Here is a 72,089-nt window from a genome sequence, read left to right as displayed (position 1 = left end):
CTTACAGATATTCTTTGAATTTCTAGCTTCTAGGAAATCCTGCATATTATCCGACCTGAGATGGCTTACAGATATCCCTCCAATTGCTACCTCTCAGGTATTTCAGCATATCATTCGACCTTGGATACAATATGACTTATAGATATCTCAAATTTCTAGTCTTTGGGTAATCCTACACATAATCGATCTTTGGATATGACGTGGCTTATAAAGAACCCTTGGACTTATCAATCTGATAATCTCGCATATTCTTCGATAAGGATTTAGTTGCGACTTATGGATAACCTTCAGACTATCAATTTTTGGGTAACCTTGTACACAATTCGATTAGGATGTTGTTGTGTCTTACGGATAATAAATATTAAATGTTGATGATATCCTCGATGCCAATGTATGCTATCTCAGGTGTCAACAGATATTGAATGCTGATGATATCCTCGACGCCAGTGTATGCTATCTCACGTATTAACAGATATTAAATACAATGGCCCTCTCGGCAATGATATGAAATGGCCCTCTCGATAATGGAATGAAATAAAATGGTCCTCTTGGCAACGAGATTAAATGAAATGACCCTCTTTGCAATGACATGAATGACCCTCTCGGTAATAAAATGATATAAAATGGCCCTCTTGGAAATGGAATGATATAAAATGGCCCTCTTGGCAATGGCATAAAATGGCCCTCTCGGTAATGAGATGATATGCAATGGCTCTCTCGGCAATGAGATGATATAAAATAGTTCTTCCGGTGATTTGAAAATAGTTTCACCTGAGTCCATTTATCTGCATTTTGCTTTCTACCTATACCGTTTGCTTTGCTTCAAGGCAAATTTTGAGGATGATTTCTGCTCTTCCTCTTGTTGAGTGATCCTTTGATTGTGGTATTTATTATGCCGACTTCCTTGAATGCACCTGCACACAAAGTAAATATTTAATAGACATAAAGTCGCTTATGCTAGTCATGACTTTTATAGAGAATTCTAAATAGAATATTCATAAAGTAGATAAGGCACCTTTGTTTGTCTTTCATGGTCTTAAAAAATGAGATAGACAATTCAAAAGGCCCTCCATAAATGCATATTAAACCCGTCTTCGGCACTACCCAAAAATACCGTTCTTGAGTATTATAGACTTTGGTGTGGCTCGCAATCCGCTTGGGGATTTTTTTGAAAAAAAAAATTCCCATTTTTTGTGCACTAATCCCTGCATCCACAGAAAAATGATTAGTTTTTGAGTTAAACTACTCCGTCTTGACCTTCTTCGATCTTTGGTTTGCTCCTCTCCATCTTTTGGGTACTCCATCATGTTGGGACTTCCACCCTCACTCCCCGTTTCAATAGATTCCTAGGCAATCACTAAGTAAAAGATTTGTATAGATTTTTGAAAGTAGTCTTAATTTTAGAAAATAGTTTTGAAAATTTCTGTAAAAGCTTTATAAAATCTCTGCCATTCATGTCATGTACAAGCTACAAACATCTTTCTCTTGGTTTTGACTGTATACGACGTTTGATGGAGGAATTCCAAGGATTCATCATCGTCACTAAGGGCTTCTATCAACAATTCTGTCATAGCCAGAGATTTAGTATACCTAGACTTTATTGCAGCTGGTGACTTCTAAAGCTTGGCTTTGACCTCTGGTGCTGGGGAATTTGAAGTATATTCCAGAGTTAGTGGAAATTTTGAGGACCTCCTCAAAATTTTTTCCCAATTTAAAGTTGTTTGAGATGATCTCACCTCGAGAGTATCTGAAGTCTTTGTTAGTCTTCATTTTCTTTGTTGCATGATGATCTTCCCCTTGTGAATTTTTAAGATTCCTTCTCGAAAATTCTACCCCAGTTTTCATTTCCTGGGGTGGTATGACCGAGTTATTAGGGCGCCTATGTATCCCGTTGAAGCAGGAATCAAGTCAAACGTAGTTCAAGACTACTCTAAGATATATAGAAAATCTAATGGGTTAACCAAAGCCGACATAGGCCGCCTACATATTCCTTTTTGGGATTCGGTTCATCACGTAGTTCATACATAAAGAAAAAGGATAAATTCTCCTAAAGGATTGACCAAAACCGATATAAGCCGCCTACGTATCCCTTTCTTGGGAATTCAGGTCAAACGTAGTTTGTGCATAAACTCATCTTCAAGGTTAAATGGCCCTAGATACTCTTATCCACCTACTAGGATAGAAATAAGCACTGTATGGATAACATGACGTTTTCATTACGTTTGTCTTAATAGAACGAAGGATCAATTGTCCAATTTCCTTAGTCATTGTCCTCCTAGTTAACCACCTCGATTTCATCTAGATTAGGATTTCTTGATTCTCGAACTCTTTGACTATTCTGTCGACTGTTCTAGGGATATTGTCTCCCATTTATCATTATCCTTCTTGATTTGCTCATTTTTCTTTTTGACATGACATGACAATGACATGTTTTAAGTTATTGTTGTACGACGGGCGACGAGTCATGAGTGGAGTGGAGGTCCAATTCAATAATGTTTCCTCCAATTCATCTTACATTATCCCAGTTGTCTTGGAAAAATTTTCCCTCACATTTTCTCCTATTTCATCCTTGAGATAGTCGCTTATAGGTTTTAAAAAATAACTGGTAGAGTCCAATTTTACTACTAGTCATTTTTCTTTTCCTACAACAAAGCTATAGTCAAGTAGGGAATCTCTTATTCACTTTGATCTAGTAAAGTAGGTTCATTTGTCAACACATAATAGTTTTTATTACCTTTAAAGTAAAACAACTCAAAAGCTGATATGTTAGACTCTGTTAGTAATAAGCGAAGCAAGATGTTAAGGTAGGAAGTAAACACATAAAGTTGTTTCTCAACTCATGCTAATTGATCCATGGAGTAATGATGACTCGAGAATTTCAATGAACAGGATTTTGGATAAGTGAAATTTGTCAGGAAGGTTCAACTCTTCTTCTTCCTTCAAGAAAGTGGAGGACAATAGAGTTTTTGAAGACATAGGCCGGGACAAAAGGCTACCTACGTATCTCAAGAAGGAGAAATCAGGGCCTACGTAGTTCAAAACTATAAAGGATTTTTTCTGATTTTAAAGTCAACTTTCCTAAAATGGTAGCGATCATTTTGGAAGTTTTAAGAATGACTGTAGACTTTTCTGACAAACTTGGGGGACTTAGAGTATGTTTGATCGAATTCTTGTATAGTGGAGTGTATTTCTGCCTAGAAATGGTCTTTGGAAAATGGGATTGGATAAATTCACCTTTGATTCGAATCAACATAGCACGTATAAGCACATAAACAGCTATATCACACAAGAATATTGTAATAAACGTGCATCCTAATTGGGTGACCCTTTTGAGCCAAGGGTTGGCCTAACATATTTGAAGGAAGTATATGCTTTTTAAAATCAATCCATTATCCTCCAAAAACCTCCATAGGTATACATAAAGGGCATAAATTCCTACAAAAGTTGTACAAAAAGGATACAATCTTTAGGAAAAGAAAAAATAACATGCGAAAAAGAACTATGTCCCACACAGGGTCTAGGAAATAGTAACTCCTAGATCTCTTCTATCGGCCTTTGCCCTTTTAGCTTTGTCCACTTCATGTCATAGGCAACATCTGTTGTTGATCAAGCAATTCCCGTATGACTGTGCTCTAGATCATTAGTCTGGGAAATCATGCAATCGTCTAGATCGATCAACTTCTTACTTGGCTTACTTCAATTCCTCCCTTAATTGGTGTATAATTGAGGCATCTTTACACGATAGATTGGATTAAACAAACATATATTTCTTCAACACGTAAATATGATTCATCTGTAACTGACTCGGGATCAATAAACACAGGGCAAGTTTTCTAATGGGCCCAATACACCATTCGAGTATTGAGTCATCCTAGGCTTATGCCTAAAAAGGTTTTAGTTTAGCTCTATCCTGAGTGTCTAGACTGGGTTTGAATCAAGTTCCCAAGCGAACGACTTGAGTTTTGAAATACGAACAACCATCAGACACCTCACGTGCTAATAAACTGTCATATTTTCAACACTTTATTTGGAGTTCAACAATAGGGACTGAGACATATATGAAACTCCAAAACAGTTTAATAATCAACGTCCGAGATTATGCCATAAAATGCAATAGTTAAATTTTACAGAATTTAAACACATAAACACATAAACAATTTAAACACTATAACAGTTAGTCAAAAGACAAATTGAAACATTTGGTCAGGACCTAGTTAAAATCCCCAGCAGAGTCGCCATTTCTATTTTGCAAAAATTTTAACTTTTTTAAGAGTTGCCACTTAATTTATTTGGAAAATTAAGAAAACCTTTAAATGATTCAAACAGAAAAATCATTCAAGTTTAGGGATTCTAGATAAGCGATTCCTATTAACATTTTAGGAAGGTTTTTAAAGCACCTAAAATATCTGCTAACTTGCGATTATTTGGACTGTTTGAAAAAATAATTTTCTTTTGACTAACTTCGAAAAAAATGTCGATTGTTGATAAGAAGTTAATTAAGGAATATTTTTGAAAGTTTTTGCAAAATTAGTTTTAAGCGACTTAGTTAAGGTTTTAACTAGATTTGCAAGAACACAAAGAAAATCCATAAAAGGGCAAGAGGAAGAAGAAATAAATCATTTGGGCTCTTATGGCCAAATCTATCACCCTGTCATAGTCTAATTGGGCTTTCAGCCCAACTTCACCTGTCCTAATCTAGATATTGGGCTTTTGCCCATAACCTGTCCTAACTATTTTTTTTGAACCTTTGGCTCGAGTTTCGCTTCACCTGTATTAGCTTACAACTTTCGCTTCAACGCCCAAATGAATAAGTAATGAAAGGAAGAAATAAATAAATAAACAATAATAAAAAGACAACAATAAATGAATAAATGAATAAAATAAAATAAAAAAAAAAATGAGACTGAGTCTCTTTGCCACTTCAAAGACGGGACTTTAGTCCATTCTTCTCCTTTCGACTCTTTGTATCCATATGTCACAGACTCGACTTTAGATTTTCCTTTGGGGCTGACTCAATAAGATTGGCCTCATTAGCCCATTATGAAATACAAAGGGAAAGAGTCTGTTTAGACTCTAACGAATTTCCATGCAAAAACAAGAAAAATAAAGAACATTAATACATGACCAACGAAAGGAAGAAGAGAAGGAAAAATAAAATTAACACATTAGCCAACCTAAGGAAAGGAAAATTAAAGTTAGTTAACACATGATCAACCAAAAAAAGAAGAAAAAGGATAGAAGAAATTTATTGGAACGAAAGAAATGGGGATAGGTCCGTGTAGTCAAGCAACACATTAAGTGCTATCTTGGTATGAGTCTCATTATACTTGAATGAAAGTAATATATATTTGATACCAAATCATACCATTAATAAAACATAGAGAGCACATAAGCACTCGACAAACTTATTTGAAAGATTTCATAATCAAAATATTGTGCGGTTCATCAATCAATCAAAACAACACACAAACTTATCCGATATCATATCAAGATGATCGAAATGTGACCAAGGTTATAACTCTATTCCGAGAAGCCAAAAGACAACATAAGATTATGTGTTATCCAATCCTTATTATCAAATAAGTATTTTGAAATCAAACGTACCGAAAGTAATAATGAAGGCCATAATCAAACTTATAGAGACAGGAAAATCTAAACATTTTCGTGAAAAGAAAAGAATGAACTTTCGCACAAAAGAAAAGAAAAAGATAATGGCATGCCTAGCTTTTCATTATACTCACAACGATAACCTCGAATCTTGACATAGGAAAGAATGGTTATAAGGAAAGAAAAAGTTTGATTTAATGAGGAAATTTCAACTTATAAAACATAAGCTATATTTCATTCAATTTTATAAAAAAAAAAAACAAGTATTTTGAAACCAATACTTACGGAAAATGATAATGAAAGCAACAGTCCAAACTTATTGAAATAAGAAAAGTTTGAGTATTTTCATGAAAGGAAACAATAAATTCTCTCTCTCATACCCACACACAAAAAGAATTGAATCATTCCTTCAAAAAAAGACATATAGAGAAAAGGGAGTTCAAGCAAGAGCAAAACTTACTTCTTGGGCAGACTAATACACAGATGAATAAATAAATGTCATATATTTGGTGCTTTGAAAGGGATTTATCTTAACTTTAGCAAATAAGATTCAATGAGTGATCTGAATATTTGGAATAAGGAGCAGCCTAGGAAATCGAGTTAGGGTACTCAAGGTTCTCGCTAGAGCTCAACTTTTCCAATACTTTCTCATTCTCGTTGAACTAAATTCTAATCAAACAAGGGAGGCAACTTGGTTATCTAATTCAGAATCAGCGAAATTTTACAGGAATCCATCATATTTTGTGAAACATATAATTAAACATACTGGACAGATTGACAACCAAAACACACAGACAGTGACAAGCTGAAATAGGGAAAACAAGATGCCTTATACCAAAACAGTAAACCAAAAGAGGGATCGGGGCGAGAACGTTAACAAGAATAGTGATTAAAACTACAACAATACAATCCTTAAACCTGAATCAGCAAGTTAACAAATCAATGCTAAGTCACTTTATTTCGATTTAATAGACCAAAATCAAGGTAATCCACATAAGAGCAGTAACGATAACCTCAAAGCAAAATAGTCAAAATAAAAATCGAGAATATTGTATGAAAGCAGAGGAGCGAAAGAACACAGTAGAGGGAATTACAAAACTAAGCAACGAGCAACTAAGGTGAAACCAATACGAATTGCACATAAATCCTACAGCCTTCGAGGCTTCTACAGCTACTCCCAGCAAGCAATAAGAGAATTAAATTACTACTACATTGAAAGTGAAAATGAGGCAAAATGATGAGAAAATAAATAAAGCGTCGAGAAGTTTACCTCTTTTGGGGCAGTAAAACGGGACTCCAGATATCGTCGGAATCTCCTCGCCACCATTGAAAAGCTTTGTTGTGACTCCGAAGACTCTGAATAATCATTGAATTTTCACGAAAAATATTTTTTACTAAAAAAGACTATTTTGGCTCGAAAGTTTTCCACCTCCAAGACTTTTGCTCAAGGTTTTCACTTTTTTTCCCCTCTTTTCTTTTCAGCTCAAGAAAGGGATTTATATAGAAGAATTTTAGGGTTGAATTGTTGCTTTAGGCGATGTGGGATGGAAATTGTGAAAGACAATTTTGAGATTTCAAAATTAAGGATAAGGTTGCTCAAATGCAATGTACGAATTAGTAATAGTTTGAAATTCAAATGAGATGCTCTTGCCAGTTGTTACTGCATCGTTAATGGGTATAGGTCAGGTTCGCGGGTCAGTTGTCGAGTCAGACTCGAAGCTTTCGTCGACGTCGGGTTTGGGTTATCGGTGCTGGTGGATTCAGGTCGGGTATTGATTGCCGTTAGGTTATTGTACGTTGGCAAAGTCGTTGATGCCTGAAGCATTTTTGATTGTCGGCTGCTGTTGTATTGTATGTTGATACTGTTGTCATTTTGCGGTGTTGTTGAAGCTTGTGGGTTTTGCCATTTTCTGATATTATTACTGGTGCTGTTTTGAATATTGTTGAAGTAGAAAGTAGGCCAGGTTAGGTGTAGTTTGGGCTGCTTTAAATTGGAATGGGTTGCTGGAATTTAGAAGAAATTAAAGAAAAATGAGCTGGAGTGGGTTGAGAATTGGGCTGGAAATGGGGAATTATTAAAAAACAATTCTAATTTAGCCCATTCTATTTACATTTTGACCAAATTGAAAGTTAATTGGCCAATCACATTGCAATTGTAGTCAATTTAGTTCCAATTATGATCGGGTTTAATAGATTGGTTAAATTAAATTGAAGTTCGATATGAATTAACTCCTCCTTTAATCCCGGATTTCATGATTTGATAAAATCAGACAAGTATTTCTCCAATAAATTATTTTGAGAATTAATTATATTTAAATCAAGATTTCAACCATTTGAATTTATTTTCAAGATAGACTTTGATTAAAACCCGATATTCCATAAAATAAATGTCTAAGTACCAAATTATATTATCTCGTATAATTGAATACGATAATATATAATCGCTACTTAAAATGACAAAATTACCCATATGAATATTTGAAAAAGCTTTTATTCAGATAAAATAATGTTGTAATTTTATTTGATAATTGAAGAAACTCAAAATTAAACTTAGTTATAAACGGCAAAGATTAGGTGTCAATACCAGCGAACTGGTGCTTATATAATAACTAAATATTGGAGCTCGTGCCAGCACGGGCCCAATGTACTACTTTTCAGATATTATATGCTATTTTTTATCTCAATTTATATGACGTCGATGAAATATTTGAGAAAGTCAATCAAATTTGTTATATATAGTTTTAGATATTTTAAGTTGTTAATTATATTAGTATGATTTATGTGACTTTCAACGTAATTTTCAAGTAATATCCCTTTATCTTAATTAATATGACATCGATAACTATTGTAATCTGTACTGATTTTTCGACGTTGTAATTTACTATTTTAAATTGTTTGCTATTGTAATTTATAATACTCTTTTTGTTCAAACTTTTGTGGCATTGATAGTGAATTTAGACTTTAAAAGTAATTTAAGTTTTTAATTGTTGTAATTTATGATATTTCTTTTCTATTTCAATTTAAGCGACACTGATATAATTTCGAGAGTAAACCAAATGTCACGATTGAAATAGCGAAACCAACACCTCTTGAATGACTCATAATAACTAATTAAAATTGATATAAAAAATAGTTGTGAAATTTTTTTAAGTGGGTCTCACATAAGATGTTAAATTAATTTAAAACATCAAAAATTAATTTATCATTTTATGTTTATTTCACCCATTTTTTAAATAAATATTATCAATTTTTATATACTTAGATAACTCATAATAATTAATTTTAGGTGATATAGTAAAATTACAATCGAAGCAGCTGAAACGACCATGTCATAAATGTCTATTTTACTTTATAAATGTCTATTTTATTTTTTAAATATTATTAATTTTTTAATGCGTAAATATCATATAACAATTAATTAGGAATGATATAGTAAAATCATAGAATAAGCAGGCGGCTGAAAGCAAGCATATCAACCGCCAGTTGTCTGCTTACAGCCGCCCACTCGCGCTTATATATATTAGTAATTAGTAATTACTTAGGGTCGATATAAGAAAATTACGATTGAAGCAGCTGAAGTAGACATGTCATAAATATCTATTTTACTTTTTAAATTTTTTTAATTAATTTTCTAATAAGTAAATGTCATATATTAATTAATTAGGGGTGATATAGTCAAATCAAGGAGCAAGCAGACAGTTGGAAGCACGCATGTCGACCGTCAGCTGCCTATTTCCAAGAGCTGCTACTCGCTCTTCTAGATAGTAGTAACTAGTAATTATTAATACTTCTTCTACTACATATCCTTAGTGCTACTACTACTAACTATTATTATTATTTTAATAATATTTTTACCTTTTATTAATAAATAAACAAATTATGTTTAATATATTTTATGACATTTATATTTTAAAGGAGATAAGTTTGAAATAGTAAAAGTTTATAAGAACTCTTCAATTATGATTTTTTATTTAAGATAATAAAATTTCTCTCTTTTTTTTTTTTTTTAAAAAGAGATAATGTATTTCAAATTCGAATACATAATCTTTCAATTCAAAATTTTTATTATATATTTTTTAAATTTGTATTAAAATTATCATTTAGCTTATTCTTATATTGTCACTTGACTTCTTATGTGGCTTTTAGTTTTGTTTTTTACTCTTATATATAAACTGGTTGCACGAGGCCCGTGCTGAGTCCGGGCCCAAACCTAAATATAATAAATATAATTTTAATTGATTGAATAAATATAAGTTATGTTATTTTTATTGCATAATTAATTCAATGTTGATCAATGACACTACCTTCATTTTCAACATTATATGACACCATTCACTAATTTCTACTTCTAGTATTTATAATGCATGTTTCAAAGGTGTGGATAAAATTGTTCATAAATTTTTTTATTGAATTCTCAAAAAGATAGAAAAAAATAACTAATTACATAAAGATTGTATTTAGTTCAACATGAACAATTTATAACTTTATACAAATATATAATTATAAAAAATTTAGGATCGTACTATTCTCCTTTTCCTCTTCCTCTTCTCCCAATATTGTACTTAATTGAATAAATTTCTTTAAAAAGTTAGAGACCTTGTCCTTTTTATTTTTTTTTTCTCAAAAATTGCTAATTTATTGTAAATCAATGCACTAACCTTTTATTAAAAAAGATGCAATATTTAATGCAAATTATAAGAAAGAGAAAAAGAATTTGGCTTGCCTTGTAAAGGAATTAAAGGTTAAACCATGATCAAAATTGAAATATAATATTTTTCAACATATCTTATCTATGACAAAAATTTAACCAAGTGAATTTAAGTATTTTGTACCAATTATTTTTTCTTCTTGAACTAGAGTGTAGAGAGGAATATATGATATAAGACATGTTTAAATCATTAAATGTAAAAAAAAAAATCTAATAAATACTTTAATTCAGAAAGAAATTTTACCTCTAAAATTTCCTAAATTTTACCCCCTTCTTATTTTTTATTTGTTATAGTTTTTCTTTTAAGAGTGAATCGATGTAATTTGGACCATTATTTTAAGATAATATAGTTTTTAATAATATTGATATGAGCAAAATTATAATTTATATTGCTTTTGACATATTTTTTAAATATTTAAATTTTATTTTTAAAATATCACATTAATTTAATCTAATTTAATTTTAGAAATTACTCAAATTGAATTTCGGAAAATGAATCATGAGAACTAAAAATGAATCGTGAGAACTAAAAAGGAATGGTTGGAGTACCAAATGCACATGGAGAACAAGGTAACATAAGAAATTTAAGCTTTCACACTTAGTTCAAATGAATACGTACCTTTATTTAAATCAATAAGGTGTTAATTTAATTTTGAAATTTACCTTATTAGATAAATACTTTTAAATATATTTTAGAATACATATCAAATTAATATTACTATTTAATTAGGAAAAGTTGATAAATATATTTCCTCAATTTGAAAAGTGGGTAACTTTTTTTATATAACCAAGAAATCATATTAAATTAATACTACTACTCCTTTGTTCTTAAAATAGTTGGTATATTTATAAGAAAATTATTGTAAAACAATTGACATGTTTAAAGGATCAAAAGATAATTTTTTTCAATGTACCCTTAGTAATTGATTCACAAATTAATTGAACAAGATTCATGTATTTAATATTAAAAAGATAACGACGTCATATTAGTTAATTTACATTCCTTATTAATTTTTTTTAATAGTTATTCAAAATATATAGTTGTTAACTATTTTGAAATAAAAGGAGCACATGCCAATTATTTTGAGATGAAGAGAATGTTAATAAAAATAATTTAATTAAAATATATTTTAATTTCAAAAGGTGATTGACTTTGTACAAATTAAAAACACCATATTATGAATGAAAATAAAGTGAAAAGAAAATTTGTTAAAAAAATTGCTCTATATTTGACGTTTTAAAAATATAATATTAATTATTACTAATCATTTTATATTTTAATTACAAGAAAAATGAAAAATTAAAAGTAGGGGAGGGGGTTGGGAAAGGCCACTTGTAGTGTATAAATCAAACAAAAGTAGTATTATATGTAAAGTATAAGTTGGCTTTCAAATAATGACAATACATGGTAAACGACCAATTACAATAACTATGTGTAAGCATAAGAGTGGCTTAAGAGGTTGTGAGGACTACCAAAGTTATGGATTGTCCCTTATATTATATAGTAATGATGAAGAATGGGTGTACTATTATTTTGTCTTTTTGTGTAGTACACCAATCCTTCATTTATAATTAATTATCTATTATTATTATTATTATTATTATTATTATATTTTTTTTTTGCTATTACACTATTACTATTATTACTTTACTACTATGTATTTTTACTATTACCATTACTATAATAATAATAATAATAATAATAATAATAATTATTATTATTATTATTATTATTATTATTATTATTATTACTATTATTACTTTACTTTACTACTATATATAAGTGAAAGTTGGGGTGACTATCAAAGGTAGTTCGGTAAATTTAGTCACCCCAACCTTTACTTATATATAGAAGTAAATAAAATGGTTACACATGCATACGATTTTTTTCTTATATTTATTAGTTTTGTCCTCATTTTTATTATGAAATAAAATGGTTACACATGCATATGATTTTTTCCTTATATTTATTAGTTTTGTCCTCATTTTTATTATGCAATAAAATGGTTACACATGAATATTACTTTTTCCTTATATTTATTTATTTCCCTTTTGTGTAGTACACCAATCCTTCATATAAGTAATTATATATTATTATTATTATTATTATATTTTTTTTTGCTATTACTATTACTACTACTATTATATTATTATTATTACTTTTTTTTACTATTATCATTACTATTATTGTTATTATTATTATTATTACTTTTATTACTTTACTTTACTACTATATATTTTTTATTACTATCATTACTATTATTACTTTACTTTACTACTATAAATAAGTGAAGGTTGGGGTGACTATTTACGAAGAATAGATCCAAAAGAGATTTAGCAAAAATCAAGTGCTATAGGTGCAACCAATATGGTCATATAACTCCTAATTGTAATATTCAAAAACTCAAGTCTTTAGGACTCTCTGATGAGGTGCATGATCAAGTTTATGGTTTATTATATACCTCAGGTTCCGAATCTGATTATAATTCTGATTCTGAATCTGAATATAATTTTGAATTGCCTAGTTCTGATAGTGAAAAGGATGATATTAATAAATGCACTGATTTTAATAATGATAAATGCAATTATGATGAAATGATGTATAAACTGCAATCACAGTTTGAAGATTTAGACTTAAATGTTCGAACTCTTACTGCTGATAATGTTCTTGAATTATTAAAAGAAAGTTCTGATGAAAAGCTTCGTGAAAAAATGATCAATTTTGCTGCTAAAAAATCTACTGATAGTATTGCCAGTACTTCTAAAATTAATATTTAAAATACTAATGATGATTATTATATGCCTTATTTTTTATCTGAGGTAAATAGAAGACTTGCTTTGAGTCAAACCCCATGAAGGAATACAACTTTTGATGATTTAAAAATAGAAGTTGAAAAACTGAAAAAAGAAATTACCTCTTTAAAGCAAAATCAAATGATCTCTAATCATATGATTTTGAAAATTGAAGAAGATATTTCTGATTTTTCTCAAAAACTATTTCCTCTAAAGGAAAAGAAAAGGAAGTTATTGAAAATCCTAAAAATTCTGATATAAATAAAATTATTCAAAAAGTTAATTCAAAAAATAATTATTTTCTAGGTATGATGCAACTAGTTACCGCCCATAAATGGTATATAAATTGCACTATTCTGATTAATAAAGATTTTTTTATCACAATGTTGCTATGATCGATAGTGGTGCTGACGTTAGTTATATTCAGTAATAGACTTATGTTAAACCCATGTGTCTAGAAGTTCTAATTGTGCAAAAAGTCGCCCTTTCTTCATCAATATAACGGGCTAAAGAGGCACAACTTACTCACTGAGACAAAGTCAACATAAGTTTATTAAACTGGACTGTACCACCATTTTGGAACCAAGTCGAGAAACTATAGAAAAATTTCTTCACATTTTGATAGAGTCTGGATCTTTCATAGTTACCACGTAAATAAAGTTAGATCTTCAACATAGATATAAGAAGCTTTTTAGCCGGACATAGTCACGGCTGGAAGAGGGAAGAAATTGTATTAAAGGCACAATAGAAGAAGAAAGAATAAATACCTTAAAATGGATGAAGTGCAAGGCCCGAATAGTATTCAAACTGTGGCTAGTGCCTTTTTATTTATTTGCTAAATATATTACAAAGAGTAGAGAGAAGGGAGAGCTAGAGAGAGAAAATGAAAGAAAGAATTAAAAACTTTTATTTTTAAATCATCAAAAGTTGTATTCCTTCCTGGAGTTTGACTCAAAGCAAGTCTTCTATTTACTTCAGATAAAGAATAAGACATATAATAAAAATCATCAGTATTTTTAATATTAATTTTAGAAGTACTGGCAATACTATCAGCAGATTTTTTAGCAGCAAGATTGATAATTTTTTCACGAAGCTTTTCATCATAAATTTCTTTTAATAATTCAAGAACATTATCAGCAGTAAGAGTTCAAACATTTAATTCTAAATCTTCAAACTGTGATTGCAGTTTATACATCATTTCATCACAATTGCATTTATCATTATTACAATCAATGCATTTATTAATGTCATCCTGTTCACTAGCAGAACTAGGCAATTCAAAATTATTTTCAGATTCAGAATCACAATTATAATCAGATTCAGAACTTGAGGTATATAATAAACCATGAACTTGATCAGTCAAAGACAATTGTAAATTTGGTTGATCAAGTTTATGGTTTATTATATACGTCAAGTTCCAAATCTGAGTATAATTGTGAATTTGAATTTGAAAATGATTTTGAATTGCCTAGTTCTGATAGTGAACTGGATGATATTAATAAATACACTGATTGTAATAATGATAAATACAATTGTGATGAAATGATGTATAAACTGCAATCACAGTTTGAAGATTTAGACTTAAATGTTCGAACTCTTATTGCAGTTTATACATCATTTCATCACAATTGCATTTATCAATATTATAATTAGTGCATTTATTAATATCATCCTGTTCACTATCAGAACTAGGCAATTCAAAATCATTTCCAGATTCAGAACCATAATTATAATCAGATTAGGAACCTGAGGTATATAATAAACCATAAACTTGATCAACCAAATTTACAATTGTCTTTGACTTATCAAGTTTATGGTTTATTATATACCTTAGGTTCCGAATTTGAAAATGATTTTGAATTGCCTAGTTCTGATAGTGAACAGGTTGATATTAATAAATGCACTGATTGTAATACTGATAAATATAATTGTGATGGAATGATGTATAAACCGCAATCACAGTTTGAAGATTTAGACTTAAATGTTTGAACTCTTACTGCTGATAATATTCTTGAATTATTAAAAGAAATATGTTCTTCTAGAACTTTAACATACAAACTCAAATAGTTATTCTGAGAACTAATATTATTTATTTCTAAAATAGTGATTTTTTCAATATCACTATCAACGAATTTCTAAAAAGCAGAGAAAGTCATTCCAGTATTATTAGGTAATATAAAGGAAGATTGAAGAGGGTAAATAGCCTGAGTAATTGTACCATCAGTATTTTGATAAAATTTTTCAATGATTTTGAATTGCCTAGTTCTGATAGTGAACAGGATGATATTAATAAATGCACTGATTGTAATAATGATAAATACAATTGTGATGGAATGATGTATAAACTGCAATCACAGTTTGAAGATTTAGACTTAAATGTTTGAACTAGACTTAAATGTTTGAACTCTTACTGCTTATAATGTTTTTGAATTATTAAAAGAAATATGTTCTCCTAGAACTCTAACATACAAACTCAAATAGTTATTATGAGAAATAATAGGATTTTGAAAATTAAAGAAGATATTTCTGAATTTTCTCAAAAAACTATTTCCTCTAAAGGAAAAGAAAAGAAAGTTGTTGAAAATCCTGATAAAAAGGTTCCATGCAGTCGTTAAACTATTTGAAATTCTTTTATATTTCGATTAGTGCTTTGGTTCGGGTTTTCGACTATGGCTTGATCCGGTAATTGTTATATAAGTCTAGTAGGATGAGCGGATTACCCCAGCCATGTGAGATCCTGAAAAATGGTATCAGAGCCTGGGAACTTTCATAGTAATTATGTAAGAGATGCGAAATATTCAGCATAGGTAAAAGGTTTTTATAAAAATGGATATGGGAGAAGTTAGTACTAAAAGTACTAAACTAGAAGAGGTAGACTTACCTTAAAATACAGATCTCTTAAATAAATGGAAAATTCCAAAAATCAACATAAAAACTATTTATGATTATGGCTTTATCGATAAATTCAAATATAAATGAATAATAAAAACCACCGAACAATCTATTGCTTTAAATGCTAATGAACAAACTATTAAACTACTTATTCAAAATGATATTGATATATTTAAAAATCATTATAATTTTTTGTATATTGGTTTAGTGCAAATTGCTTTTAAACCCTTAACTTTAAAGGGACTTCCAGAGACCTTTCTAGCTGCACTGCGTGATGCTAGAAATTTAAATTTTAGACAGTCTCTGATGGGATTTATTGAGTCCACTCTTGCATATAGCCCTATATATTTTACTACTCAACCAAAGTACCGATCGAAATATAAAAGAATTTCAAATAGCTTAACGACTGCATGGAACCTTTTACCCATACAAGAGGCCTGTCAGAGATATTTTTCAATTCATCAGGACTATATGTTTCAAAAAACCATGTCCTACTAGGTATAAGGTTTTACTGCTAGGAATAACACTCCTGGCCAAGATAACTTGGGGAGACCTTTACTTGCGGTTAGATAAGATGCTGTATATACCCTTATGGTTACCATTATAGAACATTTTGGAGATAGGTTTACTAACCAATATGAAAATATTAGGACACTCCTTAATGGTCTTAGATGTAGAACCTTAGGAGAATTTAGGTGGTATAAGGATACCTTCTAAGTAGGGCTATGGATTTAACCGAAAGTAAGTATGAATATTGGAAAGCAAAATTCATTAATAGTCTTCCCCCTCTTTTTTTTGAAAGAGTAAGAAAAACACTTAAGGGATCTTATGGTAAAAAAAAATTTGAAGAACAGACTTACGGTCAGCTTATAGCAGCCTGTACTTAGGAAGGCTTAGCATTATGCAACCAGTTGAAATTAGCTAGACAAATTAAGCTTGACAAGCTTAGCGAAAAATCCCAACTAGGAGATTTTTGTGAACAATTTGGTATGGATAAACCAGTTTATACTAAGACAGGGAAAAGCCAAAGATATTCTAAGTCTGATAAATCTTATAGAAAGAAACGTTCTAGACATAGAATCAAAGAAGAGCGTAAGACTAGAAAAAACTATCATAAGTCTACTAGATTTACGAAGAATAGATCCAAAAGAGATTTAGCAAAAATCAAGTGCTATAGGTACAATCAATATGGTCATATAGCTCCAAATTATAATCTTCAAAAACTCAAGTCTTTAGGACTCTCTGATGAGGTGCATGATCAAGTTTATGGTTTATTATATACCTCAAGTTCCGAATCTGATTATAATTGTGATTCTAAATTTGAAAATGATTTTGAATTGCCTAGTTCTGATAGTGAACAGGATGGTATTAATAAATGCACTGATTGTAATAATGATAAATGCAATTGTGATAAAATGATATATAAACTGGAATCATAGTTTGAAGATTTAGACTTAAATGTTCGAACTCTTACTGCTGATAATGTTCTTGAATTATTAAAAGAACTCTTACTCTTGACTCTTACTTTGATTCAGTCATCACGAATAATTTATTGTTTAGTAAATTGCATTTTATTTACAGAATTATCTTAATCTTAATACAATTAAACACTTAATACTAAATTGTCTTGAACTAAAGATTGAATAAATTTCTAGTTTATTGATCCTCAAGGGAACGATATCTGATTGTCTACGTCATTATATTACTTGCACAATCACGTACACTTACGTGTGCGTAGAGATGCAACAATCTCATAATTCTACGCGGGCTATGCAGTTTTGGAACTTAGGGACTGTTACTAAGGACCCTGTCCTAACTGGTGAGTGAGACTCGATCCCTAGGTTTGCTCGATGCTAAATCCTACTCCCAACTAAAAGATACTAGTACTGAACTGAACTAAATTTAATTAAACATTATTTCTGATGGTGCTTATCATGGTTATACCAATAGAGTAGAATAATAATATCCATAGTTTAACTGAATCATTATTTGAAAATATGAAATCATATAAAACACATAGGTATCGGGTGTTCATAATCCGCTAGCAATGAATGACCATAAAATACGATAACAAAGATTTTAAAACTATAATATGAAATCATGGTTCAAAGACCCAAAACATAAGAATTTTATCAAACATGTGAGGATCATGAACTTGGACATGGGGATATGTTAGAATGTGTGAAAAAATATGTTAACATAGTTTAATTCATAATTCGAGACTGTGACATGAGATCGATTGAACATGACATGGGAATTTGAATATAAAACATGAAATAGATTAATTTACTTGGAAACTCTTGTAAACATGGCCTGTACTTGAATTACTAGGATAGATTAATTCATGAGGTTCATAGAGGATTTCATAAAATAGTAATAGAACCATGCTTTGAATTTAAAATGGGGGTTTTGGGCTCAATGGGTGAAAGAAATCCATTGATGAATACTCACATACCTAAGTTTCTTAATTTTCTTGGTTTCTTGAAGAAAGCTTGAAATTGGAACCTGAATTCTTGAATTCTTGAATTCTTGAAGAAGAAATCTTAAATTTCTTATTCTTGGAAAAAAACCCTAATCTTGATGTTCTTGAGAATGAAGAGGAGAAATAACGAGTTAAGTAATTGATTATGGAGGAAAAATAATGCCTATTTGATGTTTTACATCATGGGGGAAGTAGTGTTTGAGGTGAGGAAAAGACCAAAATACCCCTAAAAAACTGAATAAAATTATTGGAATTTCTTTAGTTGATGGTTTGGTTGATGGCTTGTCAACTAGTTGACAGCTTATCAACCTAGTCGTCAACTCCTCTTCATGTTCTGGTTATGGTTGATGACTTGGTTGATGGCTTATCAACCTAGTCGTCAACTCCTATTAAGGTTCTGGTAATGGTTGACGACTTGGTTGATGGCTTGTCAACTAGTTGACAGCTTGTCAACCTAGTCGTCACCTTGATGACATATGGACATGCTGAGGTAAAATGGACATAACTTTCCATTTCGATATCAAATTAAGGTGAAACCAGATAAATTAGAAAGAAGACTCAAAGACATTTAATTTGATGTATAGTAGGAGACCTTAATCTATATATTCTTGGAGATACACTCATCTAAAGGGGACCCTGGTCGGTGCATCCGTCAAAACTCTATCGATATAAAAGTTTTCAACTCGTTCTTGAGTTTGGAGGTTCTTATGACCTCGATTCATATACAAAGATATTCCTACATCATTTGATAATCACACATATATACCTGCAATAATTGGATTTAAGTCTGTATTCATAGGAATAATGGTTTGAATTCTAACCCAAAAATATAGGGTGTTACACTATCTCCTTCTTGGAATCATTTATCCTCGAATTAGACTGGTTAGACTGAGAATACTAAAGAACTAAGATCATATACTAAACATACATGACTTGATAATGGTTACATAGCTGAAACTGAGAACAAAATTTGGGTCAATCTAAGGAAAGTCATTACCTTAAGCTGAATCTGAGTTTGTGGAGAAAATGTGAGGGTACTTGACTCGCATATCTGCTTCTGCTTCCCAAGTTGCTCCCTTAATAGACCGATTATGCTAAAAAACTTCAACCAAGGAAACTTCTTTATTCTTTAGCCTACGATTCTGACGATCAAGGATCTCAACTGAGACTTATTCGTAGGAAATTCTATTCTTAATATCTATACTTTTTGAAGGAACAATTACAGATGAATCACTAGTACATTTCTTTAACTAAGAAACATGAAACACCGGATGCACTGATGCCAAATCTGCAGGCAACTTAAGCTCATATGCTATCTTCCTAAAGTGGTTCAAGATTTTATATGGGCCAACATAGCGGGAAAAGAGTTTCCCCTTCTTGCCAAATCCATTTACTCCCTTAATAGGTGAAATCTTGAAATAGACCAAAGCACCAATCTCAAACTCAAAATCTCTTCTCTTTACATCTGCATAAGATTTCTGATGGCTTTGGGCTGACATCAGCCTCTCTTAAATTAACTGAACTTTCTCCATCACCTTAAATACTGAATCTGGCCCTATCAAAGCTGCCTCACCTGCTTTAAACCCATCTATAGGAAATTTGCATCTTCTCCCATAGAGAGCTTCAAACGGAGCCATCTGAATACAGGAGTGATAACTATTATTGTAAACAAACTCAATCAAAGGTAAGTAGTCATACCAACTACCTTTAAAGTCAATAACACATGACCTCAACATGTCCTTTAAGGTCTAAATGGTCCTCACTACCTGACCATCTGTCTAAGGATGAAAAGATATACTGAGATAAACTTGGGTACCAAGACCCTTTTAGTTTTTCGGGAAATACTGGAAAGAGTGGACAAGGAATGAAAATATCCCTACCGATGTATTTTGACATCCCACAGCTTCGGCAGATCGCTTAGCCCCGTTCATCTTTGGTGCAAGAGTGCTCGATCAGTGAGCTATTACATACTCTTTCAAGGGTGGCTGCTTCTAGGCAAACCTCCTGGCTATCTCTACACCCCTACCTCCTTTATCACTGAGCGGTCATTTAGGGGCCTTAGCTGGTGATCCGGGCTCTTTCCCTCTTAATGATGAAGCTTATCCCCATCGTCTCACTAGCCTACCTTGCCCCCTATTATTTTGAGGTCATATATAATATTCAGAGTTTGCCTCAATTTGGTACCGCTCTTGCGGCCCGCACCGAAACCGTGCTTTACCCCTAGATGTCCAGTCAACTGCTGCGCCTCAACGCATTTTGGGGAGAACCAGCTAGCTCTGGGTCCTCACATAAAACCATACTTTGAATTTGAAAAAGGGTTTTTGGGCTCAATGGGTGAAAGGGTCCCATTGATGAATGCCCACATACATGAGTTTCTTGATTTTTTTGATTTCTTGAAGAAATCTTGAAATTAGAACATGAATTCTTGAAGAAGAAATCTTGAATTTCTTATTCTTGCGAAGAAACCCTAATCTTAATATTCTTTAGAATGAATAGGAGAAATAACATATTAAGTGATTGATTATGGAGGAAAAATAATGCCTATTTGATGTTTTAAGTTGTGGGGGTGGTAGGGTTTGAGGTGAGGAAAAGACCAAAATACCCCTAAGAAACTGAATAAAATTTTTTGAATTTCTTTAGTTGACAATTTGGTTGATGGCTTGTCAACTAGTTGAAAGCTTGTTAACCTAGTCATTAACTCCTCTTTATGCTCTTGTAATGGTTGACGACTTGGTTGATGGCTTGACAACCTAGTCATCAACTCCTCTTCAGGTTTTGGTTATAGTTGATGACTTGGTTGATGGCTTGTCAACTAGTTGACAACTTGTCAATCTAGTGATCAAGTCCTTTAGTGATACTATTTAAGGTTGATGACTTGGTTGATGGCTTGTCAACCAAGTCATTACCTTGATGACAGATGGACATGTTAACGTAAAATGGATATAACTTTCCACTTTGATATTGGATTAAGGTGAAACCCAATGCATTAGAAAGATGACTCAAATACCTTTTATTTGATATATAGTAGGTGACCTTAGTCGATATATTCTTGGATATACACTTATATAAAAGGGACCCTGATTGGTGCATCTATCAAAACTCTATTGATAGAAAAGTTTTCAACTCATCCTTGAGTTTGGAGGTTCTTATGACCTCGATTCATAGACAAAGATATTCTCACATCATAGATTTGATAGTCACACATATATATGCCTATAATAATTAGATTCAAGTCTGTATACATAGGAATAAAGGTTTGAATTCTAACCCAAAAATATGGGGTGTTACATGCTTTTTCTTCAATTGTAGTTTTCCCATATATCATAGTTAAATGGCAATGGAAATCAAATGTTCTATCTTGTACTATTATATGAATGTATTGTACATGTACCTTTATAAGTACGCTTATTTCAATAGCTTTCCATAGGACCTAAATCCTGTAGTTCTCTGCCTCAATATAGTTATGTGCATGATTTCAATCTTATGAAACCTTAGTAACACAATTGAATTTATATACTTTACTTTTGTTTCTAGCTTCCAACAAGATTAATCTTGTTTTTATTTTAGATAGTTCCTAAGTTCCTTCTGTTCGAAGGTTCTGTTCATACCCCTCACGTTCTAATGAGCTATTTTACTAGCAAGTTTGCATTGTCCTTTAGTTTTAAGGCCTGAATTCCTTCATAACTACCATAACACCTTCAAATAGTGGAAAGAAATTATTGTTTACATTAATTGAAGGTCTAATAAAACACCCTTTCAAGGTACCATCCTTGCCAATACATAAAGCCTCTTGCTTACTTTCTAGTTACACAAATCTATTCTCAACTTCAGGAATGTTGAGAGATCATCTTAAGTTCTGAATCTTCTCTTTATATTTTATGGTGGACCTTATTGTTTTGTCTTGGATGTGGTTGGATCAATTTTTACTTTTTTAAACTATAACATTTTGCTTAGCCAACTCTAGGACTTTGGTTACAACTGTGGTCTGAACTAATTAGTAAGCTATTTCTTCTCTGCAACCCTATAATTTCCTCTCTACCCCTGTCCTCTTCTAGGATATTACACCTTGTATTTAATGTTCTATGTATTGGATTCATGCCCATATCTAAGACTGTTCTTACAAAATAAAGGTTTCCAATAATATTCCATACCCTGTTGAAATCCTCTTCCTTTTGGATCCACAATATTAATCTTAGTGGGTAAGGCTTATGTTACATTCATATTAATTAATACTCTAGCATAAGACACCCTAGTTTGTTTTGTTGTGAATTCATCCACAAAGAGAGGCTTCCCTAATCTGCTTTAATCTTGCTCAATGTTTTTGCATCCTAACAATTGACAGGTAGATTAGGAAATCTTACCTAGATAGGCATGAAATGAGGAAGTTCTTATTTAAAATTAAACTCTGGAATCTATATCTTCAAGATTATAGGTATGCTATTAATAACATATGGTCGGAAAATGTTATTTCATCCCTTTCCTCAATCCATCTACTCTGGTCTCCCAAACACAATCCTCCTTGCTTTAAAATTTCACTATATAAAATTCATCATCATGTAAAATAGTTTTGGTTTTATGGTAGTATTCCAGAATTTAACTATATAATTAGTACTGGGGCTTCCATTACTACATGTTTGACTATTTCATTTGTCTATCCCTCGGTTTGTTTAGCATGCTTTTGCATCTCCAAAACCACCATTAGTTTTTCCTCAACCATCGTAGGTGGAACGAACTTCAATAGAAGCCCAGTGGTGGTTCTTCTCAAACAATCCTGACCATTTTTTGTTAGGCACTGCTTCATCCACGTTTTTAGTCATTGAATTATCAATTATCCATACCTTGGATCTCTTATATTTCCTCCTGGTCATCATTCACCTCCCGCAAGTACTCAAATACCCTATTTCTTCAATATAGGTTCCTCACTCCACATTTAAACTTATATGTTATGTTCCATACGATAGATGATTTTATTTTGATAGCTTTAACATGTTTTAATGCAATTTTAGGTTGAATGATGATTAAAAATGTTAACCGGTCAATTAGAAAGTGTTTTAAAATTTTGGGATGGTTTTGGGGCCTAACAGAATCCTGAAATAGTAAGGGTCCGCATTTAGTACATGTCATAGAGGCAAGGAACACCCTGACACAAAAACCAATGGCCTAGCATGATAAGGGCTTGCTATGCCTGCTGGTTTCCACAATAAGGGCGTGCCACGCTAGTGGTCGTAACAACACCAAAAAATCCTTGTTCATTCAGTTTTCAATGGTAATTGGGTCTTTTATGTCCTAATCAATCTTATAGCTGATACTAAACGTGTTTTTCCATCCTATAAATCAAAAAACATTATTTACTCTTCTCTCAAGCTCTCAAGAACACTAAGGAAGGGTTCCTCTTAAGAATTTCATCTCAAGGATTCTACACCCAGGTTTTCTTTAAGAAATTTGTTAAGTTCACGCACATGGGGTTTGAACAAGGATTTTCTTTCATCCTTGTGCTCAAAAACTCAGTTTTCATATGAATTTATAGAATTTATGATTAGGGTTCATACCCTCTTTATATGATTTTGAAATTATATTGTTCCTTTATGAATTAAAGTACATTTAACATGAAATTTTATGATTTTCTCATGTTTTTACTCGCATAGTTGTTTTCATGAAGTGAATTTCAGTGTTCTTTACAAAAGTACCATAATTTGGTAAAAGTATGTGATTTTAGCAAGATTCACTCAGTTTACAAGAATTTTAGCCTTACTATTTTAGATTACAGACTATTACAACATGATTATGATTTTAGTTTTGATTTATGATCTCATACGAGATATGAAATTCACATGTGTAATTATGATTATGAGATAGAAATAGAGGCATATTGTATTTTCAGACCTATCAGCTCATATGCTCATTTTAAGGGAAATTTTATATATTTTACAAGCAATAATATGGTGGGAGTAGTACCTAGCATCAAGGAGTGAGGGTTCAATGTACCCTAGTTCCACAAACTCTGTGTCACCATAGATTTATAATTTAGCTTGTCCAAATGGACATAAAAAGTTATTATTCAGCTTGTCCAAACAAACATGTATAGCTGATCACCTTAGTAAGTCTTTATACCCTGGGAAGGTATATCAAGCCCTTTTGTTGAGGGAATTTTGTATATTGGACTCCATGTTTCTCGCATGGTTTATGTCGGTTAAGAGAATCTCCCATAGAAAAGATGATTTTAGAAATTAAGTGTAATGACTCTCTAACTTTATCATATATTGTTTAATGATTTATGCCATATGATATTTCAGCTTTCAATTTTCTTCCTAAACATGATGAGTCTATTTCTACTTAGCATGCATGTTTTTAAATTATGATATATATATCAGTTCTTACTTATTTAATTCATTCCATATACTCAATACATCCTAGAAGTACTGACCACATATATGTCTGTGTCCCTATATTATTTCATAACGTAGGTTCTGGTGTTCGTCCTTAGTAGTAAGATTAGCCACGACCACTACCTCTTACATCCCGTTAGTTGGTGAGTTCTCATGTTTGAGGGCTTATGGTTACTTTTACATATTCAGCTATTAATAAGTTCATACTTTATGTTTCCTTTTTAGGTCAGCTGAGGTCTGTCCCGGTGACTCTTCAGTATGTTTAGAGCATTGTAAAGACTTTTTATTTGTTTTCTTTGAACAATTAAACTTTTCAGTTGATGCTTAGTTTATTCTATTTTGTTGAGATTATTTATCCAAGTAAAATTTGGCTTAGAAGTTAAAGTTTTCGCTTATGTTTATGTGAATTAATTTTGACTCAGTGCTAAGTGCATACCATAGGTTAGCTTTGGGGCTACTTGTAATCCTAAACGTTGTGTGACATCCAGGAGTAGTCTCGAGGTGTTACATTGTCCTTACAATACTCGAGTAATTCTTCTCCATCAAAGGGCTAACTATTATCTGGACCAGGATTTTATAGAAAGGATTGTTCTATTGGATCTATCCACTATTGAGGAACTTAATGAGCTAGGTCCACCTCTAGTAGTCCATTTTTTCTTAGTCATCACTAGATCTAATTTGTTAAATTCCTTCTCCTTCCAAGGTCATCCTCTACCTCACTTTTCCATGGGAATGCATACATGGTGCATAATAGAAAAAGGAGCTAAACATGCGTCGAGAGAATTTTTTAATGGAGGAATACCAAAAATATTAACTATTAGGATTTTCAGAACCAATGTGAACCATATAGATAAAAAAATTGTCAATGTTTCCAAAATAAAGCCAAAACTGTTAAATGTGAATTGTAAATTTTACAACAGTTAGAAGCTTCAAAAACAAAATATTCATTTGAACACCATGGTAGAACTATGCATAAGACCATCAAGTCTTAGCTGGTGGTGTGTATGGTCATTTTCTAGGTACACATGTAACTCTAGGATACTATACTCATTTTACCCGTGAAAATGAACTTTTAAATATAATAAATGTTACATTACAACTTTTCCTATGGGCAACTTGGTACTTTAGTTTGCATCTTCATTTTCTCCTTTTTTGCAACACATGTTTCAAGTTGTGAATTAATTTTCAAGATGTTTCAGAAAAGGGACTAAATTGCCCTTTAGTTATTAGAAATGGTACAAATATGTCCTTCCACTTTAGATTCTAAAATATCATTTTGTTTATTTATATAGCCCAAGTTTGTCCTTTACACTAACAATCCCATTAGGAATAATAATTAGGCTTTATATTTATTATGTAACAGGGTTTCACTGGTTGAAATATTTATTAACCAAATTGTATTAATCTCCCAAGAGAAGACTACATTTACATGTCCTTATGGGACCTTTGCATTCAAGAGAATGCCATTCGAGCTTTCCAAACCCTAACCACATTTCAGAGATGTATGATGCCCATTTTTCTGATATGGTCGAAGACATCATTGAAGTTTTTATGGATGGTTTTTTTTGTTGGGGATTCTTTTGATGAATGTCCCAATCACTTGGAAAAAGCTCTACAAAGGTGTAAAGAATGTAACTTGGTACTTAATTGGGAGAAGTGCCATTTCATGGTCAAAGAAGGAATTGTGCTTGGGCACAAAATTTTGAAGAGAGGCATAGAAGTTGATCGAGCGAAGGTTGATGTGATTGAAAATTTACCTTATCCAATTTCTGTGAAGGGAGTTTGGAGTTTTCTAGGGCATGCAAGTTTTTATAGGCGATTTATGAAGGTCTTCTCAAAGATTGCTAGTCCGCTTTGCAAGCTTCTCAAGAAGGAGGTAAAATTTGATTTTGATGATATATGTAAAAAGGCTTTTGAAAGCCTAAAAGAGAAGTTGGTGTCTGCTCCAATCATTGTGACTCTGGATTATTCTTCACCTTTCAAAATTATATGTGATGCTAGCGGATTGGCCTTAGGGGCTGTACTAGGCCCAAGAAAAAGATCCTTCATCCCATCTACTATGCTAGTAAGGCACTAAATCCTGCTCAAAAGAACTATATTGTGATGGAGAAAGTGTTATTGGTAGTGGTTTTTTCCTATGAAAAGTTTAGATCATTTTGGATTGGGACAAAGGTGATTGTGCACATAGATCATGCCACATTGTGGTACTTAATGGCTAAGATGGATGCAAAGCCTAAGCTTATCCATTGAGTTCTGCTGTTGCAAGAATTTGATTTTGAGGTGAAAGACAAAAAAGGCACAGAAAATCAAGTTGCGGATCACTTGTCTAGTATAAAGGAGGAAGCTATGCAGAAGGTTGCTAAGGGATTGGAGATTGATGACAGTTTTTGAGATGGATAGATATTGGTAGCTTCCCAAGATTTAATTCTATGGTTTGTAGATTTTGCAAAATTACTTAGCTAGTGATCTAGTCCCAGGAGATCTTTCATATAAGCAAAGGAAGAAGTTTATGCACGAGGTAAGAATTTTTTTTGGAATGAACCTTATCTTTTTAAAATTTATGTAAATGGAATCATTTTTAAGGTATATACCTGAAACAGAGATGATGAGCATACTTGAAGCATGTCATTCATCGCCAATTGAGGGTCATCATGGAGGGGCCTGCACAACTCATAAGATCCTGTAATGCAACTACTATTGGCTAACTATATACAAAGATACTGATGACTATGCTGCCACATGTGATCAATGTCAATGACAAGGTACTATTTCTAAAAGACATGAATTACCTATGACCCCAATCTTAGAATTGGAAGTGTTTGATATATGCAACATAGATTTTATGGGACCTTTTATGAGTTCGTGTGGCATGAAGTACATACATATGGCTGTGGACTATGCGTCGAAGTGGGTGGAAGTAATTGTTCTTCCTAACAATGAAGCAAGGAGTGTCACTGCATTTGTGAAAAAGAATATCATTTCTCAATTCGGTATGCCACGTGCTATTATTAGTGACAAAGGGTCACATTTTTGCAATCATCTATTCAAGAATCTGCTTGAAAAATATGGTGTGAATCACAAGGTGGAAACACCTTATCATCCACAGACTAGTGGACAAGTTAAAGTGTCCAATAGAGAAATCAAGTCCATATTGGCAAAGATTTTGAATGCCAATAGGATTGACTGGAAAGAAAATTAGATGACGCGTTATGGGCCTACCGTATATCTTATAAAACCTCTATAGGTGCTTCACCCTATTATCTGGTGTATGAAAAGGCTTACCATTTACCTATTAAGCTTGAGCATAAGGCACTATGGGCATTGAAAAATCTAAATTTAGAATGGAAGGATGCAACCAAGTCAAGGTTGAATAGCATTAATGAGTTGGAGGAATTTCGGCTCTAGGCATTTAAAAGTTTTACACTCTACAAGGAAAAGATGAAGCTATATCATGTACAAAATATTAAAAAAAGGGTTTTAAAAAAGGTGATTAAGTGCTACTATATAATTCCAGGCTTCATTTGTTTCCAGGTAAGCTAAACTCAAGATGGCATGGTCCTTTCACAGTGATAATGGTTTACCCCTATGGTGCTTTAGAACTAAAGAAGGATGGTGCAAGCCCATTCAAGGTAAACGGACACAGAGTAAAGCACTATATGGGAAATATAGAAGAGGTGAAGGAGCTAGCTGATGTTGAACTTGATGAATTTGCATAATCAAGGAAATTATGTCATACCGCGATGTTAAATTAAACGCTGCATGGGAGGTAAATGATGAGGCTAGTTGGTGAAATATGAGTATCCAACTTAGCCACTTGATGCTGCAACATTAAATCAAGGGCTGTGTGGGAGGTAACCTATGTTTTTGTACTTATTGTAATTATAGAGTAATGTGTTTGTTCAATGTGTAGGATTAAAAATAATGCATAAAAAATCTAGAGAAGTTGAAAAGGTATCATATGGACTCTTTAGGAGTCATATCTATATGGTACGACTTGTGAGTAGGAGTCGTATTGGACTGGGAGAACAATCAAAATCAGACAGTAGTTTTTGGAATGAATACGACTCCCAGTATGAGTCCTACCCTTTGGGTACAGTTCATGACCAAGAGTCATACCCCTTCCAGAACCCAGGTAAGATCCCAGGATCATACGAGTCAAAGAAATGACCTGTAAGTCTAGGTACGATTTGTATAGACAACTCATACCCTGACTTACTAGGTCAGCTCTCGGGTAGACCCAGCCCAATAATTAAATAAAAAAGGAAATTGAGATCCGACAGACCACCAGACATTTGTAACCCATACCCGCATAAGTTTATACCTAATTTAAACCTTTAATCCTAAAAATCAACTTGTTTTCAACTCGATCCACTTACCAACAACCTCAAATTGGTCAATTGTTGTGATTTTAACTTGAATTTAAGGCCTCTAAGATCCCAACATCGAAATAAGCTACTCTACACTTACTAGGTAACTTTCTCAATTTATTTTTCCTATATTGTAAGTTAAAATGAGTAGTATATGATATTTTCAACTTGGTTTAAATGGAATTTCTTCATTTCATGGATTGCTAATACATTATTTATGCTATTTGAGTTGAAAATGTAGAATGTGAGTAGAACTAGGGTTTACAAAATAGTTTTTGCATATGATTTTGTATTTAAATTGTTGGAAATAGCTAAATGTAGTAGTAGGTACTTTGGGAATTTCTATCATAGTTAGAACTTTGAAGTTGGACTTTTATGTTGAAGTGGATACGAGAATTCTTATGACTTGTACCCACCGGTATAGGAGTCGTAATGGGACTAGTAGCCACTGACAACATAGAAATCTAACAAATTCAAGGTTCTGGAATGGATACAACTTAGCCATATGAGTCGTATCAAGATCATACGACTCGTACACATTTATCGTACCCACCTGGGAAGAATGATAATAAAATAAAGGTTTCTAACTAGCTTATGACTATTGGTTTCGAGTCGTACCCAGCCGGTACGATTGGTAAGGAGGAGTCGTAAACTGGTCAGTGAACAAAGGTCATGCACTATCTAGGATATGACTCGGGAATACGATTCGTGTCTAGTGGGTATGACCATTACATACCACCCGTACCCAACTGAGACAAAGCATATTGAACTTTAAATTTTAATTTTTCTTTTCTTTTCTTTTCTTAGTTACTAATATTAGTGTAATTATAGGAAAATGCCTCAAAAAAATGCTTCATCTTCCAAAATAGTTGCTAAAAAAGGGAACAAATAAATATCGGTCGAGAGTGAGGACACCAGTATTTACGGGTTTGATTCCACATCTAAAAGCAACGGAGAAGAGTATGATGGAACTACATCAAATAAAGCTGCAAATAAATGAAAGGCACCTGATAAGTCAAAGGGTGAAACTTATCTTCTAAGTAGTATATAATACCTATTTTGTAGGCTTTGCATGTAGAACAATAGAAGAATTGGGTTGATCACAATAAATTTACGTAGTTGAGAAGCCAGGGGGAACACAGACCTAGCGTTCATCTCATATTGATTTCAACTCATAAGCACATCAAAAATTGGTTACTATTTGCAATTGATAACAAAATTCCCCATTTACTTTTCTATATTTCTCGTGGATTACATCAAGACAAGAAACAATTCACATTTTCCCTGTGGGATCGACCCCAACTTTTTTGGGTTACTATTTTTGCAATCGACTATATTATACTTCTAGTTGAGGTGTAGTTTTGGGTGACATCAAATTTTGGCCCCATTACTGGGGAAGACGGTTGAGTAGTAAGTTCATTTAGTGAAGTTTTAAGGGAAAGAAAGTAGTGCCATATGAACCACCACTACCAAGGGGCACGAGAAGAAAGAATTCAACTATTTTTCCTCCATACACACTAGTACCAGTTGATGATAATGACGACTAGGCCGAGTCTAGTTTAGCTGAGGAGAGTGCAGGTGATGCTTAGGGTCCCACGGTAGATGTGACCCCTATAGACAAACAGGACCCTCCACTCGCATTGACCACTACTTTGGTGACCATCATTGAACTACTTTGGTGACCATCATTGAATGATAGGGTACCTTGGCTTGCAGTAGACTTTTAACTCAGGGATGTCTTATTTTTGGGGTGGTAAGATATACAGAGTTCTATATCTAAAGAGGAGGATGACCACTACGAGGATGGATAACGTACTCAAGTTTGAAGAATGATTTAGGAACTATGGTTTTGAATAGATAATGAGAGCACAAGTAAATACAACGAGGTGCTTGTTCATGAGTTCTATGCTATATATAAAGGAGAACTTCAGTTATAATATCCATAGGGCATATTATGGAAGGGAGGTGACCCTATACCTCTCTCATTATCTAAGGTATGCATGTTGATATCTCTCTTCAGACTATTAGGAGATTTCTACATGGGCCAGATATTAGGCCCTGGCCAACATCGAAGACATAGATTATAGAATGGTCGAGATGAGAAAGATCACAAATTACACGTTGGGTACTGATGATAAAATGATAATATTTAGGTAGATAGCTGTGTAAATAGATGCATATTATAGACATTTCACTTAGGTTGCCAGTGGTTTCAGATATTCATAGCAAATCAAGAAAGATAACCTCAACCTTAAGGGTAAAACTTGGTCGTCTCTAGCCCGACACAAGCTGTGTTCAAATACTAGAGATAATGTTTTGAGATTGATCCAGGTAGCTATGATAGATGGTTTTATAGTCGTCTATGCATTCATTAATGGTGAGTTTCTGGCATGAGAAATGAGAGAAAGGACTTTTAGGGGTATTAAGGCATCGTTGGCCTACCCCTGCATGATCACTTAGATATGCTTAGATATAGGAGTGTTGGAGATAACCTACATTAATGAGATGATTAATGCTCGAAGTTCCTTTGATATTGGCTTGATTCAAGATGCGGCCAACCCTTTGGCCCGACCTTTGTGGCATACCGTGGAGGCTATGATAGGCTTATTCTCGCAAGATGACCGGACAGACACCCCTGCTCTAGCTGAGACTATAGAGGTAGGTGCACAGACTGAGGCTATACCTACAGATACAGTGGGTACTTTTAGTGCCCCACCACCAGTCTATTCTGTGCTACCGAGGCCATGGGTTATGCTTCCTAGTATGATGCTAATTTCCCAGGCTGCTTAGACTGAAGTCATGAACTAGTTGGCTATTCTCACAACAAAAGTAAGTCATACGAAGGGAGGAGTACAAAGTTGAATGGATAGGAAGTTAGAAGCACTGGATAGGTGAGTCCAAGGGTGACTAGATACAATTAAGTCAAGGATTAATCGGCAGTTAGGTACTAGGTAGGTGCCTAATATTGCTGATGTTCGAGAAGAGATATCGGAGATAAAGAAGATGGTCACTGAGCTATATGAGAGGCTAGTTGTTGCCAAGAGAGTTATAGAGACTGTGATTCCCATAGTTGACGTGCCTAATATTTGGGCAGCTCCAGTAAAGGTACAGGTTGAGGTGACTAGAAAAGAAAAGATGAGAAAGAAGAAGAAAGATAAAGCATCTACGAAGAAAGCCAGACTTAATAGCATACAACATGAGTAGGACCGTCAGACACGGGTCCTAGAAAGGGATAGTGAAGTTGGTGGGTCTAGAGCTCCAGTTCCTAATACTGAGAGATTTGCTGTTGTGCCCTCGACTGCTATTGAGTCACTCCCAATTGATGGGATGGTTGTTGATAAGAGTGGGACCTGACCTGAGGCCCCATATAATGATGTTGATGCTCTAGCACCTTGAGCGCCTAGGTATGACTCATATCCTTACACTATTTTATTTTTATAGCACTGAGGATAGTACAATATTCTTAAGTTGGGGGTACCAAAAATTTTGTGAGCAGTTTGAAAATTTTTAGATGTAGATAAAATTGAAAGTGTGTTATAACTTGTAGGTTTTGATACAAGCAGCTGAGATAGGGAGTAGATCAGTGCGTCTATTGCAATAGAGATTTTTGATTTCTTGTTTATGATTGATAAATTTTGATTAAATTTTCAATTTTTGATGTATCGAAAGATTTTGATTCTGTTTTTAGTTTTACTTTGTGATTGAGGAAACAACACTGTCGACTTTTTGAAATGCCATTGTGAAAAGTGGTGTTAACGTTTTGCTGAAAAGAATCGAAAATGTTGAACCCCCTAAAAAATTTTGTTTAAGTATTTGCATGATTTATACATTTGTGTGAGACTGTTGAGTATCGGATAATGGCATTAGGTTAGGGATAATACAGTTTGGGACAAAACAATTACGTAGTTAGATAACTAGTACTTAGTAGTGTAGCCCTATGCAAGTATGCTTGTAAGGATGCAAGTGTGCTTGTAAGGATTATTGAGTTCCCGATTGTGTGGGAATTTCAAAGTTTCCTAGTTTCTTTTACCTAGGTCTAGGATGTTTAAGTAGGAGATAATCATAGGCCATTGTTGCATAAGTCCACTCGAGCCTAAAATGCCTTAACCAAAGGAATAAATCCCCTTGATCTAAATATTTGAGCCTTGTTAGATGAATTTTTCTTGTTACACATATCACCTTCCTATTTAACTTACAATGTACCTTTTTTGCCCCTATTCCTCCTATGGACACTTTGCACGTCAATTGAGGTAAATCACCTAAGTTGAGGGTGGCTAGTATAGAGGTGCATAAGAAAAAAGATTGAATGAAGAAAAGTGTGTACAAAGGAAATAGTTGAAACATGGGAGAGTGTGATAAAAAGAAATAAAAGAAATGTGGAATGTGGCCCAAGTGGAATGTGCTTAGAAAAAAAAGGGAGACATAAGGATGGAAATAAATAAAGTCAAAAGTAGTGGACCCCATGAAGATCTTAGTGTTCAGGAGACTTAGTCACTTTAAATATCCAAATATATCATACCATCCCCAAGCCTACATTACAAGACAAGAAAAGTCCTATAGTGATCCTACTGTGATTCTCTGACAACTTAGGAAAAGAGAATAAAGGCAAGCTTATGGTATTTTGTGCAGACTGGTAATACTTCTTTTTGTGAGAGAGTCATTTGAAAATTCTTAAATAGAGTAGTCTATCCATGAAGAGTGAATGGAATTTCTTTGACTATGAGTGCACATGGGTTATATTGCTAGGTTTCTAGATTGTTTGATGAATGTAAAACATGTCTATGCCCAAGTGTCTATTGCTAATGTAATGCCATCATCGTATTCCTTCATGTTTCTACATGTGCTAAACTGCTATATGCTAATTTGAGTTGAAAAGTTGAAAAATTAAGAGGGGAACAACAAGATTGAAATTTAACTCAAAATCACTACCGTGTCTTTGCTTGAGATCTTCCTATTTAAGCATTATCTCTGTGCTAGAAATTAGTAATTTGGTTTTATTTACCTGAGGACATGCAAAATTTTAAGTTGAGGGTATTGATGTGGCATTGAAACATGACATTTTTGATGCTTAAAATCATGAATTTATGCATGAACTTAGGGTATTTTGTAGTATATGATGCACTTTGGTGTGAATTGCAGGTAAAACAGGTCTACAACAATACTTGAACAAAAAGAGGAGAAAAAGACCTGAAAAACACCAACTCTGATCAGTATACGAGTTTAGTCACTAAGTCATAACTAATCGATATAACTTGTATACTGAATTGGATGAATAATAGAACTAAAAGCCAAACTAAGGAGACAAGAATGAGGAAGAAATGACTCAAGTGCCTCAGTCATAAGCCAGGGTATGAGTCATATGTAGAATTTATGAGCATAACAGAAGCTGAGCTACTATTTAGGAGTTGAAGAATTAAAGCTATATGAGTCAGAAGTCTGAGTACCACTTGTATAGTCATGTCGTATACAAACCAGTGTTCAAGACTTGGAAAGAAAGAAGAAATAGGTAATACGGATGAAGAGCATAAGTCATACACTAAGGTACGACTTATCAGAAGAAGTTGTATGCTGAACAATGAGTTGAAGCATTGGGCAGATCAGATACTGGAATGGATATGACAAGTCAGGGTATGACTTATAAGCTGGGGATACGAGTGAAGACCAAGTCATATTGACTGCTGACTTAACTTTACCTATCCCATTTTTAATAGGATTTTTATGTTATTTTGAGATACTATAAATACCCTATAGTTTATATTTTATTAGGTTACACGTTGTGACATTTTTTTACATGCTATTACACATAATTACGTACTTTTACAATTGTTCCTGAGATTTTTAGGGTTTATTGAATTAAAGGCTTTTAAGTTTATTCATCTTATTCTTATGCAATTGATTGATTTTATGTGTTCTTCATTGATAATTCTTATTTTTTGCACAAACATGAGCGATTAATCTCCTTAGCTAAGGTTGTGGGAACCCTGGTAGATTAGCTACATAGAGGAAGTGTGAGACTCAATTATTCTATGGTTTCTACATGTATCTTAATCCTTCTTCATAATAATTATCCGCAAGTAGCTGCAACATCTTGAGATTACCTGTATTGGCATCCATTCGATAACCAAGAAGCTTACGATTGTGAAAAGAAGATTAAGACAGCGATACTATAACCAAGTATACTTGAGGCCGTAGCAAGGGGCAACAAAGAGACACCCTGACAAGATAATCAAGTAAAAAGGTGAAATTTATCTTATATACAGTAGATAATACCTATCTTGTAGGCTTTGCATGCAGAACAATAGAAGAATCCAATTTATCTTGAGAAATTTATGTAGTTGAGAAGCCAGGGGGAACACAAACCTAGCCTTCATCTCATTTTGATTTCAACTCAAAAACACATCAAAAATTGGTTACTATTTGTAATTAATAACAAAATACCCCCATTTAATTTCCTGTACTGTTCGTGGATTACATAAAGGGAAGCAACTATTCATGTTTTTCCTGTGGGATCAACCCCAACCTTGTTGGGTTACTATATTTACAATTGACTGCATTATACTTCTAATTGAGGTGTAGTTTTGGGCGACATTAGTAATACCCCAGGTTTTGGACTTTGAAAATTTTCTTGTGTGTTGAGCTCACTTTCCAGGCAATGACTAAGACTCTATGAGTCATAGTAACTCTATATGAGCTGTGTAGTGCCTGTCGTAGTCAAACTAGTGAGGATTACCTATATTTCTATCTTGAGTACGACTAGGACCCCACGAGTCGAAGGTTAGGTCATGAGTCATAGGGTGGGACTCATAACCAAAGTAGTGAAGTGGACTTAAGTCACTAACTAGACTATAAGTTGTGGTGACGACTCGTATCTAGTGACCACGAGTCATTATGAGACCCGTAACGACTAGGAGTTAAAATTACTGCATGATTTCATTAAGGTCATGGTGGTATTTTCCTCTTACCCCACTACTATTCCACTACATAAAAAATTCCCTTAGCCCTATTTCCACCAATTTAACATAACATATTCACTCTTTTCCCTTTCAAATTCCCCAATTAAGACCAAGGCTAGGGTTTCTAGGGATTGAATATCCAGGGATCAATTTGTGGTTTCTTTTCTAAATTCCTTGGTGTTTTAGGCATGTATCTCTTTCCTAGATTGGTTTTATATAAAAACATGTGTTTAATCATGGTTTATGTGAATTAAATTGTTGTGTTTTCAAAGATGGGTTGAGGGTTTTGAATATTTACTACTTGTTTGGTTTCCCCATGGCTTTGGAACTGTTATTCATGCTATATCTCAAGGTCTTGGAACTAAATTTGGGCATGGGTATGGTGAATAGGAAGGGGGTCATGGCATTCCCTTAAAATTATTGAAATTGGTTTAGAATTGCATTAACCTCAACCTACTCTATAGATTGGTTTCAGAATACGAAAATATGCATGATTAACCTACTTTTAAACTATTGAATTGCGTAAAAGATTAATGGAACATAAATACTTTTAGAAAGTCCTTGGTGGCCATGGATTGATTTTAAACAATTTTATGTGACCTTGATGGTCGGGGTATAGTTTTTAGATTGGAACTTGTGGGTCTTAGATTACCCAGGTTGATGGATAATTTGAATGGCAAATTTTATATACTTAAAAACATATTGGTATGACGATATCATTTGATGATGCCTTAATGGAAGGTTCCTTGGTTAAATGAAAGGGGTTATGTGTGAATATTTTAATTGGGCTTCAAGGGGGTTATGTAGCTCACATGGAAGGTGGAGGTCCCAAGGGGACTGATATCGAAACCCACGTTTGCTGGCGTGGGGGTCTTTATGACCATGTGCATAGTTCACACTTTATACATATTTTGTATTGGCTGGGTCGAGGCATTCACTGGACGTTTCTTGGATTTTTTTGATTCGTACGACTAACACATGCTGGATCTCATCCGATGGGGGAAGCTGAACCCATATAGCCTATGGGTGCCCTTAGGACAGTTTTATGGTACATAGCCCAGGTTCTCGTGATAAACCTTGTTCCTTATACTGGCATTAAATATATATATATATATATATATATATATGAACATGTATATTGTGTTTGGATTTTATTTTGAAATGGTATTATTTTATCCCTTCCATGAGTTATATGCTAGCGCTCACCCACAAACTATCCTCAGATACTACATCCTTTAATGATGTAATGTCCTAGGGGTTTCTTCTGTTGGTTTGTGCAGTGTTAGGTGGTGCAGTCGTCTATCGAGTTTGCGGTGAAATGGTGAGCATCCATCTTTTGAAAAGCTTGGCCAGTCCATCTATTTTCTTCTATATTTTAGAATTAAAGAGCTTATATTAACATTATCATTGTCAATGTCAATTTCATGGTCGGAGGCATATCCCAACCTAGTTTGATATTTGGATTGTTTAGAGTCTTTTGTGGACATTAGTGGGTTGGATGGTTTGGTTCTCTTAGAGATTATTCTTGAGTTACATTGAGTATTTATATTTATTTTTGGTTGTCTTCTTCTTTGTTATTATTTGTATTTTGCTTGATTAAATAGACTATGAGAGTGGTCGATCCTCAGTGGACTCGAGATATCAGTAATGACTAGGCTCGGGGTTGGGTTATGACAAGCTTTGTATCAAAGCATAGGTTCCGGGTCTATGTGTTTCCATAAAGCTGTGTTAAGTAGAGTCCATTTTATGGGTATGTAGCATGCCACACTTATAAGGGGAAGGCTACGAGGCATTTAAGAATGTTTTCCTTTCCTGTATTTTATTTTGGGCTCAAAGTTTGGTGTCTTGAAATTCTTCTAATTTACAATTTACTCGCATTTTAGATCATGCCTCCCTAAATATCTAATGCTCGTAGAAACTCTTCTAGAACCTCTATCCTACCCAAGGACAATATGGATGGAACTCAACCTACCTATGGAGTACAGACCAAGTCTAGGGTCTCTGCTGCTGATTGTGCTGCTCTACTTAAGGTTCCCCGGTCCACACTAGTCCTTATTCAGTTGATGACACTCATTCTCTATAAGCTTAAGGAGATATCTCTAATACGGAGTTCTATCAGTCGATTCATGTACTTACTCAGTTGGTGACATCTCAGTCTCATCAGCCTGGTCCTGTTGGTGCTGTTATGAGTTCTTCTAAGTTTACTCGAGTTGGGCAGTTTATGAGGTTGGATTCCCCAATCTTTATAGGATCTAAGGTTGAGGAGGATCCTTAAGGGTTAATAGAGTCTAAAGAGAAGTTTATTTCTTATCTTAGAGCCCAAAAATTAATTTCTAATGGGTGTCTATATTATCTAGTCCGGGTTAAAGATTTTAGTTTTGAGGTTCCTTCTTTGTAGTATGTCCCTATGGTTAACAAATTTCCTAATGTATTTCCTAATGAACTTCCTGGGTTTCTCCCAGCTGAGAAATAGACTGTGGAATTAATCTTCTATCGATTGCTTGACATATTTCTATTCCTCCTTATAGAATGGCTCCAGCCGAGTAAAATGAGCTTAAGGAGCAATTAAAGGATCTTCTTGATAAAGGCTTTATTCATCCTAGTATTTCTCAGTGGGGTGCTTCTACACTTTTCGTGCATAAGAATTATGGATCTCTTTGGATGTGTATAGACTATCAATAATTAAATAAGGTTACAGTGAAGAATAAGAATCCTTTTCCTAGGATAGATAATCTCTTTAACTAGCCTCAGATTTCTAGATATTTCTCCAAGATTGATATTCGTTTGGTTATCATCAATTGAAGATTAGGGAGGTTGATATTCTTAAGATTGCTTTTCTTACCTAGTATTCAAATAGCTCCTTTTGAGGCTTTTTGTTGTAGTAGGTGTAGGTATCCTATTAGGTGGTTTGAGGTTGGTGATACTCAATTGTTTGGTCTTGACTTGGTTCACCAAGCCATAGAGAAGGTGAAGGTGATTAGAGAAAGACTTAAGACTGCTCAGTGTCCCAAAAAGTCTTATACGGATATAAGGTGAAGAGAGTTGGAGTTCAATGTAGGTGATTGGTGTTTTTGAAAGTTTCTCCTATGAAGGGAGTGATTTAATTTGGGAAGTAGGCTCAGTCCCTTTTATGTTGGTCCATATCAAATTTTGATGAGAGTTGGGAATGTTGCCTATGAGTTGGAGTTGCCTACGAGATTGGGTTGTATTCATCTAATTTTCCATGTGTTGATGTTGAAAAGTGTGTGGGTGATCCTTCTTTGGTTGTTCCTATAGGGGGTGTTGGTATTTTAGATTCCTTGTCTAATGAAGAAGTCTCGGTTGAGATTTTGGATAGGCAAGTTAGTAGATTGAGGACTAAGGGTGTGGTCTCGGTAAAAGTCCTTTGGAGGAATCAAAAGGTAGAGGAAGCTACTTGGGAAGTTGAAGAGGACATGAAGTCCAAAAATGCTTTCTTGTTCCCTGCATTGGATAAAAGTGTTTGAGGTATGGGTTCCCTTTTGTTTTATCGCTTTTAGTATTTATGCATGATCTCATGGTTACATTATAGCTTGTATTCATGCTAATGGGTTCCTTAACTCCTCATTCGGGGATGAATGATCCTGGGGGAGGGAAGGTAATGTAATACCCTAAGTTTTGGACTCTAAAAATTTCCATGTGTGCTGAGCTCACTTTCCAGGAAACAACTAAGACCCTGTAATTCGTAGTCACTCTATACGAGTTGTGAAGTGCCTGTTGTTGTCAAACCAGTGAGGACTGCCTGTGTTTCTATCTTGAGTACGATTAGGACCCCTACGAGTCATAAGGTCTGGTCATAACTCGTACGGTGGGACTCGTGACCAAACCAATGAGGTGTCCCTGAGTCGCTGCCTAGACTATGAGTCGTGCTTACGACTCGTGGAAAGTGACCATGAGTCATTACGAGACTCCTAGAGATTGAGATTGAGAGTAAAAATTCCTGAACGATTTTGTTAAGGGCATGATAGTATTTTTCTCTTACCCCACTACTATTCCACGACATAAAACATTCCCTTAGCCCTATTTACACCTATTTAACATAACATATACACTCTCTTCTCTCTCTAAAATCCCCAAGCAAGACCAAGGCTAGGGTTTTTAGGGATTGAATGTCTAGGGATCGATTTGTGGTTTCTCTTCCAAATTCCTTGGTTTTTTAGGCGTGTATCTCTTTCCAAAATTGGTTTTATATAAAAACATGTGTTTAATCGTGGTTTATGTGAATTAAATTATTGGGTTTTAAATTATGGGTTAAGGGTTTTGAATGTTTATTACTTGTTTTGTTTCCCCATAGTTTTGAAACTATTATTCATGCTTTATCTCATGGTCTTGGAACTAAATTTGTGCAGGGGTATGTGAATGGGAAAGGGTGTCGTGGCATTCCCCCAAAAATATTGAAATTGATTTAGAATTGGCATTAACCTCAACCCACTCTGTAAATTGGTTTTGGAACATGGAAATATGAATGATTTAACCCACTTTTGAACTATTGCATTGCCTAAAAGGTTAATGGAACTTAAATGGTTTTGAAAGGTCTTGGTGGCCATTGATTGATTTCAAACCGTTTTATAAGGCCTTGGCACATTGGAACTTAGGGTTCTTGAATTTTCCTAGGTTGATGGATAATTGGAATGGCGTAATTGTATACACTTAAGAGCATATTGGTATGACAATACCATTTGGTGATGCCTTAATGAATTCCTTGGATAAATGAAAGGGGTTCCGTGCAAATGTTTTAATTGGGCTTAAAGGGGATTATGTAGCTTCTCGTGGAAGGTAGAGGTCCCGGGAGACCGATACTGGAAACCACTGTTGACATCTAATTTTTTTTCTTTACGACTAAGTTTATTTTCGAGTTTCTTATATTTTAAATAAAATTACAACATTTATTTTATCCGAATAAAAACTTCTCAAAATATTTGTCTTGGTAATTTTGTCATTTTAAGTAGCAATTCTATGTTTTAGTATCTATGAGTATGAGATTGTATAATTTTGTTACTTAAATAATTATTTTACAAAAATTTGATTTTAATCAAGCATTATCTTAAAATTAATTCAAATAGATAAAATCTTGATTTAAATCTAGTTTATTCTCATAAATAATTTATTTGGAGAAATACTAAATAATTTATTTGGAGAAATACTTGTTTGATTTTACTAAATCAAGGAGCTTGGGATTAAACAAGGTACTAATTCATGTTGAATTTCAATTTAATTTAGTCGATCTATTAAATTTATCCGTAATAAAAATCAAATTGACCACAATTGCGATGCAATTAGCCAAATAATTTTCAATTTGACTGAAATTCAAATGATTGGCTAAATTCTAAATTCAAAATCCAATAATTAGATAATTTCTAAATTCCAAAACTCTTTTCACCCATTCCCTTTTCATTTTTAGGGCCTGTCCCACCCCCTTTGACCCATCCACCAGCAGCCCAACAACATAACTTCAACACCAGCCCACTAAAAATGCCCATATCAGGCCCAACAAGCTCTGACCCGATCCAGCTCATTCCTTTGACCCAATTTATCTTGTTTTTTCTTCCCAAACACACTCCAACAGATAAAAACAACAATACCAATGACCCATCTTACCAACAATGAAAATCACCCAGCAAAATGGAAACAACGCCGATAAAAAGAAAACCCGACAAACCAAACCATTTCAACAGCGACTCGTGCCTAGAATTCGGCGAACCAAACCCGGAATCGTGTCCATCTCAGCTAACAATCCGTTGGGAACTTTTCAAAAGTCAAAAATTCTAATTCACATAATTCTCGTACGGTTACAGCTCACCCCTTCCTTATCTTCTATTCGAAATTTCTAAATTACCCTTCGATCCCCTTTTTTCCACATTAGCTGAAACTTGAAATGGAATCTCCAATTCATTCTATATAAAGCTCTCTTTGGAGAAAATTTGAACAAGTATTGAGGATTGAAAAAAGTTCAAGCAAAAAGTCTCTTTTTAGTTAAAGTTTTTTTCTGTGATAAGTCGATGAGTTCTTGGAGTCGCGGCAAAGTTTTTCGGTGGTGGTTGAAATTCTGTTGAAGGGTTGGGTCCTGTTTTGCTGCTCCAAAATAGATGACGCTTTATTCCTTTTTATTTTATATTTTTTTTACTTTCTTCTTCTTTTCATCGTTCTAGTAGTATTTCGCTCTTTCGATAATGGTGTATGCTGGGATTGTTTGCTGTAGATGGCTGTAATAGCCTTAGGATTCGCTTGTGAGGATTTTTGTTATGTTGTTTGCCGCATCAATGCTTAACGCGTATTCTATAATTTTTGCTCCGTTCTCGATTCAATATGTTTCGGTTCAATCATTTTAATTTACTACCTTATCTTCCCGTTGTTGGTTAGTTTCAATTTATTTTTAGTGATCAATATTGTCATATTGCTGTTTATGTTTAGCCTAAAGGTTGATTTTTGTTAGTTCAAATAGTGCTGTTTTTAGCTTAAAGGTTGCTATTTTTTGGTCTAAAATATTGCAGTTTTTAGGCCTGAATATTGCTGGTTTTGGAGTCTGAATATTGCTAGTTTTTAGCCTAAAGGTTGCTGGTTCTTTTTTTGGTTCAAATATTGAAGTTTTATTTTTTTTATCCAAAATATTGTTTTTTTTAAGCTTAAATAATGCAGGTTTTTTAGCTTAAACGATGTTGTTTTTGAGCCTAAATATTGATGTTTTGAGCCCTATTATTGTTTTACTTTCCCATAATGTTCACTTAAGGATGTTATATCGGCCTTTAGCCCCAGATTTAGCTTGAACATTTTTCGTTGTTATTCTAATTTACTGTTTTGGAACTAAAGCCTTTTATATTGACATTTAATTCACTGTTGTAGGTTCTAATGTTGTTTGTTATTGATTGATTGTTTGTTTTAAATCTGAATGTATTTAGCTTATGTTTTTTTTCTTAGTTCTTTCTCTCAATGATTTGTATTTTGACTCATTTATCGCCTTAGAATGTTAATGCTTCATTTATCTAAATCATCTTTCCGTTTTGACGTGGTTAGAACTTAAAAATATCTTTAATTCCACATCCTCAAAGTTAGTTTATTCACTAGCCACCCTCATGCGTTATTAGTCTTAATAGTGGAATTTGATTTTAGTTTTTTTTACTTTCTTTACAATTTGCTCAGTGCCATGAAAATTTGGGCACCTTCTATTTTCTCTTACACCTTACTTGAATAAATATTTATTTCAAGGTTAACTAGGAGTACTAAGAGTATTTCAATGATCATCTCTCTTGCAATATATTGTTAAAAGATGTCCAATAAGCCTTAAAATATAGTACTCGATTAATCACAGATGTAAAATTTTATCGAAAACCTCATTGATTATCCTTTCCAACCATATGACTGCATTTATACTATTTTTGTTTGATTCTCACACATGAGCTTGTTTCATGTTTCTTAGATTATCCATACGGCTGCATTATACTACTTTTGTTGGATTCTTATGCATGAACTTGTTTCATGTTTTCTTAGATTATTTTAATTGTTAGAATATATATTTATTCCTTTATCTTTTTCTTTGCATAGATCCGCTTTTGAGTCCAAATGGACTCTTTCCCCTTGCATTTCATAATGTGCTATTGAGGCCCATCTCATTGATTCAAGCTCGAAGGTCTAAGTCTAAAAGTGATCTTGTGGCTTATAAATGCGAGAAGATGAAAAAAGAAGGAATGGGCTTATTTCCTTTATTAGTCTTATTTTTTTATTTTCTTTATTTTCTTTAGGCGGTCGGAGGTTGTTCGTATTTCCAAACCTAAGTTGTCCTCTTAGGAACCTATGTCCAAACCCATTCTAGACACCCAGGATAGAGCTAAACCAAAACCCTCTTTAGGCATGAGCCTAGGATGACCCAATACCCGAGGGGGTGTTGGTCCCATTAGAAGACTTGCCCTGCGTCTATTGATCCCGAGTCAATTATAGACGAACCATATTTATGTGTTGAAGAAAATATATCTTTGTTTGATCCAATCTACTATCCTTTGAGGGTGGGGGAAAGCTTGCTTTGCGTACTTTCGTGTAAGGATGTTTCAATCATACACCAATTGAGGGAGGAATTGAATCGAGCCAGGCAAGAAGTTGATCGATTTGAACAGTTTCATAATCTACGGCACAATTATATGAAAATTGCTTGATCATCGATAGATGTCGCTAATTACAAGAAATGGACAAAGCTAAGAGGGGAAGGACGATAGAAGAACATCTAGGAATTAGTATTCCCTATTACCTGTGCGGGCCATTTTTTTTTCTCATGATATTCTCTCTTCCCCTAAAGATTGTATCCCTTTTGTGCAGTTTTTGTAAGTATTTATGCCTTTTTACATATCTATGAAAGTTTGGGGGATAATGGATTGGCTTTAAAAAATATATATTTCTCTTCAAAATTCATTAGGTCAAACCCTTAGCTTTAAAGGGTCACCCCAACTAGGATATGCGTTTATTATAATGTTTTTATGTGATATAACTGCCTTATGTATTTATGTGCATATGTTTGAATCAAAGGCAATTTTATCCACTATACTCCCGTGGATCAGTTTGACTAAGACGTAAACAACTCAATTTGGTTACTTCTTGTCAAATATCTTGCATTGTTTATCATATATGGGAACTAACACATCTGCCTTTGAGTTATTTTACTTTACAGATAACATAAAACTACTCCATGTTGAAATAATCTGGTAGAACATGCTTACTTCACCAGGTCAAACCCCTAACCATCTTTCAAATATGACTGGAAGTGACAAAGAAAATATATTGACCATCAGGGACAATGTAATAGCAGAACAAATTGAGATGATTGTTGAACTTATGAGAAAATTCAAAATGCTTTAGGAGAAGATGAACTGTATAGAGATTTGTCTAATTTGGCCATCACTGTCAATGCTCCTGCCCCAAGAAGACACGGGCCTCCGCTCCAGATCCTTCCCCTCAGTACACCTATTCTTAGGGACCATCCAAATAACATATCATTAATTTTTTCTCCTCAACTTGTCAAAAACACCAATCGAAAAAATAACCCATATGCTTACCATCCATAAAATCCATCCCTAACCCTACAAAATCCATCTTCAAATTCACAAAATTCATTCCTAAATCCCTAAAACCCATTTTCAAACCCACAAAATCCACTTCCAAATCTACAAAATTCATCTAAAAATCCACAAAATTCATTCCCAAATCACCAAAACCCATTTTCAAACCCACAAAACACACTCCCAAATCCACAAAACCTCTCTCAAATCCACGAAATCTGCTCTCAAATCCACAAAATCCTTCTCTAAATCCATAAAATTCATTTCCAAATCCACAATATCTCTAAAAAATTCTACCAAACTACTCTAAATTCCACAAAATGTTCTCAATTTCCAAAACGTCCTCCCCATCTACCACCCAACCTCTTCTCATCCTCAAAATCAAGATACCCTTCCAAATCCTTCTCATGTCATCATATCCCTTAACATCTGCAATTCTTTTCCCAATCCCGAGATAGACCATGAAGAGAAGCAAAAAGAGTGAAGGACTGAGCATAAAATGAAGTTGCTAGATATGACTAAAGGGATTATGAGGATCAAGGAATCTTATGAGGCAGGGGACAATGATGATCTGGTGTACGATGGTCTATGTGTTCACCCTAGAGTAGATCTACCAGAAGGATAAAAGGTCCCTAAATTTGAAGCATTCAATGATACCAGAAACCCTATGGCACATTTAAGAAGGTATTGTGATCAAATGGTAAGGGTAGAAAGAAATGAGGCATTACTAATGCGCCTATTCACTCAAAGATTGAGTGGTAAAGCTTTAGATTGGTTCACATATCAGGATTTGAGAAGATGGTCCGGCTGGAAAGAGTTGTCTAATATCTTTCTTGATAGGTTTGCATTTAACGTTGAAAGAATCCCTGACCAATATTTATTAGACTAGGTAAAGCAGAAGAATGATGAGTGTTTCTAAGACTATACCTTTCATTTGAGAAAAGAAGCTGCTAAAGTACAACCTCCCATGTCTAAGGAAGAAATGGTATCAATTTTATCTCGCACTCAGGAGGGAGAATTTTACACTAGAATGGTATCTGCGGCCAGGACAACATTTGTAGACTTGGTAAAAATTGCGGAATTGCTAGAGGAAGGCATTCGAATAGGAAAGATTGTAAAAACCCCAACATCATCTGAGTCTTCCATTTTCCCAAAGAAGAAAAAAGATGATGTGACTGCGGTCTCTACTGATTCTATGCTAAATTGATGAAAAAAATTTAAGCCTAGGAACATTCTCTCTTCTCCACCGTCACTAAGTTTTCAGCATGTATTCTACACCCAACCCCAGTACTTAGCTCTACTTCCAAATATACAATCCCAATAAGATGATCCACTTCCAAATATACAACCCCAGTATCAAGATCCACTTTAAAATATCCAATCCCAATACCAAGCTCCACAACTAATTATTTTACCCCATACCAAGTTCTTCAGCCGACTTATCAGCATCATATTCAAGCTGTCCTTCCAAACAACCAAAAAAACATCCAAGCAACTCCAAATTATCATCAAGTACCTCCTCCTACTAATCAAAATCATTATAACCCCCCACATCCAAACCTCAAAAAAAGACCTCCCGAAAACTTCATGCCTTTAGCTAAAAGTCACACCCAACTTTCGAAAGATTGAAGGACGCCGATCATTTACAACCTATCCAATCAAAAATTATCAATCCTAATTATCAATTTTATTGTGCCAATCAAAATTGTGCCTATCATTTGGGAGCAGCGGGGCACAGTACCGAGTATTGCATTAACCTGAAGCATAGGATTCAGACTTGATTAATCAGAAAGTCATCACCCTTCAGTCACCAGCACCAAATGTCAATAGTAATCCATTATTTAATCACGGGGGAGCCATAGTTAACATGATCAAAATAGAGGGCGAACGGGTTTCTAACAAGACCATCACTAAGGAGGATTCAAAAAATCCCAAAAAGACAAAAGAAGTGGAGAAGACAGAGAAAGTCATGGCTTCTTTGAGTGTCTTGGGTGAGAATTTGGAAAGAATTATTGATCCCATTATGGTCCCAGAAAAACCATCTAACCGTGGTATAGGATACCATCCAAGAAAGATAAATAAGATTAAAGATAAGTCAAAGATGAGTCTATCCAAACCGTTGCCATTCCTATACCAGCTATTTTTTATGTGCGAGATGTCAAAAGATGATGGTCTTAGGGATGGGATAGGAAACCGATTTAAGGGATGCAGTATCATACTAGAGGATTTCCCAAAGTTTGATGGGGTCAGGAAGGTTGCACCAGGAGAGGTTTTGCAAAAATAGACCTCCACTCCACTCATAACTCGTCTCCATCATGGTAGATGAAAGGGCAATTACTAGTAGTTTTAAAAAATCAGTCATGATCCAGAGGAGGCCTCGTGATCCATCCTTTTATGTCTCAAATTTTATTTTTGTGTTTTACAACTTTCAAAAAGTCATGGGCCCGTATTCGCCCAGGTCTTGAGCCATAGTTTGTGTTATTTCTCAAATTTCAGTGAAAAAGCCTTCATTTATTTAAGAAGTTATTTTGAAATATTATTGTGTTTTATTATCTTGTTATCATCTAACATGGTGTGGTTGCATAGAAATAATTTAAAACTTGTCAATGTCATGTCATGTCAAGAGTTAGTTGAGAGAAGCATAACCTGAAGGATCCCTAATCTTACCTGAGATGGATGTTTAAGAGTAGACCAAACTAATCAATTCTGATTCGGTAAAGAGATACCGTGTCTGAAAGATGTTTTAGTTTTTGTTTCCTTGGCTTATTTGTAATCGCCTTTATGATAGTATTTGTTTTATGATGTGCAATTGCCTAGAATCCCTTTCCCTTTATGTACAAACTATGTTTGACCTGAATTCCTAAGAAAGGGATACGTAGGCGGCCTATGTCGGCTTCGATCAATCCCTTAGGAGAATTTATCCTTTTCTTTTATGTATGAACTACGTGATGACCTGAATTCTCATGAATGAGATACGTAGGCAGGTTATGTCACCTTCGATCAACCCATTATATTTTTCTATATATCCCTAGTGTAGTGCTGAACTAGTTTGACCTAATTCCTGCTTCAACGAAATACGTAAACGCCCTAATGGCTCAGTCATATAACCCCAGGAAATGGAAATTGTGGAAGATTTTTCAAGAAGGAATCTCACAAATTCACAAGAGGAAGATCATTATCCGATAAAGAAGATGAAGACCCACAAAGACTTCAGATCGTCTCGAGTCGAGATCATCTCAAACAGCATTAAACTGGGGTAAAAATTTTGAAGGAGGCCTCAAAATTTCCAATAAACTGTGGAATATATTTCAAATTCCCCAGCACCAGAGGTCAAATTCAAGCTTAAGAAATCACCAACTGCAACAAAGTCTAGATAGACTAAATTTTTTGCTATGATGAGACCTTCTGAATAACCCTCCAGCAATGATGATGGGTTTTGGAAATCCTTCGTCTGATGTCAAGCATAGATGAACCTCAGGAAGACGACGTTCGTTGAGCTAGTACATGACATGACTGGCAGATACTTTTCTAAAATTTTTACAATTTTTTTTTGAAACTAGCTTCCAAAAATTAAGACTACTTTCAAAAAGTCTATACAAATATTTTTTACTTAGTGATTAACTAGGCATATACTGTAATGGGGAGTCAGACTGAAAGTCCTAACATGACGGAGTACCGAAAAGATGGCGAGGAGCAAACCAAGGATTGAAGAAGGTCAACTCGGAGTAGTTTCCCTCAAAAACTAATTATTTTTCTGCGGATGCAAGGATTAGTACTCAAAAATGGGAATCTATTTTTTTCAAAAAAATCTCCAAGTAGGTAGCGAGCCATACCAAAGCATATAATACTCAAGAACTATATTTTTGGATAGCCCCAAAGAAGGGTTTAATACCCATTTACCAAGAACCTTTTAAATTGTCTATCTCATTTCTTGAGACTATGAAGGACATACAAAGTCTCCTTATCTTCTTTATGAATATTATATTTAGAATTCTTTATATAAAAGCAATTGCTAGCATAAGCAATTTTTTGTCTATTAAATATTTACTTTGAGCGCAGGTGCATTTGAAGGAGTCGGCACAGTAAATACAACAATTAAAAGGATCAGTCAATAGGAGGAAGAGCGGAAATTCTTCATAAAAATTCATCAAAGTGAAAAGAGTAGTATTTGAGTAACCCTAACAAGGGATTTTACCCATTCATTTATGTCTGGTGAGTCTTCTATTTAAATACTTCTTTGAAAAAAAGATGAATAGTGGATTAAACCATTCAGATTATGACGTCGAGTATTTATCATTTAAACTTTCATAAATTTGACTGTGGTCGCCAGTAAGAGCGGCATTATGGCTACTAACTATCTACCTTGAGTACAGGTACATGTAGAAAGCAAAAACACAGGCAAACAGACTCAGGTAAAATCTCTTTCATTGCCAAGAGGGCCATTAAACAAAGGATCATCAACATCTAATATCTATTGACACACGAGATATAAATGCTGGCTTTGAGGATATCATCAATATTCAATATCTGTTGACATGCAAGACATAAATACTGGTGTTGAGAATATCATCAATATTTAATATTTATTGATATGCAAGACACAAATAATGGCATCGAGGATATCATCAGTATCTAATATCCATTGACACGCGAGACACAAATGCTGGCATCGAGGATATCATCAGAATTCAATATTTGTTGATAGGTAAAACATAAATATTGGCATTGAGAATATCATCAGTATTTAATATCTGTTGACACGCGAGATACTAATGCTGGCGTCAAGTATATATCAACATTTAATATCTGTTGACATGTGAGACACAAATGCTGGAGTCGAGAATATCATCAATATTCAATATTTATTGACACGCAAAACACAAATGCTGGCATCGAGGGTATCATCAGCATCTAATATCGGTTGACATGTGAGACACAAATGCTGGCGTCAAGGATATCATCAATATTTAATATTTATTGACACATGAGATACAAATGCTGGTGTCAAAGATATCTTATTATTTTATGTATAAACATTTGAATGCATCAAGAGCAAGCGATTTGAAGGGATGCCTTTACGTCGCTATTTAAAGATGGGTGATATATGAGATTTTCTAAAAATTGACAATTTAAGAGTCATCTATAATTCATATTATTTGAAATAGGATAGCAAGAAAGATTACCTATGAGTTGGTAGCCGATAGCTCATCCCTGAGCCGCAATGACATCCTAACCTGATAGTGTGCAAGGTTACCCTAAAATTGATAGTTAAAGGTTATCCATAAATCGCAAATAAATCCTTATCGGAGAATATGAGAGATATCAAATTGATAAGTTCAAGGGTTTTCTATAAGATGCATCATATCCAAGATCGATTATGTGCAGGATTACCCAAAGACTAGTAATTTGAAAGATATCTATAAGTCATATTGTATCCAAGGTCGGATGATGTATAGGAATACCTGAGAGCTAGCGATTGAAGGGATATTTGTAATTCATCTCTTATCCAAGGTCAGATAATGTGCAGGATTACCTAATGGCTAGAAATTCAAAGGATACCTATAAGTTGCCTTGTATCCAACATTAAATAATGAACAAGATTATCCAAAGATTGTCAATTCAAGGGAAATTTATAAGTCGTATCAATACAAAATATGTGCAGGACTTACTCGAAGTCACATACAAAGAATCATTGTCAATTAAAAAAAGGTTATCATAGGTAACCAAAATGGTTCACCTCAGCATAAGATTACATGATTGCAGGGACCATTCTGTATAATGTGTCGTCGGTGTCCAAAAGGGCCACCCCACTTTGAAGACATATTCACTAGACAAATGAGCTAATTATCCAATAACCAAGAAGGTTGTTGGGACTGTAGTTGCAAGTTCTTTCCTTCCAAACAGGTACATGAAAGGCGAACTTCACCTTTTAGGCAGCAACTTATGTGGAGAAATAGTAAAAAACTATATACCCCTTTCATGAATTATGCTTATTACTATGCTTTTGTTTGGAACATTTTCGAGAGCATTCAAGAAGATGAAAATCTCAAATCAAAACCACAAGCGCGGATGAATCCATATAGGATGCAACACAACGTAGAACTCTTTCTTAGCAGCAAAATGGGACATAGTCTAGAGAGGGACGTCAAACTCTCTAGACGTGAGCTAAGGAATGATCAACACCACCATCCAACCATACCCCTATTAGAAGGTATATAGGTATTTTGGAATATTTTGGTTTCAGCTTTACCTTCGGGATATTTCTAAACTTATACCGAGGGTAAACTTTTTTTTTTTTTTTTTAAATTCGGGTGACAACATACTTAAAGTTTTGGAAATTATGTCCAGGTAAGTTCTTGCCTATGGATATGAAGGATGGTTAATAGGTTACAAGCCTCTTTTCTGCAACTCAATCGACTCGTAATTCCTCTTGAGTTAAAGATCGTCTGAAATAAAAGACTATCTTTTCTACCGATTGAGTCAAACTAAAAGCAGCTTGATTCCTTGAGTCTCAGAGATATGTAGTCTGGGATCTATGTAGAAATTCAACTGCATTCTAACCTCCCCCCAAATCCCTCTATTCTCCAACTTTTTGGTTTTATTAAAAACTCTAAAAACTGAAATATCTTATGAATTTTTTGAAGATCATGCTTAAAATCAAGCGTTATGAACTACAAGTGGCCTGAATTCTCATGTAACCTAAGATATGTAGGAAACTTGATATCAAGGTTCGTCCATAACTCCATGAAACTCGTGCAAAAACCAATCTCTTTCAGAAATAAATTTGTGGTTGGACAAAAATTAGGAATGTCAAACTCCCTTTGCCTAGGGTTACTTGTATCCACCCTACCCAAAGGGAGGGGACAGTTGTTGACACCTAATTTTTTCCCTCTATGACTTAGTTTATTTCCAAGTTTCTTTAATTTTAAATAAAATTACAACATTTATTTTATCTGAATAAAATCTTTTCAAAATATTTGTCTAGGTAATTTTGTCATTTTAAGTAGCAATTATATGTTTTTGTATCTATGAGTATGAGATTGGATAATTTCGTTACTTAAATAATTATTTTACAAAAAATGGTTTCTAATCAAGAATTATCTTGAAATTAATTTAAATAGATAAAATCTTGATTTAAATCTAGTTTATTCTCATAAATAATTTATTTGGAGAAATACTTGTTTGATTTTATTAAATGATGACTTGTTTGACAAAACTGATATTGTCACTAGCCTCCCTCATGAGTTATTAGTCTTAATAGTGGGATTTTATTTTAGTTTCTTTTACTTTCTTTGCATTTTTCTCATTGTCATGAAAATTTAGGCGCCTTCTATTTTTCTTACACCTTACTTGAATAAATGTTTATTTCAAGGTTAACTAGGAGTATTAAGAGTATTTTAATGATCATGTCTCTTGTAATATTTTATTAAAAGATGTCCAATATGCCTTAGAATATAGTACTCGATTAATCATAGATGTAAAATTTTATCTGAAACCTCATTGATTATCCTTTCCAACCATATAGCTGCATTTATAATATTTTTTCTTGATTCTCATGCATGAGCTTGTTTCATGTTTCTTAGATTATCCATACAGCTGCATTATACTACTTTTGTTGGATTCTTATGTATGAGCTTGTTTCATGTTTTCTTAGATTATTTTAATTTTTAGAATATATATTAATTCATTTATCTTTTCTTTGTATGGATCTACTTTGGAGTCCAAATGGACTCTTTCCCCTTTCATTTCATAATAGTCCAATGAGGCCCATCTCATTGAGTCAAGCCTGAAGGTCTAAGTCCAAAAGTGAACCTTTGGTGTACAAATACGAGAAGATGGAAAAAGAAGGAATGGGCTTATTTCCTTTATGAGTCTTGTTTTTTTTCATTTATTTAGTTATTTATCTATTCATTTATTTGGTCCTTGAAGACAAAGTCTTAAACTAATACTGGTGGAATAAATCGTGGGCCAAAAGGTTCAAAAATATAGTTTAGGACATGTTATAGGCCAAAAGCCAAATAAATAGTTTAGGACAGGTGCAAGTGGGCCAAGAACTCAATTAGAGTAGGAAAGAGTTAATGGATTTGGGCTTACGAGCCTAAGTCTTCTAATTCTCCTCTTTCCCCCTTTACATGCTATTTTCCTTTAATTTTCTTAGACTTAGTTAAATTTCCCTACTACGTCTTCAAAAATTTATTTTATACGAGTTTCGTCCTAAATCACCTTCTTTTCAAAAATAAACTTCTCCTTTTTTAAAGTTAGTCAAAGTGATTTTCAAATAGTCCGAATAACCACAAGTTAGCGGACATTTTAGGTGCCTTATAAACCTTCCTAAAATGTTAATAAGAACCTCTTAAGTCTTTTTCTATTTTGAGACTTAGGATTTTATTTTAAAAACTTTTCTTAATTTTTTTTCAAATAAATTAAGTGGCGACTTTGTAATTTCTTAGATTGTTTCAAAATTTTCTTTAAAGTTTCAAAATAGTTTAAAAAGTTAAAATCAATGTTTTCCAACCCTTCAAATTAAAAAGGGACAAACAACTACATTTGCCGGCGTGGGGGTCTTTATTACCGTCTTCTTAGTTCATACTTTATACATACTTTGGATTGGATGGGATCTTGGCATTTCTTGGCCCTTTCTTGGATTTCTCTTATTCGTGCGACTAGCACATACTGGAGCCCTTCCAGTGGGGAGAGCTGGACCCATATAGCCCGTGGGTGCCTTTAGTATGGTTCGATTCTACACAACCCAGGTTAATGGTTTTAAATCTTATGTTAAACATTGTTCCCTATCCTAACATTTAATATATATGTATATATGAATGTATGTGAACATATACATTGTGTTTAGATTTGATTTCAAAATGACTATTTTATCCTATTCTTGAGTTACATGCTAGCGCTCACCCTACTAACTGTCCCCGAATGCTACATCCTTTCATGATATAGGGTCCTAAGGGTTTCTTTTGTTGGTGTGTAAAGTGTTAGGTGATGCGATCATTTAGCAGGTTTATGGTAAAGTGGTGAGCTTCCATTTTTTAGAAAACTTGGTCATTCCATCAATTTTCTTCTATATTTAAGAATTGAAGAGTTTACATTAATATTGTCATTGTCATTGTCACTGTCATGGTAGAGGGCATATCCCTACCTAGTTTGATATTCATATTAGTTTAGAGGCTTTTGTGGACATGCCTGGGTTGGATAGTGTTGTTGACTCTTAGAGCTTATTCTTAAGTTACATTAACTATTTTATCTTTATTTTCTGGATATCTTTTGATTTGTTATTATTTGGATTTTGCTTGGTTGAATAGGCTATGGGGTTGGTATTCAGTTTTTGGTGGACTCGAGATACCCATCATGACTAGGCTCGGGGTTGGGTTGTGACACCCATCTTATCCTCCTTGTTAATTTTACGGTCAGCTTCATCGTGGTTACTGTGATGAGGGGAGGAACTTATGTTTCAATTGTGTTTACCCTTGGCATATGTAGAGGAGCTATCTTATAGCTAAGGTAGCCACTGGGGCTAATAAGGTTTTGATAACCACTTCTTCGGCTCTTGCACCAAAGGTATCACTTTAGGTACCAGCACTGGACGAAATTGTATCTATGCTCTTTCAACCCGTCAGGAATCTGAGGCATCTCCTAATGTTGATACTAGTACATTACAGCTTATCTCCCATGATTTTTACTGTTTGTTTGATCTGGGTTCTTCCCTATCCTATGTAACCCCTTACGTGGCTGTGCATTTTGGTTTTAGTGTTGAAAATATTTTTGACCCTTTTTCTATTTCTACTCTGGTAGGTGATTCTATAATTGCTAGAAAGATGTGCAGGGGTTGTGTGGTATCTATCTTTCATAGGAAGACATTGGTGGATATGACAGAGTTTGACATGACAAATTTTGATGTGATCTTGGGGATAGATTCACTTTATTTGTGCTATGTATCTCTAGATTATAGGATCCAGAAGGTCAGTTTTCACTTCCCAAATGAGCTGGTATTAGAATAGGAGGGAAGTTCCTTAGTTTCCAATGGGTAGTTTATTTCTTATCTTTGAGCTTAGAAGTTGATTTTGAAAGGGTGTCTGTATCATCTAGTTCTTGTTAAGGATTTCAACTCTGAAAGTCCTTCTTTGTAATTTGTCCCTATGGTTAGTAAATTTCCTTAAGTTTTTTCCTATGATGTTCTTAGGATCCCTATAAATAGGGAAATAGATTTTGGAATTGATCTTCTATCGGATACCAATCCTATCTCTATTCCTCATTATAAAATAGCACCGGCTAAACTAATAGAGCTAAAAGAAAATAAAAGTATCTTCTTTGGAACACCCTGCCTTTTTCAGGTAAGAATTTAGACTGTTATTCCTATGTGAATAAACTCAAATCCAATTATTTGTATATAAATATATGTGTCATGTAGAGCAAAGTGGAGTTAAGAACTTTTGATTCAATAAAATTTTGGAATTTGACTGTACTAGGATCAAATTTAAACGTGTATAACTTCTGGAGTATATGAAATTTTGGAGATTAAGAAACACCAAATTATAGATAATTGTGTGCTCTTTCCAAATCATCTAATTTCGCCTTAATCCGATACCCAAGTGAAAAGTTATCAGCATTTTCCTGATGAACTAGTGAGGGTCCACGACTTTGATGTGGCATGAACCTTATGCTCTGCAATAGGTAATGTGGCACATTACCTATGAACAGAAATGCTAAACTCCATTTTACTCTTTGTTTTTTCGAGGTTAAACTGGTCATTTACATCCTAGGCTATCTTATAACTAATAAAAATGTGAATTCATCATCCTATAACCCCAAAACACACCAAATACCCAATCGATCTTCCCCCAAATCCTCAAGAACACCAGTTAAGGGTTTTTCTCTAAAAAAATTCAACCTCCAAGGCTTCTAATTCAAGTTTCTTCTCTATTTTCCTTATTAATTTCATCATCAAGGGTATGGAAAATAAATTCAAGTGTTTTTATCATTTCCAATCTAGGGTTCAAGCTTTAAATTCATGGATTCAAGTATTTCTCTAAATTACTTCCATCAAAAGGTATGTACCTCTTTCCCTATACCTATATTATCTTAATGGCATGAAAATTGGTTTATTATTCATGATTTTTATGTTGGGTTTTGAACTATAGGTTTAAGGTTTTGGATATAAATTATTTGAATGTTTTTTCATGATTACCATGGAACTACTATTCTTTACGTTATTGATTTATATACCCACTGAGGGTGCATGGGAATGGTGAATGGAATAAGGGTACAATGGATCCCCCAAATAATTGGTTTTGGTATGGAAATTGGTAATAACCTCAGCCCACTTCCATAATTGGTTTTGGAATATGATTTATCAATTGGCTTGACTTATCCCTTTAAAACTAATGCATTGTATAAATAGAAAAATGGTTAAGGATGATTTTAAAAACCTTGGGGTACGAAGAAATCCCCAAAATGATTTTTATAAAGACGTTGAGGCTATGAAGGTATCCCCCAAAGAGTTAGCTAATGACATTGCTTGCAAGTTATAGTTGGTAAGATGATATCACTTAATGATGCGTTAATAATTAACTCTTGGAATCGGTGGTTGGGTTATGTATTAAATATTTTAATATGGGATTAAAGAGGGTTGTGTAGCTAAGCCGTGAAGGTAGATGTACCGGGAGGACTAATACTGGAAACTCAAGTTTGCCTATGTGAGGGCTATTCTAGATGACCGTGTGCTTATGTCACACTATTTATATGTATATTATGGATGGTGAAGGGTATTAAGGAATCCACGATCTTTTATGGTACCTTCAGTTCGTGCAGCTAGCACGCACTGGGGCCTTTTCAACAGGGGAGTTGAACCCATATAGCCCATGGGTGCCTATTTATAACGGTCAAGCTACACAATCCAAGTTAATATTTTAACTCTCATGCTAAGCCTTGTTCCCTACCCTGACACATTATATATTTTAATGTAGATGCATATACTTGTGCGCATTTGGATGTTGGATTGATTTTAGATTATTAATCATGACATTATTTTATCCTTTATCCTTGAGTTACATGCAAGTGATCATCCCACTAACCGTCTTCAAACTCTGTATCCTCACGTGATGCAGGCACCAAAAATGCTTTTACTTTTCCTACGGAGTGACTAAGTGATCATGGGATAACTTGTGAGTCAAATTGAAGTGGTAAGCTTCCATACTTCAAAAAACCTCATTTCATGATTTAGGTCTCTTGATGTTATTGACTCTTTTCTTTGGACTTATTTTTAGCTATTGTTGAGGTTATGTACTCGCTATTATTGGTATTCGATTGTCCACAGGCTTTATGGATTACTCTGGACTTGGAATTGGTCATTGAATTCTTAGACTTCTTTTAAGTCATACTTATCTATCTTATTTTATGTTTGGAATTTTGCTTTTATATTATATTATGTTCTGGTTAATTAGATGAAGGAGGTGGTCTCTGGTCCCTACTGGACTTAAGATACCCATCATGGCCAGGCGCTAGTTTAGGTCATGATAAAGTTGGTATCAGAGTCTAGGTTTAGGATCATTGGGTATCCACAAAGCCATGTCTAGTAGAGTCTTACTTATGGGTATGTTATACACCATACTTATAATTAGGAGGCTATGAGGCATTTAGGAAATATTTCTCATTCTTTCATACTCTAGATCTTGCAATTGTGTTGTCCATATAAAAGTTATCCAACTTTCTTCCTTTCTCTAATTTGTGGGCTATGTCCCATTAATAAGGTGATACAAGTACAAAGGCTTAACTTTTTAATAGTGTGGTCTTTTTTGAATGAGTCATCAAAATCTATAAAAAGAATGGCACAAGGATTTACAAGGAATCCATTAGTACGTCAAGGTGTGTTGATTTAAGAGTGTACCTCAAACTTCATGAGTCGTGGTTTTCAACTTGAGGTAAGATTTGTAAATTGTCCCTTTTGAAAACTTTATTACAGATGTCTCATTTAAGAAAAGGTTACATATTTGAATATTGGGGTGGTATTTTAATCCTAAGAGGTAGTATAAATTGGGGTTTTATGACCTATGAGTAGTAAGGTGATCCCAGGGTTAGTGATATAAATATTTTATTTAGAAGTTGGCATGAGGGTAACTTTTTAGTGAAAAAAAGATTTTTGTGTTTGAATGACCATTAAGTGAGTGTCGGGGAAAGTATGCTTTTATGGTGTTGGTTAAGGTGCACCAAGGATTACTAAATTTATGGTAGTCGGTAAAAGAGAGTGGTTAGTTGCAATATAATAGTAGTGAAATAACTCATAGGTTGTGAATTAAAGGATTGGTCGGCTAATAATTTATGAATTTAACCTTCACTTGGGGAAATCATAGAAAGAGGGGATTTTTTGGTGTTTATAGAATCTTAAAGATAGTTGTATAAATGGTTCAGTGGATGTAATGTGAGGAGGTGAATATTACATAGACCATAAGGGGTTAGGTAATAAGATTAAGAACGACTATCCTTACTAGGTGGTTTTAATACACTAAGGGTCCGTTGGTTTTTGTTTAGTAGTTGTAAGTTGGTTTGGTATATGAGAAGACATATAAGGAATATTAAGGTGTAGTTGTAATGTGGAGAGGAAGAATGCTCTTGTGGGCTGTAGTTAAGTTAAATAAGGAATTTAGGTGGATTTATCTATTTGGTGGACTGGTATATTACGTGGGATGTTTCATTGGTGGTATATGATTGTTGCTAGACACTAAGTTTAAACTTTTGATATTAATTGTGTTGAAAGAATGTTAGCTTGAGGATAGTGATGCAAGATTTATGGGAGTGAATTAGTAGGTTTGATGTAATGTGTGAAAGATCTTAGGTTGATGACTTATGAGATCTTGGAGTGTGTAATTGTGATATATGCATGAGGTCTAGTGTTGAAATAGAAATAGTGACTAAATCAATAGATGGATAAGAGCCTTAGGTTATAAGAATAAAGTGTGCTCAGCTTTGAGTTATGAGTGCTATGTATGCCGAGATTATGTTCTGAAGTTTCTTAGTATGGAGAAGTCTAGGGAGTAGTATATATTGTTATGTAGAACTGAATTGAGGTAGAAATAGATAGACTATGTGAACCCTTGGTGTAGTTTTAAAAGTTTTGTTAAGTTATAAGGTTATGATATTAGATGTGTAATGCTAGTATTCTAAGGAGTTGAAAATAGAGTGTTAAGTGTATAAAAGTATTGATGTTTATGCCCACGAGAATGTTAGTTATAAGGCAATGACCTTGGAGCTTGGAGAAAGTTATGATTAGTATCCCTGAAGGAGATGTCCTAGAAAGAATTTAGTGTTTTCATATTAAAGTTGTTGAGGGGAGTTTGTGTTCTTGTGCATAGTGATACCCCCTCCCTATTGTGTGGAATATTGTGCGTATAGATTTAATGAGGGGATATACTTTCAAGATAGGGATATTGACCTTTGAGCTAAGGCTGAGATGAGGTAAATCTTGAATTTTCTCATGATAAATATTTCTTACTCTAGCAAATTGATAATGTCCAAGCTACACCTCCTCTTCAAAGATGATAAGATTTATTGAAAATATAGTAACCCAACAAAGGTTTTGGTTGAATCCTAAGGTAATATGTGGACTCGTGGATTTCAGATGCTATAGTCAATGGGCAAAAGATGGAAAAGTAAATGGGGGAGATTTAAATAGTAATATCGAAAAAGGAGAAACTATCAACTTTAGTTGTAATTAGTATTGGTGAACACTAGGATTGTGTTCCCAATGGCTTCTCAACTTCGTAGGCTTATCGTGCTTTGTTGAACCAACCCGATACCTTGCATGAAGAATCAATAAGTTATGTACCTTCTACAGTCTCTTGGATGAGTAGAAGGATTTCACCCTTTACCTTTTGAGTCAAGATGTCGCTTTACTAACGTGTATCTTGATCCCAATTAACTATTACCTTTTGAGTCTCTAGTTATTAGATGATAGTTAACGGTTATTCACTATATTCCACATTAGCATGGATCGATAATTAGCTTCAAATTACTATTGTCTTTATCTTTTCCTAGTCACTACTCTTCTTTTAGAGTAAGTGACAATAATCTAGGTGGGATCTTAATGTTGGCCACCCGTTAAGAAAACTATTATATTGAAAATAAAGCAATATATGCATGGGTATCGATTTAGAACAACAATAGCACTTTACCTACTTCATCAATCTGCCAAGGTTTCCACAACCCTAGATATGGGTTTCTAGCCACTCATTCTTGTGAAGAAATCAACAACATTCATAATAAAAAACATAGATGAAAGCATAAAAAAAAAGTAGAAAAGCCACAACTGTAACTGGATAAATCAACCAAAGTCAATACAAAAGAATCCCAAGATCAAAATCGAATCTTGGAATCAAAATATGTTTATGAATATCAAAAGTATGTTACTCTCACTAAAAATTATATAAAGGGTATTTATAGTACAAGAGGAAACCCTAAAACCAAAGCCCGAACAAAATAGGAGAAGACCGGGTCAGTGGAAACCTGCTCTCTATACCTACGATCAGGCACAGGGCACATGTAGTACCTTCGGTCCTGACACAGGGTGCAGGTGCAGACCGCAGGTGCAACTCCTGCAGCCAAACTCTTAGGATTTCAACCTTTCGTACCTAATCTATCCAGCTGTGGTCGGTAGGTCCTATATGCAGTCCTTAGGTTTCCTTGGTAGGTACCAGGAGTCATCTTTTGAGCTCTTTTTTACTTATTGGACATGCTTTGATCACAAACAAGTTGGAAAATATCTCGAATATCCATAATTGCTCCAAAAGTTGCCAAAAACACCTTTTTTTACCCTTTTTCACGAACTTAGCATCCAAAACATGATTTCCTGCAAAACATACCCAAAACTGATCATATCTAACAAAATAGCCTCAGAAACCTACATATTTTCCTCATTTTAAGCATCGATAGTGCTATATTTCTATAACACATCACAAATTGCTCCTATTTTGGTTTAAGAGGACATTCTACAAACATCCCTCGTATTCAAGTGGTGTCTATGTCTAAGTTTCTAGTTCTTTATACAACCTATGCCCATATTTTATCCCTCTAATTATGATCTTGGTGTTTTGATGTGTGAAGCCCTTCGTGCTTATTGGATCATATCTTACGTCACAGACCCTACCTTGAGTAGTGCAACAAATTTATGATGTAGTTGAATACTATCATTCCTATCTTCCAAGTTCATACACTATTCCCTTGGTCACTCTCCTTGTGTTAGGATGGTAGTGGTTATGAAAGCATAGTAATATTCTAGATTCGAGAGCTGTTGATCTTTACTGTAAAATTTTTGTGTGGCTATTCGAACTAACATTATAGATGAGGCGGGAAGAGTGAGATGAAACTTTTATTATGTGAAATAGTTAGGAGGGGAATGCATGGTGAAAATGCTTATGAAAGTGATTAAAGTTGTTAATCTTTTAGTGGGGAGATCCATAAAGTGGATGTAGTAAGTATAGGATTGAATGTTGTGATTGATAAATAGACAAACCATTGTGTTATGTGGCTAGTACTATTAATAAGAAATGATGTTGTTTGACTACAATGATTGGTTGGAGTAGTATTTTTGGATAGATGTAAGGTATAGAGCCCTAAAACTTATGTTAGCACATTTTAACTTTGGAGTAGACTTCAATATCAAAGCATTGTGTAGTTAGACTCAGGATCTTATGGTAAAGTGCCTGGTGGGAAAATTATAAGATTGAAATAGTGAAGTGTGGTATTCGTAGATGAAATTGTAGTTAAGAAGTGTTATGATATTTAAGGACAATTAGTATAATACCCTCAAACTATCCATTATTTTACTTTTGACCCTCTTGTGTTCAAAACATCAATTTTTGACATAAATGGCATTTGGGTATGTTAATAGGATCATCTAGGGGAGTTTTGGAATTTTGGAAGGGGTTTGAGGTAATTTTTGAACACAGAGGCAGTAAGCCTCCATGAAATCAATGTGTCACGTAGGATACTCCCTGCGATAAGCGGCATGGCACAAAGGTTAGTCTCCACCATGGGCAGCGTGCCATGCCAAGGTGTAAAATCTCATCCAATTTTGATTTTCTCACTTGGGGTGTGGTGCTTTGGGTCTTTTACCCCTTGTGTGACCTTAGTCTCATTGTCTCATGATTCATGCTTACATAATTTATTTGGTAATGCCACGAAGCCCAATTTTTTTGATTCCTCTACGTTTTTGTTGAGTAAAAATTCTTAATGAGAAGTTACATAATTTGTTCCATACTTATAAAGTCTCAAAAGATTCCTATCCATCATTCGAAGATGAATGATTCCAAGGGGACATAATGTAACACTCCACCTTTTTGGGCTAGAATTCAGACCATTATTCTTACATGTATAAACTCAAATCCAATTATTTATATATAAATATAAGTGTAATGATTATTTACCTAGTTTGTAAAGTGCTTTTTAGGGGAATAATGTTCATAGTTAGCACTTAAAGTGAAGTGGAGTTAAGAACTTTTGATTCGAACAAATTTGGAAATTCAATTCTACAAGGGTCAAACTTGAACGTGTATAAATTCTGGAATATATGGAATTTTGGATCTTAAGACCCACCAAATTATAGATAATTTTGTCCTCTTTCTAACACATCCAATTTTTCCTTAATCCGATATCAAGAAAAAAGTTATGGTCATTTTCTTGAGGAACCAGTAAGGTTCCACAATTTCGTTGTGGCATGGACCTCATGCTTTGTGATAGGCAGCATGGCATGGACCTATGTTCAGAAAAACTATATCCATTTTCCCTTAAATTTTCTAAGGGTAAACTGGTCATTTATATCCTAAACTATCTTATAACTAATAACAATGTGAATTCATCATCCTATAACCCAAAACACACCAAATACCCAATCGATCTTCCCCCAAATCCTCAAGAACACCAGTTAAGGGTTTTTCTCTAAAAAAATTCAACTTCCAAGGCTTCTAATTCAAGTTTCTTCTCTATTTTCCTTATTAATTTCATCATCAAGGGTATGAAAAATAAATTCAAGTGTTCATATCATTTCTAAGCTAGGGTTCAAGCTTTGAATTCATGGATTCAAGTTTTTCTCCGAATTACTTCCATCAAAAGGTATGTACCTCTTTCCCTGTACCTATATTATCTTAATGGCATAAAAATTGGGTCATTATTCATGGTTTTTATATTGGGTTTTGAACTATAGGTTTAAGGTTTTGGATATAAATTATTTGAATGTTTTCTCATGATTACCGTGAAACTACTATTCTTTACATTATTGATTTATATGCCCATTGAGGGTGCATGGGAATGGTGAATGGAATAGGGGTACAAAGGATCCCCCAAATAATTGGTTTTGGTATGGAAATTGGTAATAACCTCATCCCACTTCCATAATTGGTTTTGGAATATGATTTATCAATTGGCTTGACTTATCCCTTTTAAACTAATGCATTGTATAAATGGAAAAATGGTTAAGAATGGTTTTAAGAACCTTGACGTATGAAGGAATTCCTAAATGGATTTTTATAATGGCGTTGGGGGTACGAAGGAATCCCCCAAAGGGTTGGCTAATGACATTGCTTGCAAGCTATAATCGGTATGATGATACCACTTAATGATGCCTTAATAATTGACTTTTGAAATCTGTGGTTGGGTTATGTATTAAATATTTTAATATGGACTTAAAAGGAATTATGTTAAAAGGAATTATGTAGCTAAGCCGTGAAGGTGAATGGCCTATGAGGATTGATACTAAAAACTCACGTTTATCGATGTGAGGGCTGGTCTAGATTACCGTATGCTTATGTCACATTATGTATATTTGTATCATGGATGGTAAAAGTTATGAAGGAATCCCCGATCTTCTATGGTACCCTTAGTTCGTGCGGCTAATACACACTAATGCCCTTTCAGCTAAGGGAGCTAAACCTATATAGCCCGTAGGTGCCGATTTATGATGGTCAAGATACACAATCCAGGTTAATGTTTTAACTTTCATGCTAAGCCTTTTTCCCTACCCCGAACATTCTATATTTATATGTATATTCATATGATTGTGTGCATTTGTATTTTGAACTGATTTTGGATTATTGGTCCTGACATTATTTTATTCCTTATCCCTGAGTTACATGTTAGTGCTCATCCTACTAACCATTTTCAGATGTTGTATCCCCATGATATGTAGGCACCAAAATAATTCTTTTTTCTTGTATAGTGACTAGGTCATTGTGGGATAGCTTGTGAGTCTTATTGAAGTGGTGAGCTTCCATACTTCAAAAGAACTCATTTCTTAATTTGGCTCTCTTAATGTTATTGACTCTTTTTTTTTAGACTTATTTTTGGATATATTTGTATTCAATTGTCTAGTGACTTTATGGATTATAGTGAACTTGGGATTGGTCGTTGAATTATTAGACTTCTTTTGAGTCATACTTATCTATCTTGTTTTACATTTGGAATTCTATAATTATATTATATTGTGTTCTTATTGACTAGGCGAAGTGGGTGGTCATTGATGCTTAGTGGACTTGAGATACCCATCATGGCCAGGCCTTGGCTCGGGTCATAACATTCTTAATAAGGGTTTCATTTGTCCTAGAGTTTCCCCGTGGGGTGCTCTTGTGCTTTACATGCATAAGAAGGATAATTCCTTTTGGATGTGTATAGACTATCGACAGTTGAATAAAGTTATAGTAAAGAATAAGTACACTCTTCCTAGGATTATTGATCTTTATGACCAGCTTTAGGGTGGTAGGTGTTTCGCTAAGATTGTCCTTCATTCGGACTATCACCAGTTGAAAACTTGGGAGTTTGATATTGCTAAGACTTCTTTCCGAACCTGGTATGGTCGTTATGAGTTTCTGGTTATGTCATTTGGGCTCTCCAATGCTTCAGCTATTTTTATGGATATTATTAAATTAGGTGTTCTAGCAATTTTTGGACTAATTTGTGATAGTTTTCATTGATATATCTTGGTGTATTTTAAGAGTGAGAAGTATTATGCCAATTACCCCCAAAGTATGTTGCAGACTCTTGAGGATCAGAGTTTGTATGCTAAATTTTCTAAGTGTGAGTTTTGGCTAAATATTGTGAATTTTCTTGGGCATGTGGTGTCTAGTGATGGGAATAAGGTGGATCCATAGAAAGTTGAGGCAATTAGGAGGTGGTCTAGACCCACGACTTTAATCGACATTAGGAGCTTCTTGGGCTCTGCCGGGTATTATAGGAGTTTTGTGGAGAGTTTTTCTTCTATTGCTGCTCAGTTGACAAAGTTTCCTCAGAAGAAGGTCAAGTTTTTGTGGTCCACTTCTTATGAAGGTAGTTTTGATAATATGAAGGGTAAGTTGACTTCTATTCTGGTTTTACCTGCTCGAGGGTACTGATGGGTTTGTGGTGTATTGTGATGTGTTTCGTGTGGGACTGGGTTGTGTTTTGATGCAATATGATAAGGTTGTAGACTATTTTTCTAGACAACTTAGGGTTTATAAGAGAAATTATCTGATTCATGACATAAAGTTGATAGCTGTAGGTTTTACTTTGAAAATCTAGTGCCATTATCTGTATGGGATACATGTGGGCATTTGTTTTGATCATAAGAGTTTGTAGTATGATCTTACTCAAAAGGTGTTAAATTACAGTAGAGGCGATGGCTCGAGTTACCCAAGGATTATGACATGAGTCTGCACTATAATCTATGTAAAGATATTATTGTTACTGATGCTCTTAGTAGGTTTTCTATGGGGAGCTTATCTCATGTTTATAAGAAGAAGAGAGGGTTGGTGAAGGACATTCATAGGTTGGCTAATTTGGGAGTTTGTCTTTTGGACTCTAATAATGGTGGAGTCATTGTTCAAGAAGTGGCTACATCATCTCTTGGTGTGAGGTGAATGAGAAATAGATTTTGGATCCCGTACTTATGCAGATTAAGGATGATGTGGGTCAGTAAAAGCTTATGGCTTTTGAAATTAGGGGAGATGGCTTTTGAAGTTATTAAGGTAGGTTGTGTGTTCCTGACGTTGATAGGCTGTGAGTAAGGATTTTAATTAAGGCTCATGAGTCTACATATACAATTTACCCCGGTTTAACTAAGATGTACCATGACGTAAAGGAGATATATTGGTGGAATAATATGAAGAAATATGTGGCAAATTTTGTGGCTAAGTGTATGGTTTGCCAGCAAGTTAAAGTAGTACACTTGAGGCTGGGTGGCATATCATAAGAGATAGAGTTTCCCATATGGAAGTGGGAGATGATCAATATGGATTTCATTACTGGTCTTTTGTGGTCTCACAATTAGTGTGATTCGATTTGGATCATTGTAGATAGAATGACTAAGTCTGCTCACTTCCTGCCTAGGAGGACTAACTACTCAGGTAAGGATTATGCTATGTTGCTTATTCAGGAGATAGTAAAGTTGTGTGGTGCACCAGTTTCCATCCCTTTAGACTGAGGTATACAAATTACTTCTTACTTTTGCCATTTATTTTAGAAAGGTTTGGGGACTAAGGTGAACCTTAGCACCACTTTTAATCCTTAAATGGATGGACAAGTGGAACAGACTATTTAGACTTTAAAGGATATGCTAAGGGTCTGACTGATTAATATTAAGGAAAGTTGGGTTGATCAATTGTTTCCCATTGAATTTTCATACAATAATAGTTATTATTCGAGTATTCAGATGGATCATTTTGAGGCTTTGTATGGTAGGAGGTGTAGGTCTTCTATTAGGAAGTTTGAGGTTGGTAAGACTAGATTATTTGGTCCTGACTTGATTTACCAAGCCATGGAGAAGGTAAAGGTGATTAGAGAAAGGTTTAGGATTACTCAAAGTTGCCAAAATTCTTATTTGGATATGAGGTGAAGGGATTTAGACTTTGAGGTTAATGATTGGGTGTTCTTAAATATCTCTCTTATGAAAGGAGTGATGAGGTTTAGAAACAAAGGGAAGCTCAATCCCCATTATGTTGATCCATATCAGATTGTGAGGAGTTGAGAATGTTTCTCATGAATTGGAGTTACCCGCAAGTATGACTTCTATTCATCCTGTTTTCCATGTGTTAATATTGAAGAAGTGTATGGGTTATCCTTATTTGATTATTCCAGTGGAGGATGTTGATATTTTAGATTCCTTGTCTTATGAGAAAGTCCCGGTAGAGATATTACACAAGCAAGTCTGTTGATTGAGAACTAAGGATGTGGCTTTGATGAAGATTCTTTGGAGGAAACAAAAGGTGGAAGAAGCTACACGAGAAGCTGAGGAAGATACGAAGGTCAAGTATCCATTCTTGTTCCCTGCATTGGATGTAAATGCTTGAGGTATGATTTTCATTCTCCTTCTTATGGCATTTAGAATTTATAGTTTGGTTGTGTATGTATTCTTTCTTGTTTTGATGCTAAGAGGTGTCCTAACTCCTCATTCAGGGATGAATGATCCTAGAGGGAGGGGGTAATGTGATATCCCAGGTGTTGGACTCTAAAATTTTTAAGTGTTAATGACACTGCCCAGACTACAACTCAGGAGACTAGTCATTCTCACTCATCACTAGTTGTAGGGTGAGACTCGTAGTCTCACCAGTGAAGTATGCCCAGGTTACTGTATTGATCACTACTTAGACCTCACGAGTCATAGGGTAAGTTCATGACTCGTGGTGAGGGACTTGTGACCAATAAAGTGAGATGTCCCAAAGTTTCTGCTTAGACCACGAGTCCAGGCAACAACTCGTGACTAGTCACCACGAGTCATCACATTACCCATAACTACTAGGCTACATTTTTATTATGGGTATTTTTCTATTTTCTTTCCTTTACACTTTACCCACAACCTTAAAATGTCTAAGGATCCCTTTTAACATCAATTATCAAATCATAAACATCATACTCTCCTCTCAAGCAAGAGAAATTAGGGTTCTTAAGGGATTAATCATCCAAGATCCAAACTCTGGATTTTTTCTCAAATTTCATTGGTGTTCAGGAATATGTCTTCTCCCTAACTTGATTTTTATATAACGACATATGTAATTATTGTTCATGTGAATTTGATGGCGGGTTTGTAATTGGGTTCCAGATTTTGGATTATTTACTACGTGAATTGTTTCCCCCATATTTTGAATATGATATCCATGCTTTAAATTATAGTTTCGAATTGAATGGGTGCATGGTTATGGGAATTTGAAATGGGAACATGGGTTTCCCTAAATTGTTGGATTTCTGCTTGATACTGGAAATATCCTCAACTCATCTTCATGAACTCTAGTTTTAAATGTGGAATTTTCATGATTTAGCTCGCTTTTGGAACTATTGCATTATATTAATAGACAAGCAAATTAAAATGGATAGAAAGGCCTTAGTGGCCATGGTTTGGTTTTAAAATAGATCTTGGGTGTTAGTTGGTTTAATTAGATTGGAATGGCATAACTGGACTTGCTTGCAAGAATAATTGGTATGACGATACTAATGGTAAATATCTTAATAAATGACTCCTAAGTTAATGGATGGGATTATGTGTAAATGTTTTAATTTAGGCATAAAGGGGCTGATATAGATCGCCGTAAATGTGTAGGTCTCGAATGGACCAATACTGGAAACCCCGTTTGCCAGCGTGGGGGTCTTTATAACCGTGTGCATAGTTCACATATTATATTTTTTGGGATGGTTGGATCCTTGGTGTCTCTGACCCTTCCTTGGATTTCCTCGATTCGTGTGGCTAACTTATGTGCTATAGAAATATAGCACTTTTGACACTTAAAATGAGGAATATATGAAGGTTTCTAAGGTTATTTTGTTAGATATGATGCTTTTTGGGTATTTTTTTTGTAGGAAATCATGTTTTGGATGCTAAGTTCATTAAAAAGGTGAAAAAAGGTATTTTGGATACTTTTTGGAGAAATTATGGATGTTTGGGATAGTTTTTGTCTTGTTCGTGATCAAAGAATGTTCAAGAATTGAAGAAGAGCTTAAAAGATGACTCTCGACATCTACTATGTCAACCTACGAACCGTAGGTAGGCAAAGCAAGTGCTAGAAGTCCAAAATCCCAAGAGCTGAACTTTCAGTAATTTTTCACTTGCTAGCTACGCCCTGTACTTGTGCCCACGGTCAGGACCGCAGGTACTACTATGCTCGGGGTCAGAGAGTAGGTACAGACCACATGTGGCCACCGACCTAATTTTCTCTTATTTCATCCGAGATTTGGTTTTAGGGTTTCCTCATGTACTATAAATACCCTTTATGTGTTTTTAGTAGGAGTTAAGCACTTTTGATACTCACAAACATATTTTGATTCCAAGATCCGATTTTGATCTTGGGATTCCCTTGTATTAGCTTCAGTTGATTAATTCAGTTATGATTGTGGGTTTTATTTCTTATTATCATTGTGATTTCATCTATGCTTCAAATTATGAATGATATTGATTTCTTCACAATCATGAGGAACTAAAACCCATAGCTATGGTTCCAGAAACCCTAGATGATTGACGAAGTCAGGGAAGTGTGATTGTTGAATTAAACCGATACCCATGGAATGCATTGCATTATCTTCATTATAATAAATTTCTTAGAAGCGACCAATATTAATATCCTTCCTAGATTATTGCTACTTACTCCAAAAAAGGAGTAGTGACTAGAAAAAGATAATAACAATAGTAATTTGTAGTTTAGCTATCGATCCACGCTTCTAGGTATTATCTATGTAAGATGGTTAGATTTTATCTAATAACTAAAGACTCAAAAGGTAATAGTTAACTGGGATCAAGATAAGGGTTAGTAATGAGACATCCTAAAATTCAAAAGGTAAAGGGTAAAATCTGTCTACTCGTCTAAAAGACTGTAGATGGTACATAACTTATAGATTTTGCATGCAAGGTATCGGGTTGGTTCAACATAGCATGATAAGACAACATAGTTGAGAAGGCAGGGGGAACATAACCCTAGTGTTCACCACTACTGATCACAACCGAAGTTGATATTTTCTCTTTGTTCGATTTTGCCATCCAAATCCCCCCATTTAGTTTTCTAGTTTTTGCTTGTTTATTACAATATTTGAAATCCATGAGTCCACATATTTACTTGGGATTCAACCCCAACCTAGTTACGTTACTATATTTTGACAGCGATCGTATCATCATTTAAAAGAAGGTGTTGTTTGAACGTCATTACTAACCGCGTTGGGCCTCTTTCAGCAGGGAAAGATGAACCCTTATAGCCCATCGGTGACCTTAGGATGGATAGAGCTAAATAGTATCAGTTAATGGTTTTAACATGTCATGTTTATGACCCTTTAGTCTATCCCAACATCCTATATATATATGTATGAAAATTTGCATATGGTTTGACTGGTTTTGGATATGGCATTATTTTATCTCTTCCCCCTGAGTTATATGCCAATGTTTATCCCACTAACCATCTTAGGAAGCTACATTATTTCATTATGTAGGGTCCGATGATTTTTTTATTACTCCCGTTCAGCATTAGGTGGTGTTAATGCCTCGGGTTTTTGGTCCTCAAAAAACTTTTGAGTTTTGAACTTTCTACCATAGAAATGACTCACCTAATGAGTCGTAATGTATCTTGACGGGTCAGGTGACCCCAGTTGTAAGGTGTCCAATGAATAATACTTAATTTAATGTCTTAAGTACGACTTGGGGGTACGAGTCATAGGGAGTCTTGGCAGGTCCTATAGACCCAATCATAACCAAATCAGAAATTAAGTGGCTAAGTTTTGCTCTGAGTATAAGTGGATCACTATGATCCATAAGGACTTGTTATAAGTCATTGGGTGAAAATCATAGGATTTCCAGTGTCTAGCCAATTGGGTTCTTTGTTGACTATAATTGGACCCTACGAGTTGTAGGGTCTCATTATGAGTGGTACCAGTTGAGTCGTAGGGTCAACAGTGGGTGGGGGTCCTAGAGACTATCTTGGTTATGACTCATGGTGATGAGTCAAAAAGAGTGGCTATGAGTCAATGGGCGACCCATAGTCAATAGCGACAGTTTTTTAGCTTTTAAGTTAAGGGCATTTTGGATATTTCTCCTCTGATCCAAGTTGAATCCCACATCTTTGAACCCTTTTAGGGTGTTATTAGCACTCAGAAACAAATATAAGTAACTTCTCAAACACTCCAAAAGGCTCTCTAAATTCTTTCAAGCAAGTCAAGCAAGGGTTTCATCAAATTGGTTATCTAAGGGTTAAAGTGTCAATTTCTCTTCAAATTTCTTGGTGTTTAAGGCATGTTACTCTTCTCCCACTATTAATTTGTTAAAAGTAAATGTTTTAAAGTATTGTTCATGAGATATTCATGTTGATTTTATAACAAGGGTTGAGGGTTTTGAGTTCTTGTTGTTGAACAATGTTTTCCCATGGTTTACATATGATTTTTCATGCTTTAATTATGCAGCTTCATGCATTAGGGCCCTTTCAGCAGGGAGAGCTGAACTCATATAGCCCATGGGTGGTTTAGGATGGTAAAGCTACACTACCCAGGTAAAGGTTTCAAATGCATGCAAAACCTGGTCCCATTTATTGGCATGGTTATAGATATATGTAAGGTTGTGTGAATATGGATGGTTTTACTTGGTTTTATAAATGGCATTATTTTATCTTTATCCTAAGATCATGCTAGCATTCACCCGCTAACCCTTCTACCGGCGGTTGTATACCCACGCTATGCAGGAATCAACCATTCTACTTCTCCCATATAGTGATTGACTCGGGGATCAATATTTGGACAAGTGGTAAGCTTCCATCAATTTGAAAGGCTCCATTTCATATTATGGATATTTCTAGACACTTGATTTTATTTTGGATATTAGTTTTTGCCATGGTTGGGGGAATGTACCAACTAGATTTTA

Source organism: Capsicum annuum, chromosome 5, assembly GCF_002878395.1.
Source record: "Capsicum annuum cultivar UCD-10X-F1 chromosome 5, UCD10Xv1.1, whole genome shotgun sequence".
NCBI lineage: Eukaryota > Viridiplantae > Streptophyta > Magnoliopsida > Solanales > Solanaceae > Capsicum > Capsicum annuum.
Note: the sequence above shows the minus strand (reverse complement) of the source record.